Source organism: Hyperolius riggenbachi, chromosome 3 (assembly GCF_040937935.1).
Source record: "Hyperolius riggenbachi isolate aHypRig1 chromosome 3, aHypRig1.pri, whole genome shotgun sequence".
Taxonomy (NCBI): domain Eukaryota; kingdom Metazoa; phylum Chordata; class Amphibia; order Anura; family Hyperoliidae; genus Hyperolius; species Hyperolius riggenbachi.
This window is the reverse complement of record NC_090648.1, coordinates 404,728,908-404,800,996: the sequence shown is the minus strand read 5'-3', so window position 1 is coordinate 404,800,996 and position 72,089 is coordinate 404,728,908.

Here is a 72,089-nt window from a genome sequence, read left to right as displayed (position 1 = left end):
AAGAGTAGTCAAGGCTAGCAGAAGGTCATAACAAATAATACATTTCAATTAGTACTTTAGCTATCAACAGAATCTGACTAAGTGTGGATTCCCAGTTCCTGCTGGTTCTAGCACACTTTGGGATCTGACTAAGGTCTGAGTGCTAGCACGTAGCATTTGCAACAGCAGACGAGGAGCTACTGACAGGCAGGTCCTATATATACTGAGAGTGCCCCACAGCGCCGCCCCAGTCACTCAGCCAATCAGGAGTACTGCTGGAGTCAGCTGACCGGCCGATCAGCTGACTCCCCTTCTATTCGCATAAAGGTCCTGTCGCCTGGCGTAGCCCTCAGTCTATGTGCAAATGAAGGACCAGGCAAAACTCCACCATGTAACAGCGCGGCGGAGGCCGCCGGCTGAGACGCGGAGACAGCCACCATGCCGCTCACCGCTGCGGCGGCAACTCCGCAATCTATTACAGTACCCCCCCCTGAGGAGTGGACCCCGGACACTTCTTTCATGGCTTTTCAGGGTGTAACTCATGAAACTCTTTCTTTAGATCCTCGGCATGCATGCAGCAATCCGGAACCCAAGTTCTCTCCTCCAGGCCATACCCCTTCCAATGGACCAGGTACTGTACAGAATTCTGCACTAATCGAGAATCTAAAATCTTAGCGATCTCATACTCAGGTTGGTCGTCAATCATCACAGGGGGGGTGGGAGAGGAATCCACATGTACAGCAGGCTTCAACAAAGAAACATGAAATGATCTCACACCTCTCATGCTGGCTGGGAGATCAATCACATATGTCACGTCATAAATCTTTCTGGACACAGGGTATGGGCCTACAAATCTGGGTCCTAACTTAGGTGATGGTTGCTTTAACGCCAGATGCCGAGTAGACACCCACACCATGTCTCCTGGGGAAAACTTCCACTGAACAGACCGCCTTTTATCCGCCTGTTTTTTCTGCGTCTGGAAGGCTTTTCCCAGATTCCTTTTTACAAGCACCCAAATTTTCTTCAATGCCCTTTGCCAATCCTCTAGAGCCGGAAAAGGGGAAGATGCCACTGGTATTGGAGAGAATTTGGGAGATCACCCTGAAACCACCAGAAAAGGAGAAAACCCTGAAGAGGAACTCTTCAGATTATTATGCGCAAATTCCGCAAATGGCAGGAACTTTACCCAATCTGACTGTGCATCTGCCACATAACACCTGAGAAATTGCTTCAAGGACTGGTTAACTCTTTCGGCCTGTCCATTGGTCTTTGGGTGGTAGCCTGATAAAAATGACAGGTCCATACAGAGCTGGTGGCAAAAGGCTCTCCAGAATTTAGACACAAACTGGACTCCCTATCTGACACCACATTCTCCGGAATGCCATGCAGCCGGAAAATGTGCTGGATGAAGAGATCAGCCAATTCCTGGGCCGAGGGGAGTCCCTTCAGAGGGACAAAATGAGCCATTTTATTGAACCTATCAACTACCACCCAGATGACCGACTTGCCCTCAGACCTGGGGAGTTCTCCTACAAAGTCCATAGACAAGTGGGTCCATGGTTCATTTGGCACCGGTAAAGGTTGTAGTGTACCTACTGGTGCTTGACGAGAGGGTTTATTTCTGGCACACACAGAGCACTCTCTCACAAACTCTTTGCAATCAAGAGCCAATGAAGGTCACCATACACATCTGGCCAGTAGGTCCTGAGTTCCAGCAGCCCCAGGATGCCCTGCATTCTTATGGGCGTGGAACAATTGCAACAGTTGTAGGCAAAAAGGAAGTGGCACAAACAGAACCCCCTCGGGCTTCCCTTCTGGAATATCTTGCTGGTAAGGCCCTAGGGTAACCGCCAAGTCTTCCCAGGTTTCCGTGGCTGCCACCACCAGTCTTTGAGGTAAGATGGTCTCAGGGGTTGATGGCTGAACTGTCTCAGGTTCAAAACACCGGGAAGTAAGAATGTCAAAGCAGGTGCATTATCTAGATAATGCATCTGCTTTGACATTCTTACTTCCCGGTGTATACGTGATGACAAACCTGAACCTTGAAAAGAACAAGGACCAGCGAGCCTGTTGGGGGCTAAGTCTTTTGGCCCCTTCGATGTACTCCAAATTTTTATGATCAGTATAGACCGTGATTGTATGTTCTGCCCCTTCCAGCCAATGGCGCCATTCTTCAAAGGCTAACTTAATAGCCAAGAGCTCCGTATTTCCAATATCGTAGTTTCTCTCGGCTGGAGAGAACCTACGAGAAAAGAAGGCACAGGGATGTAGTTTGCCTTGAAGGCCAGAGCGTTGAGACAGCACAGCCCCAACCCCAATCTCCGATGCATCCACCTCAACAATGAAGGGGAAGGTGACATCCACGTGTCTCAAAATGGGAGCAGAACAAAATAACTTTTTCAACGTAGCGAAGGCAGACTGTGCCTCTACTGTCCAATGGTTTCAGCCCCCTTCTTGGTAAGGTTGGTGAGGGGTGACACTACAGAAGAAAATCCTTTGATGAACTTCCTGTAGTAATTGGCGAAGCCAAGAAATCTTTGGAGTGCCTTCAATCCTACAGGTTGAGGCCACTCCAATACAGCAGCGACTTTTTCAGGATCCATGGAGAGACCTGAAGTGGAAATAATATATCCCAAAAAAGGGACCTTAGTGACTTCAAAGAGGCATTTCTCTAACTTCGCATACAATAAGTTCTGCCTCAATTTTCTTAAAACGAACTTCACATGTTTCCGATGTTCTGTTAGATTGGTGTAATGATTGGTGTCAGCAACACAGATTTTTTCTGACTATTGGCGATCTGCAGTATCATCAATAATACAGACACTATACCTGATTATGTGGTGATCTGCAGAATCACCAACAATACTAGTATAGCTAGACACAGGACACCCAATGTGATATTGTGTTTGGTGCAACAGTAACCAGAGAAGTTATCTCCCGAGAAGCGGGAGATACAGACACTACTGCAGTCAAGGATTCCCTGAAGAGCAGGGAATCAGACTGCACCGCAGCCAGCGGACCCCTGAGGGGCAGGTTTCCACTGACTATGCTGCAAGATGATCTCCCGATGTGGAGGGAATACAGACTGCACTGCAGCCAAGAATTCCCTGAGGAGCAGGGAATTTTGGATTGTACTGCAGCCAGTGGACACCTGAGGAGCAGGAACCACTGACTGAGCTGCAGGGGAGAGAACTGGGTGAAAGAGTGATATGATAGAACTGCAGCCGAGGATTCCCTGAGGAGCAGGAAATCAGATGGTACTGCAGCCAGTGGACACCTGAGGAGCAGGGACCACTGACTGGACTGCAAGAGTGATAACTGGTGTAATGGGAGATATGATCGGACTGCAGCCAGGGACTCCCTGAGGGGCAGGGAATCAGACTGTGCTGCAGCCAAGGATTCCCTGTGGGGCAGGGAATCAAACTGTACTGCAGCCAGTGAACTCCTAAGGGGTAGAGACCACTGACTGAGCTACAAGATGGTCTCCTGAGGAGAAGGTGACCCTTGCAGCTAATGAACACCTGAAGAGCAAGTGTCAAGGATAGTACAGTAAGGCTGATCACCCAAAGGTTGAGTGACAGCCAGAAAGGTCAGACAAGCAAGGTCGGCAACACACGGACAGATAAGGTACAGAGACGGAAGACTGATTTGGTATCCGGGTACAGGCAATGTCGGCAACAAGTTATCAGTTAGGCAAAGGTACCGAATTAGTAAGCAGGAGAGTGGTCAGGAAGGCCAGAGATCATAACAGGTAACAGTACACAGTGATGCTCATCCGAGCTAGGATATCCGAGATACTCGGATATTCTAGCTCTTTTTTCACTATTCGAGCTCTAATACCGAGCTCGAATAGTATTAGCTATCCGGGCTGTGCTATCCGAGCGCACTCGGATAGCAATCAGCTATCCAGAGATATCCTAGCTATCCGAGCTCGGATAGTGTCATTAGCTCGGATAGCGTCACGTCGGACGTCACCTCGAGTCCTCACAAGCGAATCAGAGGGCTCCCAGCCCTCTGACTGCAGCCAATCACAGAGGGGGAGCCTGGCCAAGTCCACCTCTATAAATAGCGGGCGCCATGTTGCCTCACTCGTCCTGCTTGCGACTTACTGACTGACTATACTGAGAGACTGCTCCAGTGCTTTTTGTCTGTGCAAGTGCATTTATTGCTCAAAACACCTAGCGTTTTTACACTCCAACACTTGATATTCACCTGTATTGCTTTGTATTGTAGATAGATTGTATTTTAGGCAGTTTAGTTTGTGTGATTAGGGACTAGGGAGGGAGACTGTCACTGGTGCTGCTGCAGCTGCAGCAGCTAGGCCCTGTGCCTAGGCAAGGCAGCCTGCCCTGCTCTGTGCTCTAGTCTCTAGTTACCTGTGCTCTCACCTGTCCTACTCTACTGTACTACTTCTGTGTTAGATAGATTATTGTACTACTTTGTAGTTAGCAAGGCCCAGCTTTACTGCTATACCTGTCCTGTATCTGCTCTCTGTAATCTAGTCACACCTGTTCTATTGTTTAGCTAGATTCTTCTATGGTTTAGTTAGTACTGTAGTGTACTCTAGTCTGTGTATAGGGACCGTCCGTCACCGCGTTACCTAGGGTCTTTGTGTGCGCAGTTCACGTCTGCACTGTCCGCACCCTCTCATTAGTGCTACACCCGTCCTATTGTTTATATTACTTGTATTGTGTATTTGCTGAATTCTACTGTACTGTAGTCTGTGTATAGGGACACCGTCAGTCAGCGTCAGTTAGGGTCTTTGTGTGCGCACTGCGCACTCTCTCGTTAGCGCTACACCGATTTCTGCTGTAGAGTACACCTGTCCGTCACCTCACACACCCACCACCACCACCAGTCCCACCCCATTAAAGTACCCCACTTGTCCCACCCGCCTATACATAACTTTTTTTTTCATTTGTATAATATTAAAAATATATGATGTCTGGCACTGGCAGCCGCGGTTTGGGCAGGGGCAGCAAGGGCATCGGCAAGAGAGGAGGTCATGGGCATGGCAGCTGCGCCACCACCACCACCACCCTCATGCGCAGTTCTGCGTCTGCACCAGTGGCTATTCCGCCATTAGCTACTGGCCGTGGACGCCTTGGCCGCCCAACAGCTGGGAGCCACGCTGCAGAGACACAGCAGCAGCAGCAGCGTGTGGTGCAGATGTTCCTCCCACCTCCAGGTCGTAGCCGTCCTATTGAGGAGAAGGACGCAGACTCTGTGGTGGAACTGATGGTGGATGAGCAGGCCACCATTAGCTCTGGAACTGAGTCCTCTACCCCCGCCACCACTCCTGTTCGCAAGAGCAGCAGCAGCCGCCCAGCACTGCCTGGGGAGGAGGAGGAGGAGTGCAGTTCTCCACCCCCAGCGGGCAACACCAGCATCCTGTCACTCAGCACCTTCTTATCCCCAAGCACAGCAGGGCTATGGAGTGCTATCCAATAGATATAGCTCTGTGCACAGGAGTGGCTATTCGTTATAGACACAGAGTGCAAAAGGCCAGAAACTTAGTGCAACAGTTCATGTCAAAAAAGAGAAAAAGGGGCCTTGCACATCGCTTAAAACTTCACTTTTAATGGAACCAGTAAAAGGCATACATTACATCTCCTTTGAGGTGGAAAGAGAGGTACAGGCAGTAGGAGTAGTCGCCAGCCGTTTCGCGCCGGTTATGTACAGTGGCGCATCATCAGGACAACCTGCCCCTTGTAAAATCACCCCTTAAATAAGTGCAACACTCACCCCATACGAGCAGCCGCCATCATTCAGCTTTGGGTGCGCCCTCCGTGTATGGAACGCACGCTGGCAAAAAACGCCGCATCTCAGTGTAGTTTCCTGGTGGTGGAACGCTAAGCCGGAAGCTGACGTCACATAATTACGTCGGGTCAAAGCGTCAAATTTGACGCAATGCGTCCCCGCATGCGTATCACGGACGCACATAAACTAACCATCAGAGGGCGAACGAGAGCCATAAGACCATACACCCTACAAAGTAAAGCCACTCATGCTGAATCAACAGTCGCTCTGCTGCCATCTAGTGTACAAATATACCATTACATCCCAAAACGCATAAATAGCATCCATAGGTATATAGCAGCAGATAGACCAAATTTACAATATAAAATACAGATGGCTGCTGCTCATATTCTACACCATTGTCCAAACGGAATCACATATCTATGTAACCCACATGTAATTGCTAAATACAGTCCATCCACGTTGGGAGGGAGAAAAGAGAGTTAAATCAATTATTTACTCTTTCCACCTCAAAGGAGATGTAATGTATGCCTTTTACTGGTTCCATTAAAAGTGAAGTTTTAAGCGATGTGCAAGGCCCCTTTTTCTCTTTTTTGGCAGGGCTATGGAGTGCTGTTGCAGCAGAATTGGAGGAGGATGAAATGCTGATGGGCACTTTGGGGAATGATGCTTTGGACAGTCAGACAGTGGTGACTGTCCTTCAGCCCATGCATGCAGAAGGGGAGTTTGTGGGGTCATCCCAGCAGGACATGTTTGCGGAGGGGGAGGATGATGATGACAGGGTGAAGGACAGAGACTGGGTGGCAGATCCTGGGGATGTCATCAGCTCTGAGGAGGAGGAGGAGAGTGCGTCTGCGGGCATTGCTAGAAGGATCATCATCGCAGACATAGGCAGGATCAGTAGTGGGCGTGGTATGCTGGCCACACAGCGTGCTAATCCGGAAGGAAGGTATTGCATCATTTCCGGCACTCGGCTGCAGCCGTAGCGAGCCTTGAAGAGGTACAGAAGGAGCTGCACCTGCCACAGCACCGGCCCATGATCGATGTTCCAACTCGCTGGAACTCCACCCTGGCGATGTTGGAGCGTCTGGTTGAACAGAGGCAGGCTGTCAGCCAGTACGTTGCACGAGCAACAGTTGCCGCCATCACTGCAACTGGGCGTGCTGCCACCAACCTCCCGTCCATCATCTCCACGGAGGAGTGGGGGCACATGCAGCAGGTGTGCTCAGTCCTGGCACCCTTCCTGCAGGTCACCAACATGGTAAGCAGGGACCATGCAATGGTGTGCGAGTGGGTCCCCTTGGTGTGTGTGCTGGACAGGGCCCTGTATGCACTGCTGGAAGAGGGAGTTGCAGCCTTGGACCAGCAGGAGCTGCAGGCAGCTTCACAGGCCACCTCTGAGGGGGAGGACTTGGAGTTGGTGGAGGTCCCTGACCTTGCTGCTGATGAGGGGGAGCAGCAGAGCGCAGCTGGACTGGTGCGGGGGTGGAGAGAGGATGAGGTGGAGGAGGCAGAGGATGAGGAGGACAGCACTGTCGGCTCTGGGGCTGCCGATGATGTGCCAGCAGACTTGGCCAGACTCTTCCTAATGGCAGCGCACATGCTGAGGTGCCTGCGCAAGGACCCAAGGGTGATCCAGATGAAGCAGAGGGAGGACATCTGGATCTGCATGATGCTGGACCCACGTCTGAAGGGGAAGCTCAGCCAGTTCCTGCCTGCAGGAGGAGACAGTGCGCAACAAATGAGGGATTTGCAGCTGTCCCTTGTTGAGCTCTTGGAGGAAGCCTTCCCTCAGCCATCCACCACCACTGTCCAGCCAGCAGCAGCAGGTGCCTGAATCCACCAGCAGCAAGCGCACGCACACCACAGACCTGCTGTCTCTGACCAACGAGCTCTACATGAGTGTAGAGCTGCCAGGGACTAGAGAGGAGGTGCCTGCAGCAGCATCCTTCTCCAGTCACAGACAGCGCTTGACCCGCATGGTGGCTTACTACATGGGGTTCTTCAGCGGGCTTGACAGCGTTGCCCCTGTTGATCCCATGGAGTATTGGGTCAAGCACCTGCCGATCTGGAGCGAGCTTGCGCAGTACGCCCTGGAAGTGCTCTCCTGCCCCCCTTCCAGCGTACTGTCAGAGCGTTGCTTCAGTGCAGCCGGTGGAGTCATCACTGAGAAGCGATCTCATCTGTCTCACAAGTCTGTGGACAGACTGACATTTCTCAAAATGAACCAGGCTTGGGTGGAAGGCGAATTCCTGGCCCCTGTTGTCGGCGAGAGGGGGACATGAAGTGGCACACACACATTTCACCTGCTGCTGCTGCTGTATTTTTTCCTGCTGTCTGTGTCTCCACTGCCAGGGAACACATTACAAGGTGCTGCTGCCCATGCGCCACCAGCTATTTACGCTCAAAAATAGCTGCATTTCTGAAAAAAAAAATGTAATTTTGTATTATTATTTTAGAGGTGTCCGGGTTGAAAACTGTGCTGTCCCAATTGTGTATTGGACACAATGTGGGCTTCACGGCTGCTGTCTGGAACCTCATGGTGTTTATTTATGGCCCTGGTCCACCGCTAAGAACCAGGGCCTATTATGTCTCACTCCCTGCCCTCCTGCCTGCCTGCTGCCAGTCTGCCACACACTCATCCTCCTCACGCTGCCTGCTGCTGTATTTCCTTTTGCTGTCTGTATGTTTCCACTGCCAGGGAACACATTACAAGGTGCTGCTGCCCATGCGCCACCAGCTATTACGCTCAAAAATAGCTGCATCAATTTAAAAAAAAAATTGTAATTAATTTAGAGGTGTGGGCTTCACGACCGCTGTCTGGAACCTCAGGCTGTTTATTTACGGCCCTGGTACCACCGCTCGGAACCAGGGCCTATTATGTCATTCACATCACACTGCCTGACACACACTACTCCTCCTCCTGTAGCTGCATTGAGCTTCTACTGTCTGTGTGCTGCTACCACTGCCAGGGAGAACAGAAGAAGAACTATTTTTTCTGCTGCCACCCACTCTCCTACCAGCTATTAAATTTACCACACTACAACTTGCAACTACTTCCTCCTCCTGCTGATGTCTGTGTTTTACCACCGCCAGGGTACACAGAAAAAGGCGCTGTGACTTGCAATGTGTCACTACCTATTATGCCATCAACACAAATATAACTATGGTGTTGTTATTAAAATAAAATATTTCCACAAATTAAGTAAAAAAAAAAATATTACAAAAGAAAGAAAAACCAAGACACATAATATAATGATAGAGAAGAAGAGGAAGAAGAAGAAGAAGAAGAAGATATAGAAGAAGAAGATGAAGACGGCGTAAATGAAGACTTCCAACAACCATTTTGGACACACCTTCTCATGCCAACACTTTTCATGAAGTTAATTTACTATTTTTGATACCTTTTTTATAACTACTACATCACCACATACTTGATGTTTTTCTTCATAAAAAGGTGGTTTCATGCATCATTGACCTCCAATACAAGTTTTAAAAGCTATTTAAGGCCAGCTCGAATATTTTACTCGAATACAGACTCGGATAGTGACGTCGGATATCCGAGGTCGAATCGGGTATATTCGATTAACCCCAATATCGAACTTCGAGTTAATTCGGATAGTTTACTATCCGAATTCGACCAAACTCGAATAGGATAATGAGGTATCTGATCAACACTGATTACAAGGTGCTGCTGCCCATGCGCCACCAGCTATGTCTCGCTGCCCGCCTGCCTGCTGCCACTGCAACACACTCATCCTCCTCATGCTGCTTGCTGTTGTATTTCCTCCTGCTGTCTGTGTCTCCACTGCCAGGGAACACATTACAAGGTGCTGCTTCCCATGCGCTACCAGCTATTTACACTCACAAATAGCTGCATTATTTTGAAAAAAAAAATGTAATTATTTTAGAGGTGTCCGGGTTGAAAACTGTGCTGTCCCAATTGTGTATTGGACACAATGTGGGCTTCACGACCGCTGTCTGGAACCTCATGGTGTTTATTTACGGCCCTGGTACCACCACTAGGAACCAGGGCCTATTATGTCTCGCTGCCTGCCCTCCTGCTGCCTGGTGCCAGTCTGCCACACACTCATCCTCCTCACGCTGCCTGCTGTTGTATTTCCTCCTGCTGTCTGTGTCTCCACTGCCAGGGAACACATTACAAGGAACCAGGGCCTATTATGTCAGGAGTCACATCACACTGCCTGACACACACTCCTCCTCCTCCTGTAGCTGCATTGAGCTTCTGCTGTCTGTGTGCTGCTACCACTGTCAGGGAGAACAGAAGAAGAACTATTTTCTGCTGCCACCCACTCTCCTACCAGCTATTACCACACTACAATAGCTGCAACTACTTCCTCCTCCTGCTGATGTCTGTGTTTTACCACCGCCAGGGTACACAGAAAAAGGCGCTGTGGCTTGCAATGTGCCACTAGTACTATTATGCCATCAACACAAATATAACTATGGTGTTATTAAATTAAAATATTTCCACAAATGAAGTAAAAAAAAAAATGTTACAAAAGAAAGGAAAACCAAGACACATAATATAATGATAGAGAAGAAGATGAAGAAGATGAAGAAGAAGAAAGAAGAAGATATAGAAGAAGAAGATGAAGAAGATATAGAAGAAGACGAAGAAGAAGAAGATATAGAAGAAGACGAAGAAGAAGATATAGAAGAAGAAAAAGATAATTGAAGAAGATACAAGAAGTAGAAGATGAAGAAGATTCGAGTAGAAGACGATATAGAAGAAGAAGAAAAAGAAGAAGATATAGAAGAAGAAGAAGATAAAGACTACGTAAATGAAGACTTCCAACTTACAACCATTTTGGACACACCTTCTCATGCAAACACTTTTAATAAAGTTCATTTACTATTTTTGATACCTTTTTTATAACTACTACATCACCACATAATCACTTGATGTTTTTCTTCATAAAAAAGGTGGTTTCATGCTTCATTGACCTCCAATACAAGTTTTAAAAGCTATTTAAGGCCAGCTCGAATATTTTACTCGAATACAGACTCGGATAGTGATGTCGGATATCCAAAGTCGAATCGGATATTCGATTAACTTGAATATCGAACTTCGAGTTAATTCGGATAGTTTACTATCCGAATTCGATCAAACTCGAATAGGATAATGAGGTATCCGATCAACACTAACAGTCCATATAACAATCCTAATCTTTGGGTGAAGTCCTTGGTTTCAACACCTGGGAACTAGTCTGACACATAAACAATAGCAATGTAGCAATCTCCTAGTCTTAGGTGTGAAGTCCTTGGTTTCAACACCTGGGAACTAGTCTGCAGAATGGTAAGCAAGTCTCACAATACAATAATACTTTTAAGGCTATCAACGGAAACTGACTAAGTGTGAATTCCCAGCTCCGGCTGGTTCTAACACACTGTAAGATCTGACTGGGGTCAACTGACAGGCAAGTCCTATATATACCCAGAGCGCTCCACAGCGCCGCCCCAGTCACTCAGCCAATCCGGAGCATAGCTGGGTTCAGCTGATTGGCCTGATCAGCTGACTCCCCTTCTGCTAGCATAAAGGTCCTGTAGCCTGGTGCGCGCGCGCGTAGCTCTCAATCTGTGTGCACTAGAAGGACCAGGCCACCCAGCAGCATGTTGCTGTGTGGCAGAAGCCGCCAGCTGGAACACAGAGATAGCCGCCATGCCGCTTGCCCACGCGGCAGCATCTCCGCTATTCATTACAAGTGGGTGAGAAAATCAGTATATCGTCCAGATACACTAGCACAAATTTTCCCAGAACTTCCCTAAAGACTTAATTGATCAACTCCTGGAAGATGGCAGGAGCATTACACAACCCGAAGGGCATGACCAGATACTCATAGGGCCCATCGGGCGTGTTGAATGCCGTCCTCCATTCATCACCGTCCCTAATGCGTACCAGGTTGTATGCTCCTCGTAGGTCTAGCTTAGAGAAGATACTGGCATTAGTCACCTAAGTAAACAAATCGTCAAGCAAAGGCAGTGGATAGCGATTTTTCACTGTGATCTTATTTAAACCCCGATAGTCAATACAAGGTCGAAGCCCACCGTCCTTTTTCTGTACAAAAATGAACCCAGCCCCTGCTGGTGACCGGAAAGGACGGATAAAGCCCTTGGCCAAATTTTCTTTAATGTACAGGTATTCCTGCATAGCCAGCTTCTCTGGCCCCGACAGATTATAGAGATGGCCTCTAGGGGGCATACAACCTGATCTTAACTCTATGGGACAGTCGAAGCTCTGGTGTGGCGGGAGTTTCTCTGCTGATTTTGGACAAAACACATCAGAAAATTCTGCGTACTGCTCTGGCACCCCTTTCACCTGAACCTTGGTGGTGCAAACAGCAACTTTCTCCAAACAATGATGATAACAATGGGCTGACCAGCTCTGTAGCTGACCTGAAGCCCAGTCGAACTGAGGGGAGTGTAGTTGCCACCAAGGCATACCGAGGATTATGGTGGAGGTTGCCATTTGCAGGACAAAGAACTATAGTTTCTCCTTATGTAGAACCCCTATATTACACAACAATAAGGGGGTCTGGGAGAGAGGCTGTCTACACTGTAACGGAGACTCATCTACCGCTGTGATCAAAATCTGACGGTCTAAAGGAAGTAAGGGAATCCCCAATTTTTTGACAAAGTCATAATCTATAAAATTAGCTGCAGAGCCTGAGTCCACGAATGCTTCTGTGGCCGTGGCCCGACCCTCCCAGGTAATGGAGCAAGGGAGGAGTAAGCGGTTATTATCTAGAGGTAAACACGGCTCACCTAGCGTATTACCTCTGACTACACCTAGGCGGCAGCGTTTCCCGACTTTTTAGGGCAATTCTGGACAATGTGACCCTCCTCAGCACAGTATAGACACAGTCTTTCTGACCTTCTGCGATTCTTCTCCACTTGTGTTAACCTAGACTGACCGATCTGCATCGGTTCGTCCTAAGGAGACGAGGGTGGAGAAGAGGCGTAGGAAACAGAGCTTACAGCATTTCTACCACGGGTTTGTTTTTGATAGCGAAGGCGGCGATCAACCCGCACCGCCAATAAAATTGCTTCGTCTAGAGATTTAGGCTCAGGATGACCTAACATCAAATCAGAAACTGCATCGGATAGTCCTGACAGGAAACAGTCTAATAAAGCATACATTCCCCATCTATCTGATACAGCCCACCTCCTAAATTCTGCGGCATAAACTTTCACTGGATTACGACCCTGCCTGAGAGTCTTTAGTTTCCTCTCAGCCGTGATAGCAATATCCGGATTATCGTATATACCGGCCATGGCCTTAAAAAAACTCCAGAACTGAGGATAATGCCTCATGCCCTGTGTGAAGACTATATGCCCATGTTTGTAAATCTCCTGACAAAAGGGTCTTTATAAAGGTTACCCTCTGGTTCTCAGATCCTGACAGATTGGGTCTCAACTCAAAATAGGATAGCACACGGTTTCTGAAATTCTAAAAGTCAGATCTATGCCCAGAAAACTTTTCAGGTACAGACATACGAAGGTCCGTGACTGAAGGGGATCGCACTGTATCAATAGTCGTTTGAAGTACCTGTACTGTCCAAGACAGTTGAGTGATCTGAGTCTGTTGGGTATTGATCACCCCGGTAAGATTGTTTACCGCGGTGGTCAGGACTTCAACCTGACTACGCAGTGCGTCCATAATGTTTGGTCTGCTGTTCTGTAACGATTGGTGTCAGCAAGAACAGATTTTCTGATTATTGGTGATCTGCAGTATCACCAATAATACAGATACTATACCTGATTATGTGGTGATCTGCAGAATCACCAATAATGCGAGTATAGCAAGACACAGGACAACCAGATGTAAACAGTAATACAGATAGAGATACCAACTCCCCCAGAGGAGCTGGTAGAGGGAGATATCTCTATAGAACACAGGGATCAGCACTCCAGCAAGCTGGAGATGCAGATGAACTAGTAATCAGTTCACCCGAGGAGCGGGTGGTGCACAGTAAGACAACGTATACTGATCACCCGTGGAGCCGGTGATTCAGACTGTACTGAAGCAGGTGATCACCTAAGGGGCAGGAGATCAATACTGTACTGCAGCTCCTAATCACCTGAGGAGCAGGTGATGAGGACAGTACCGTAGTTTACTAGTCACCTGAGGAGCAGGTGATTAAGACTGTACTGCAGCTACTGGTCACCTGAGGAGAAGATGATTAAGGTGTACAGAGAATCCCTCACCAGGGACTAGGCTCACTGGTGAGGGCAGAAGAGTCAGACAAGCAGATTCGGCAACAAACGGACAGATACGGTACAAAGACACAAGGCTTAAATCAGAGTAGTGTTAAGGCTGAGTCGGCAACAGGATCAGATAGGCAGAAGCACAGAATCAGTAAGCAGAAGAGTAGTCAAGGCTAGCAGAAGGTCATAACAAATAATACAATTCAATTAGTACTTTAGCTATCAACAGAATCTGACTAAGTGTGGATCCCCAGCTCCTGCTGGTTCTAGCACACTTTGGGATCTGACTAAGGTCTGAGTGCTAACACGTAGCATTTGCAACAGCAGACGAGGAGCTACTGACAGGCAGGTCCTATATATACTGAGAGCGCCCCAGTCACTCAGCCAATCGGGAGCACTGCTGGAGTCAGCTGACCGGCTGATCAGCTGACTCCCCTTCTATTCGCATAAAGTTCCTGTCGCCTGGCGCGCCCTCAGTCTATGTGCAACTGAAGGACCAGGCAAAACTCCACCATGTAACTGCACGACGGAGGCCGCCGGCTGAGACGCGGAGACAGCCGCCATGCCGCTCACCGCTGCGGCGGCATCTCCGCTATCTATTACATTGGGCATCTGGAAAAAGGCTTGTCAGGAGAAGAAATGGTGAGCACTACCATCAAACCTGTGTCATGCCAACAGTAAAGCATCCTGAGACCATTCATGTGTGGGGTTGCTTCTCATCCAAGGGAGTGGGCTCAGTCACAATTTTGCCAAAAAACACAGCCATGAGTAAAGAATGGTACCAAAACATCCTCCAACAGCAACTTCTTCCAACAATCCAACAACAGTTTGGTGGTCATTCCTCAAGAGGCGGGTGGGCAAACAAAAACCAACTAATTCTGAGAAACTCAAAGAAGTGATTATGAAAGAATGGGTTGCTATGAGTCAGGATTTGGCCCAGAAGTTGATTGGGAGCACGCACAGTCGAATTGCAGAGGTCCTGAAAAAGAAGGGCCAACACTGCAAGTACTGACTCTTTGCATAAATCTCATGTAATTGTCAATAAAAGCCTTTGAAAACGAATGAAGTGCTTATAATTATATTTCAGTACATCACATAACCAACTGAAACAAAGATCTAAAAGCAGTTTAGCAGCAAACTTTGTTAAAACTCATATTTTTGACAGTCTCAAAACTTTTGGCCAGGACTGTACACTACAATAACCCCTGCTGCCCTACCAGCTAAACTACACATCACTGCACTACATACTACACTACAATACACTAACCCCTGCTGCCCTACCAGCTAAGCTACACTACTCTACACTAATCCCTGCAATCACTCTCACCTCACTCACTCCGGGCCCTCAGTGTATGGGAAGCTGCAGGAGGAAAAGAGGATCACATGTGGAGCTGCAGGACTAGAGCGACAGTGGAGAGGAGCATGGTGGCAGGATGCGGTAAGTATATTCCAGCAGCAGGAATACTGTATATTTGGAATAGAAGACACCCAGTTTTGGGTAAGAAGTAGGGATGGTCGCTGCATTCCGCGGAATTAAAAATTCTGAGATTCTGGACGGAATTTGATGATTCCGGATCCGAAGCGATGGAACAGAATTACTTTAGCCCTAATTCGGAATTTCCGTGGAACAAAACGAAATTTTGCAGAATTTTACGGAATTCACATTTTTTCCCCCTTAAGTATTTCAACTCAATAGAAAAATGAGCTTGCTTAGGGAATTGTACGATTTCAAAAGCCAACTCACATACAGTGGCTTGCAAAAGTATTCAGTTCCCTTAAAGTTTTCCACATTTTGTCACATTACTGCCACAAACATGAATCAATTTTATTGGAATTCCATGTGAAAGACCAATACAAAATGGTGTACACGTGAGTAGTGGAACGGAAATCATACATGATTCCAAACATTTTTTACAAATAAATAACTGCAAAGTGGGGTGTGCATAATTATTCAGCCCCCCAGGCAAGCTCATTTTTCTCTTGGATATATCACAATGGTACATGCTAGGCTGGCTTTAGCATATAGCATTTTAGTGTGTTGTGTTGGTGGTATAATGGTTAGGATAGCAGCCTACAGAGCGGTAGGCCTGGGTTCAATGCCTGGCCAATGTATGTCATTTGGCTTTTGGCATCCTACAAATCCCTAAGCAAGCTAATTTTTCTCTTGGATATATCATAATGGTGCATGCTAGGCTGGCTTCAGCATGTAGTGTTGGTGGTGGTATAGTGGTGAAGAGAGCTACCTACCGAGCACTAGACCTGGGTTCAATCCCTGGCCAAGACCTGGGTTCACTGTTTTTGTTTTCTGTTATTGTTGTTTTTTACACACTGTGGTCACATTACAGTTCAAACAGGATGAAAGTGTATTTTTTTTCCAATGATTTCATCACAATTTGAATTTTTTTTTTGTGTAGTAGATTAGACCCTGCAAATAAAAAGGATTAATTAAAACATGCCTTAAAGAGACTCTGAAGCAATTTTTTTTTGCTATATTTACCTTTTAATTAGCTTCAGATGTCTCATCAGCAGTAAACCGCCACATCCCCACCGAAAAACGAGGGCTGCAGACCCCCCAAACCCCCGGGCAAACATCCACGACAAACTTGGTCATGGATTGTGCTGCTCTGAGAGGCAGAGCTATGAGTTGTAGCTCTGCCTCTCCTGCCGTCAATCGCTGCATGGATCGCCACCTCTCCCTGCCCCTCTCCATCCAGGACGAGTGAGAGGGGCGGGGAGAGGCAGAGATCCACTGCGATTGACATAAGAAGAGGCAGAGCTACAGCATAGAGCTCTGCCCCTTCCAGGAAGTGGCGGCCAGATTCCCCCGGGGATTTGGGGGGTCTGCAGCCCTCGTTTGTCGGGGGGAATGCGGTTTACCGCTAATGAGAGCACTGAAGCTAATTAAAAGGTAAATATAGCAAAACATTTTTGCTTCAGACTCTCTTTAAATGGTCTGAGTTTCATGCTCACCAGGGACATATCATACCATAGCAATTTTAGCTACAGCTGTTTAGAGAGATACGTCTTCATTTAATACTGTTATATTCATCCAGATTGATCCAGACATGTTGAGTGAGGGAAGGAGGCAAAACACCGCAGCTACCCCTAAACCCCCTGAAAGCAACAGAGGAGAAAGGAATCCCTGAGTTATTCCACGCACAGTCTTCAAGAAAGCAGGCCCCGCTCAAACTAAGGTGGTGCCGCAGCATGAGCCCTCACCAGAGTGCACTGACTCTTCTGCACATTCCTCCCCAGACAGAGCACAATAGCAGCTGCAATCTCTGCCACAATATCGGAGCATAGAGATGGCCCGAACCTCCGATTTTAGGTTCGCTAACCTACCGCGAAAGTTCGGTTCGCGCAAAATTTCGCGAACTGCCATAGACTTCAATGGGGAGGCGAACTTGAAAAATTTGAAAAAATTATGCTGGCCAGAAAAGTAATGGAAAAGATGTTTCAAAGCATCAAACACCTGGAGGGAGACATGGTTGACTGAGATAAACGTCAAAAGTCCCGAAAAAAAAAATTGGTTTTCACACAATGCAGTGTTTTAAGGGTAGAAATCACATTCAATGCTAAATTGCAGGCCTACACTACTATATGTGTATACATCAATCAGGGAGTGTAAACCTTCCTCTCTTCCTCCTCCTCTGGAGGAGGAGAATCTTGTCTTCTGGGGATTTGTATAATGTCAAAAGCACACTCACATACTTTGGCCAGGAATCAAACCCAGGTCAACTGCTTGGAGGGCAGCTATGCTCACCACTATACTACATACACTACAGGCTGAAGCCAGCCTAGCTGGCCTGGGAAGGTTGAAAAGCTAGGTGGCTGTGCAACCACTCCTGCTAACCTAAAGCTTACTTGTGTCTTACAACACATTGGCTTAAGTCTTTACCAAATCCAATGCTCCAATATGGGGAAGCGTCTCTGTGGTGTCACAGTTCACTCATCTCTTCAACTACAAGAAAGGCCCAGGAGTAGCCTTAGCTATATCTACCCACTATATCTACGGCAGGGCCCTTATTACACTTTCTCTTACAGGGCTATGGAAACTGTTTTACCCATGCGATAAAGCGAGGTGCAAAAATGAAACCATGCCTAGCAGAGGATGATTTCAATCTATCAACCTCTGGGTTATGGACCCAGCACACTTCTGCTGCGCCACTCTGCAGTCTGCTTACATTTGTATACAATCTTCAAGTTTAAGAAGGGTACATTAGTTGAAATAGTTACACTACAATCTATGTTACAGCAGGGCCCTAATGACACTTTCTCTTAAGGGGCTATGGCGGCCATTGGTTAGTGCATTTGGCTGTTAACCGAAAGGTTGGTGGTTTAAGCCCAGCCAGGGATGGCTTTGCATTTTGTGTTCAACCGTTGTCCGAAGAAAACCCCAGATAGCCATTTAGCAGCAACAACATACACACAGTCCTTGTGGCACAATTGGTTAGTGCATTTGGCTGTTAACCTAAAGCAGTTGACCTGGATTCGATTCCTGGCCAAAGTATGTAAGCGTGCTTTTGACATCCTACAAATCCCTGGAAGACTGTTGTGGGATGCTATATAAGGAATAACAAGGAACAAGCTAACAAGCCTACAACAGCCTAACTAAGCTTTCCCTAGCAGAGTCTGTCAGCAGCTGTCCCTTAACTAATTACTGTAGGCAGACAAATGAGTAAAATAGCCGGAGAACCTTGCCTTTTATAAGAGGGGTGGGGCTCTAGGAGTGAGTGTAGTTTGATTGGCGACAATGTGCCTGCTGACTGTGATATAGAGTGTCGTCCCACTGACACTCGTATTACATAGACAGCGATTGATAATTCATACTGTGTGTGTGCCACTTCCAGGCCCAGCACATTCAGTGACTACCTGTGTGTGTGACAGGTGCACATTGTAATACCCATCACTGCATATATCTACCTACCTTTTGTTCACAGTGCACCCACCTACCTATGTGAGCTGAGCGCACGCAGTGTCACTGTGCCTGTCCGGTACCTGTCTGTGTGTGACAGGAATACATTGTAATACCCATCACTGCATATACCTACCTGTTGTGTTCAGTGAACCCACCTCATAACTGCATATACTACCTGTTGTGTTCAGTGCACCCACCTACCTAAGTGAGTGCACACAGTGTGATATACCACTCCGTGCATACCTGTTAACTGCACCTGTGTGACTGCACATTGCATTAGTCAAGTCAGTGCATACCTTGCACTTTATCCCCCCGATATGGACACAACGGACAAAACAGGTAGAGGCAGACCCAGAGGAAGGCAGGTCTGTGCGAGGTCATGTTAAAGTGATTTTGTGCGGCCCTGTCCCAAAGTACAGTGCTCAGAAGAAGGCACATCCCATCAACTCCCAAGATTGTCAGGACGTGGTTGACTATTTAACAGAGAACACCTCATCTTCTGCAGCCACCAGCGCTACTACAAGCACCACATCTGCTGCATTTGACACTTCACAGGAGTTATTTGGTGGGGAATTAACTGATTCACAGCCATTGTTACAACCAGATGAAGGTGCTAAGCAAGTTACACCACCTCATATGTCTGAGTTAGGCGGCGACACTATGGATGTAACGTGTGAGGAGGAGGAGGATGAAGTTGGTGCATTTTTGGAGGTGTCTGAGGCAAGCGAAGCTGGGCAGGATGATTATGATGATATGGATCCCACATGGGTTCCTAAGAGACAAGATGACTAAAGGGACAGTTCAGAGGGGGAGTCAGAGAGGAGTAGGAGGAGATGAGTTCCTGAAAGAAGCAGATGGAGCTCGTCATCAGAAACAGCTGGTGGCAGTGTCCGGCGCCATGTATTGCCACCTATGTAAAGCCAGGCAACATGCCCTTCAATGTCAGCTGCTGATGCCACCATAGTGCCATCACCCCAGGCGGCTCAACGGTTTAGACATTTTTTAATGTCTGCCTCAGATCGGAGCAATGCCATCTGTTGTCTCTGCCTCCAAAAATTGAGCCGTGGAAAGGCCAACACTCACATAGGGACAAGTGCCTTACGAAGGCACACGGAGAAAAGGCACAAACTGCAATGGGAAGAGCTGTTACCATACAAGCTGGTGGACTCTGAGGCCTTTCATAAATTTGTGGCCATTAGAACACCGCAGTGGAAGATACCAGGCCACAATTATTTCTCTAAAAAGGCAATACCCAAACTGTACCGTGAAGTTGAGAGGCAAGTGGTGTCATCTCTGGCACACAGTGTTGGGTCAAGGGTCCACCTGACCACGGATGCCTGGTCTGCCAAGGACTGTCAGGGCCACTACATTACTTACACAGCCCATTGGATCAACCTGGTGACTGATGGCAAGCAGGGAGTACGTGGCTGTGCAGTGGACCACCTTGTGACACCTCCACGGCTTGAAGGCAGGCCTCCTGCCACCTTCTCTCCTCCTGCTACATCCTATTCACTGTCGTCCTCCTCCTCCTCCTTGGCTGAGTGGCAGTTCAACTGTACTGGTGCTGCGATCTTCTCTCCAGCTACACAGCCCCATCTCCCCAGGGCTTATGCTGCATGCCAGCCAGGTACGATGGTGTCAAGCCATCTTAGACATGTCTTGCCTCAAAGTGGTTATGGCATGCTTTGCGGACATTAAGCGGAGAAACAACTTGCCGGTGAGACGCTTGATATGTGATAGCCCGACTAGCTGGAGTTCAACTCTGGTCATGTTCTCTCGCCTGCTAGAACATGAGAAAGCTGTTACCCAGTACCTGTACAATTACAGTAAAAGGACACAATCTGGGGAGATGGGGATGTTCTGGCCCAACAACTGGACACTGATGTGAAATGCATGCAGGTTCATGCGGCAGTTTGAGGAGGTGACAAACCTGGTGAGTTGTAGTGAAGGCACCATCAGCGACTTGATCCTGTACGCTTACTTCCTGGAGCGTGCCGTGCGTAGAGTGGTGGACCAAGCTGTGGAGGAGCGTGAACAGGAAAAGTTATGGCAGGAACAGTTGTGGGAGCAATTTTCATCAGAATCAGATGTTTCCTCAACACCTGCGGCAGCACAGAGGGGGGAGAAGGAGTAAGAGTCGTGTGGGAAAGAGGAGTCAGACTCAGATAATGAGGAAGGTGTTTCTTTGGAGGAGGAGGAGGTGGTGGCAGAAGAACAACCACAGCAGGCGTTGCAGGGGGCTTGTGCTGCTCAACGTTCCCGTGGTATTGTTCGTGGCTGGTGGGAGGAGGAGGACTAACGTGACGTCACTGAGGAACAGCAAGAGGAGATGGATAGCACGTCTGCATCCAACTTTGTGCAGATGATTTTGCAGTAGTAGAACAGAGGCGCCAGCAGAATAAAAGTGGATAAAAGCTTTACAACTTGCTTGGAGGAAGTGGTGGACTTACCTCCATAAAGCAGACACGAAAGACTGTCTGTATAATAGTAATCACATTTATTATATGGTACCCCAAAAGTGCAACGCATTTCGCAGGCCGAGCCCGCTTCATCAGGCAATAAAGTGGGGACAAAACTGTAGACAAGAGACAGTACATTATGCTATAGTAAATTCTGCAGTTACAAGATGCATATTAATATATTACATGTCATAAAGCATACCATATGAAAAATTGCTTTGTGGAGATAGCATAAAAAGTTGGGTGTATAAGTAAACAATAGGGGGTAGAGGCTATGGTGCTCGTGATAGTAATGGGCTATGGGGTATTTTTTACACAGATTTGCAATGAGTGGTATTGGTAATGAAAAAGGGTATGTGTCAGCAAGTGTAATGGGTAATAGAGCATTGAGAAGAGAACAGGGGGCCAGAAATATAAGGTAAAGTGTGCAAATAAAATAACATAAAGAACTCACCAGAATTCCAGCAGTAGCAGGTGTAGCGCCTCAGTGGAGTGGTGAGGACGCTCAACTCCTTATATGTACACAGGTACTTGCTAATAGGGCCAAATAGATGTGTGGGAAGTGTTAGGTGGGCGGGGTTAGGGTGAGTGTGCGAGCAGCCAATGAGTTCTCGCCATCTGTGTTCAGTGAATTGGGTTTTTGGGAAGGGTGGGCGGGGTTGGGGCGGGCTTGCGAGTAGCCAATGGGCTCTCACCACCTGTGTTCAGTGTGTTGGGTAGTTGGGGGGGGGGGGTGGATACAGGTACCATGGTTATCAAATGTGCAGCTGAGTACAGTACTAGCTAAATAGAGTACTGGTTAAGGGCACTGTCTTTGACATGGGAGACCAGGGTTCAAATCCCAGCCAGGGGATAGTTAATAAGAAAATAATACATGAACATAATATTAATTATGGCAGGAATTAAATTAATACATTTGGCAATGCAAATGTAATGTAACAAAATTATAGCTGGTGTTGATACAGAAAGGCAAAGTAAATACTCATGGAAAAAAACATAAACATTGGAGGACAAGTTATAAACAACTGGAGAAAAAAAAATAATATGGTAAACACAATGAGATAAAAAGGAGGAAGAAGACAAAGTTAAAACAAGACAAATATAGATGTATAAATCATGAACAATTCTAATTATTGATCTAAATAATGTGAATATACAGCTATGTAAAAATAATGATCTAGCCTGAGGTATTGTTGTAAAGATGAACGTTGCTATATTAAAAATGAACAATACAAGTATAAATAATAAAAGTACTAAAAATAGGAGTACTAAAAATATTACACATAAAAGGATAAAAGAGAGAGGCCAGAGATAAATGAAAAACGGAATAGTTAGTGTTTTAGTAGATTTTTTCCAAAACTTCGTTCAGACCTTCAGGTATGAGGGTTCTTAGAGTTTGTATCCAGTACATTTCATGTTTTTTAAGTTGTTCGAATGCATTTGGTAAACTAGCATCAATAGAGTCAAGTAGTATAATGCTGAAGAGTTGTGGGTTATTGTCATGGTGGGTGCAAAAGTGCCGTGAAACGCTGTGAAGGGGGAATTTATTGGTGATGTTTCTTTTGTGTTGCCCGATTCTGCTGCGGGCCAACTGTGTAGTTCTCCCCACGTACTGGAGACGGCAAGGGCATGAAATGAGATAGATGACGAATTTGGATTCGCAGGTGAGGTGTTTTTTTATGTGATATTGAATATTGGTGCTAGAGAAAACAAAGGAAGCACAGGTGTTGATGAACTGGCAAGCTGTGCAGCGGTTCTTGTTGTAGGGGAAGCAGCCAGGCCAAATGTTTGTCCATCCGCAATATTCTAAAAAATCGTTGGGACATTCTCATGCAAGACCCCTACTTACGGCCCTTATTACCCACAGCACCTTCAATTACATATAGGAGAGCACTGAATCTCCGCAACCTACTAGCGCCAAGCAAATTACGTACAACTAATGAACTCTCCCCTCCGCAAGCACGGGAGCCTGGCTGCTTCCCCTGCAACAAGAACCGCTGCACAGCTTGCCAGTTCATCAGTACGACACCCTTGCCGTCTCCAGTACGTGGGGAGAACTACACAGTTGACCCGCAGCAGAATCGGGCAACACAAACAAAACATCACCAATAAATTCCCCCTTCACAGCGTTTCACGGCACTTTTGCACCCACCATGACAATAACCCACAACTCTTCAGCATTATACTACTTGACTCTATTGATGCTAGTTTACCAAATGCGTTCGAACAACTTAAAAAACATGAAATGTACTGGATACAAACTCTAAGAACCCTCATACCTGAAGGTCTGAACGAAGTTTTGGAAAAAATCTACTAAAACACTACCTATTCCGTTTTTCTTTTATCTCTGGCCGCTCTCTTTTATCCTTTTATGTGTAATATTTTTAGTACTCCTATTTTTAGTACTTTTATTATTTATACTTGTATTGTTCATTTTTAATATAGCAACGTTCATCTTTACAACAATACCTCAGGCTAGATCATTATTTTTACATAGCTGTATATTCACATTATTTATATCAATAATTAGAATTGTTCATGATTTATACATCTTTATTTGTCTTGTTTTAACTTTGTCTTCTTCCTCCTTTTTATCTCATTGTGTTTACCATAATTTTTTTTTCTCCAGTTGTTTATAACTTGTCCTCCAATGTTTATGTTTTTTTTCAAGAGTATTTATTTTGCCTTTCTGTATCAACACCAGCTATAATTTTGTTACATTACATTTGCGTTGCCAAATGTATTAATTTAATTCCTGCCATAATTAACATTATGTTCATGTATTATTTTCTTATTAACTATCCCCTGGTCGGGATTTGAACCCTGGTCTCCCATGTCAAAGACAGTGCCCTTAACCAGTTCTCTATTTAGCTAGTACTGTACTCAGCTGCACATTTGATAACCATGGTACCTGTATCCACCCCCCCCCCCCCCCAACTACCCAACACACTGAACACAGGTGGTGAGAGCCCATTGGCTACTCGCAAACCCGCCCTAACCCCGCCCACCCTTCCCAAAAACCCAATTCACTGAACACAGATGGCGAGAACCCATTGGCTGCTCGCACACTCACCCTAACTCCGCCCACTTAACACTTCCCACACATCTAATCAGGGCCGTGCAGAGGGACCTTAAATGGGGGTGCTCATATTTTAAAAAGGGGACCTCTCCCCCCCACCCCGAAATGCACAGTACCAACCACAAAGTGGTGACCCCCTTGCCCGTCAGTGACATGTGAAGCTGAGGGACATGGAGCTTATGGGGGCAATGAGGAAGCCCCACGTATGGCCAGCTCATACATTTATGCATTGTTCAAGTACTCTTTAAAGTGAGTATGAAGCGAAGTAAAAAAAACCCTAGAGAAACAGATACTTATCTAATGAGAGGGAAGGCTCGGAGCCTATAGAGCCTTCCCATGCTTCCTATGGTCCCCGCGTTCCAGCACTGGATTCCCCATAAGCAGTATCTAACTGATGGGTTGGAGACTGCTCACTTCCACTGCTGTGGGAGGCTTCGACAAACTTAGGGAGCCCAAGTGCTCTCGTAGACAGCCGCTCCCTTACTGCACATGCCCAAGTGCACAAGAATGTGTCCTTGTGCGTTTATGCAGTATGAAGTGGTCTGTCTTCGGTAGCACTCAGGCTCCCGAAGACTTCTGAAGTCTCCCACAATGGCAGAAGTGAGCAGTCTCTGATCCATTAGTTAGAGACTACTTACGGGGGATCTAGCACTGGAACGCGGGGACCATAGGAGGAATGGGAAGGCTCTATAGGCTCAGAGCCTTCCTTCTCCTTAGGTAAGTATCTGTTTGTTTGTTTGTTTGTTTGTTTTTTTTACTTCGCTTCAACTCACTTTAAAATGGTGAGTTTAGGCTGTAGTAAATACTGTAAATTAAAAGGCAGAACTTCTAGCGGAGAAAATAAAATACAACGAGGGAAATATTTACTATGTGTGCAATTTAAACCTTATAACCTACAGACTGCCTTCATGTTCTGGATGTCTCCTCACTGAGCTGGCTGTAGAAGTGTGGAGAGGGGGTGGGCTGAGCAGGACAGTGCTGGGTGAAGAGGCTGTGTAAGCACATTTGCTGGCTTCCAAGGGGGCTATATAGTGTGAGATAAGGAGATTGAGCTGAACTGAGGGAGGGCTAGGAGACAGTCACACTGTAATGAGCAGCTGTGATTAGCGATGTGGTCTTGCCCTGTGTTGATGCTAGAGCTGGGGACTCTGGACATCTTGGGAGAGCAGGCTTCCTCCTCCAGTGTCTCTGCATTCCTTACCCCACACTCCCTCCAGCATGTCTCTCGGTTCCTCCTCTTCTCCTGCCAGGCTCTAATCTCGTGTCCAGCTGACATACTGTAACATCGCAGCTACAGAGCACACTGCGAGTGCTGTAGCTGACTAGTCTCCGCCTCCCCCTTCTAGCTGCCAGCTTGTAAGTCCTGCTTCTCCTGCACACTGCGCGCTGGAGAAAAGATGAGGGATGAAGAGAAAAGCTGGGGTGCGTGCAGCCACATGGGCCCTAGAGGTCAGTGGGCCCTGCCACTGTGGGTCACACAAAGGGGGGTGCTTGAGCACCCAGAGCACCCCCCTCTGCACGTGCCTGCATCTAATTGGCCCTATTAGCAAGTACCTGTGTACATATAAGGAGTTGAGCGTCCTCACCACTCCACTGAGGCGCTACACCTGCTACTGCTGGAATTCTGGTGAGTTCTTTATGTTATTTTATTTGCACACTTTACCTTATATTTCTGGCCCCCTGTTCTATTCTCAATGCTCTACTACCCATTACACTTGCTGACACATACCCTTTTTCATTACCAATACCACTCATTGCAAATATGTGTAAAAAATACCCCATAGCCCATTACTATCAAGAGCACCATAGCCTCTACCAGCTATTGTTTACTTGTACACCCAACTTTTTATGCTATCTCCACAAAGCAATTTTTCATATGGTATGCTTTATGACATGTAATATATTAATATGCATCTTGTAACTGCAGAATTCACTATAGCATAATGTACTGTCTCTTGTCTACAGTTTTGTCCCCACTTTATTGCCTGATGAAGCAGGCTCGGCCTGCGAAACGCGTTGCACTTTTGGGGTACCATATAATAAATGTGATTACTATTATACAGACAGTCTTTCATGTCTACTTTATGGAGGTAAGTCCACCACTTCCTCCAAGCAAGTTGTAAAGCTTTTATCCACTTTTATTCAGCTGGCGCCTCTGTTCTCCTACTGCAAAATCGTGTCCACCTCTGGTGGAGGGGTGATCTACCCCTTTTTCCTCATCTACAGAGAGCGACTTCTTAATCCTGAGTGAGGACAGGTCTAATCTCCTCACCTGCTTATACAGTGGTTGCCTGTGTGGTAACCCACGTTTGTGAGTATATTCTTCTCACTGATTTGCCTTACTTCGTTTAAGTTTTAACATACTACACTATATGGGGCTCTCGGTTTCTCTATATTTTAACTTTGTGCAGATGGTGTTTTTCATGCTGTCCAGCCTGTTGAGGGACCCCCGTATAAAAAAACTCAAGGGGAATGAGCTGTACTGGGTGGCCACGCTACTAGACCCTCGGTATAGGCACAAAGTGGTGGACATGTTACCAACTTACCAGAAGGCAGAAAGGATGCAGCACATGCAGAACAAGCTGGCAACTATGCTTTACAATGCATTTAAAGGTAATGTCACAGCACAACGCAATAAAGGTACCAATGCCAGTAATCCTTCTACCATGTCCATGCAGACAAGGACAGGACACTCTAGCGATCTCATGGTCATGTCGGACATGCGAACATTCTTTAGTCCAACGCCTCGCCTTAGCCCTTCCGGATCCACCCTCCACCAACGCCTCAACCAGCAGGTAGCCAGCTACCTGGTCTTAAGTGTGGATGTAGACACTGTGAGCAGCGATGAACCCTTGGACTACTGGGTGCGCAGGCTTGACCTGTGGCCAGAGCTGTCCCAGTTTGCCATCCAAATTCTGTATTACCCTGCCTCAAGCGTCCTGTCAGAAAGGACCTTCAGCGCAGCTGGAGGCATTGTCACTGAGAAGAGAAGTCGCCTAGCTCACAAAAGTGTTCAGTACCTGACCTTTATCAAAATGAATGAGGAGGCATGGATCCCGGAGGGCTACTGCCCACTCGAAGACTAAGTCAGTCCCCACACACAGCATCTCTGCCTGCACGCCGTGTGACTGACTGCCTGCCCCAAGACTAAGTCGCTGCCCACACAACATCTCTGCCCACAGGCCGCTTGACTACCTTCTGCACCACCACCAACAGGGTCCAGGACTCCAGGCGGATTCCTGAATTTTTAAGGCTGCTGCTAGCAGCGGCCGTTACCATAATTTTTCTGGTGCGTGTACATGCCTGCCTAATTTTTCTGGCTGCAGTGCAGCTGCAACAACAAAACAAAAGGCATGTACATGTGCCCATTCCCCTTCGTGATCATTACCTTGCCTCGGTGAAGGGGCTTGCGTATCACAATGAAGCAATGACTGCCGGCTATATGAGTGTCTCGGGGGGTAGCACACCAAAGATAATAAGGTTGTTGCTTCATTGTGGACAGACCAAATTTGATGAGCTGGACAGTCACTGTTGTTCTATCATTGAGATACCACAGCCTGGCGACCATATGGGCTTGAAAACCGTCATGGCCTGCACTCTGGCCATGGTGCGCACCAGTCCAGCACGGCCGTCACTACATAAACAGCTGTTTGTGGTGCGTTACACAGTGAGTTTGGTGTGTCAGTGCAAAGCAGTACTCTAATTACACTCCCTGATTGATGTATACAAGATGTTATAAAGCACTTTAGGCCTGCAAAAGTTCACCTTCCCATTGAAGTCTATTGCGGTTCATGAAAGTTTGCGCGAACTGAACTTTCGCGTAAGTTCGCGAACTGAAAATCGGAGGTTCGGGCCATCTCTACCCCACAAGTGTGTTCTTTTAATACACCACAAACCCCACCCTACGTGTTTGTCGGGGTCTGGAGGGATTTGGTTCCTTTATCCAGCCCTCAGCAAGTGGGTAGTTGATTTATTTACCACACGCAGAAAGATTCTCTTGTTAATTGATCTAGGTTAAAAGCAACTTATGGTTATTTGAAATTCCACTAACTCTGTAAGTTCTACATATACAAGTCCATCTCAAAAAATTAGCATATTGTGATAAAGTTCATTATTTTCTGCAATGTACTTATAAACATTAGACGTTCATATATTTTAGATTCATTACACACAACTGAAGTAGTTCAAGCCTTTTATTGTTTTAATATTGATGATTTTGGCATACAGGTCATGAAAACCCAAAATTTCTATCTCAAAAAATTAGCATATCATGAAACAGTTATCTAAACGAGCTATTAGCCTAATCATATGAATCAACTAATTAACTCTAAACACCTGCAAAAGATTCCTGAGGCTTTTAAAAACTCCCAGCCTGGTTCATTACTCAAAACCGCAATCATGGGTAAGACTGCCTGTCTGACTGCTGTCCAGAAGGCCATCATTGACACCCTCAAGCAAGAAGGTAAGATACAGAAAGACATTTCTGAACGAATAGGCTGTTCCCAGAGTGCTGTATCAAGGCACCTCAGTGGGAAGTCTGTGGGAAGGAAAAAGTGTGCCAGAAAACGCTGCACAAGGAGAAGAGGTGACCGGACCCTGAGGAAGATTGTGGAGAAGGACCGATTCCAGACCTTGGGGGACCTGCGGAAGCAGTGGACTGAGACTGGAGTAGAAATATCCAGAGCCACCGTGTAAAGGTGTGTGCAGGAAATGGGCTACAGGTGCCGCATTCCCCAGGTCAAGCCACTTTTGAACCAGAAACAGTGGCAGAAGTGCCTGACCTGGGCTACAGAGAAGCAGCACTGGACTGTTGTTCAGTGGTCCAAAGTACTTTTTTTGGATGAAAGCAACTTTTGCATGTCATTCGGAAATCAAGGTGCCAGAGTCTGGAGGAAGACTGGGGAGAGGGAAATGTCAAAATGCCTGAAGTCCAGTGTCAAGTACCCACAGTCAGTGATGGTCTTGGGTGCCATGTCAGCTACTGGTGTTGGTCCACAGTGTTTTATCAAGGGCAGGGTCAATGCAGCTAGCTATCAGGAGATTTTGGAGCACTTCATGCCTCCATCTGCTGAAAAACTTTATGGAGACGAAGATTTCATTTTTCAGCACGACCTGGCTGGAACCTGCTCACAGTGCCAACACCACTGGTAAATGGTTTACTGACCATGGTATTAGTGTGCTCAATTGGCCTGCCAACTCTCCTGACCTGAACCCCATAGAGAATCTGTGGGATATTGTGAAGAGAAAGTTGAGAGAGACGCAAGACCCAACCCTCTGGATGCGTTTAAGGCCGCTATCGAAGCATCCTGGGCCTCCATAACACCTGAGCAGTGCCACAGGCTGATTGCCTCCATGCCACGCCACTTTGAAGCAGTCATTTCTGCAAAAGGATTCCCGACCAAGTATTGAGTGCATAACTGAACATAATTATTTGAAGGTTGACTTTTTTTGTTTTAAAAACACTTTTCTTTTATTGGTCGGTTGAAAAATGCGAATTTTTTGAGATAGGAATTTTGGGTTTTCATGAGCTGTATGACAAAATCATGAATATTAAAACAATAAAAGGCTTGATCTACTTCAGTTGTGTGTAATGAATCTAAAATATATGAAAGTCTAATGTTTATCAGTACATTACAGAAAATAATGAACTTTATCACAATATGATAATTTTTTTAGAAGGACCTGTATACTCGTATTCTATCTCACCTTGCTTTATTCTTTCTTTCTCTTTCTACTTAAGAGAGTTTATGGCACTCCATATAGTTACACAGTTATGTAGTTATTTGGGTTGAAAAAAGAGATACAGTCTGTCCATCGAGTTCAACCAGAGAACAAAGTACAACACCAGCCTGCTCCCTCACATATCCCTGTTGATCCAGAGGAAGGCGAAAACCCCTTATAAGGCATGTTCCAATTAGCCCAAAAAGGGAAAAAAATCCTTCCTGACTCCAGATGGCAATCAGATAAAATCCCTGGATCAACATCACTGGGCATTGTCTAGTAATTGTAGCCATGGATGTCTTTCAATGCAAGGAAAGCATCTAAGCCCCCTTTAAATGCAGGTATAGAATTTGCCATAACTACTTCCTGTGGCAATGCATTCCACATCTTAATTACTCTTATTGTATAGAACCCTTTCCTAAATAAATGGCTAAAACGTTTTTCCTCCATGCGCAGATCATGTCCTCTAGTCCTTTGAGAAGGCCAAGGGACAAAAAGCTCATCCGCCAAGCTTTTATATTGCCCTCTGATGTATTTATACATGTCATTTATATCCATTCTAAGGTGTCTTTTCTCTAGACTAAATAAACCCAGTTTATCTAACCTTTCTTGGTAAGTGAGACCTTCCATCCCACGTATCAATTTTGTTGCTCGTCATTGCACCTGCTCTAAAACTGCAATATCTTTCTTGTAATGTGGTGCCCAGAATTGAATTCCATATTCCAGATGTGGCCTTACTAGAGAGTTAAACAGGGGCAATATTATGCTAGCATCTCAAGTTCTTATTTCCTTTTCAGTGCATCCCAAAATTTTATTGAATACGATTATTTAACTTGTTGTCATACTCCTAAGTCCTTCTCCAAATTTGATGTCCCCAACTGTATCCCATTTATTTTGTATGGTGCTAGACCATTGGTACGACCAAAATGCTTGACAAATACAGGAGAAACCACCAGGAGAACCAGTTTAGGCATAATTTAATACCAAATTTGACAGACAAACACTATACACAGTGTTATCCCGCCTCTTCTGCCTCTGGTAAAGCAAAAGGAGTTTCCATCCTCCTACATAAAAATTGTGAACTTGAAATCACAAATAAGCTGATAAACTCTAAAGGGAGGTTTGTTTTCCTTCAAAGCAAAAAAGGGGACTGTAATCAGTGGTGCTCATCCGGATTCTGGATATCCGGGTAACCCGGATTTAGAGATTAGTTTAGCTGAGCCTCACCAGAGGAGCTGGTGGGGACTAATAGAATACAGTAACTGATTAGTTTAGCTGAAACTCACCAGAGGAGCTGGTGGGCACTATTAGAATACAGTAACTGATTTGTTTAGCTGAACCTCACCAGAGGAGCTGGTGGGCACTATTAAGAATACCTCACCAGTGGCGAGGGCCCACTGGTGAGTCGGAGCGTCAGACAGGCTAGGTTCGGCAACTAAGAGGCAGATACAGTACAGAGTCAGAAGGCAAAAGAGTAGTAGGTAATCAGGCAAGGATTCAGCAACTAGATCAGATGGGCAGAAGTACAAAGACGAATAGCAATTAGCAGAGTCAGAGGTTAGCCAGAGTCATACACAGAATATCAATAATATACAGTAAACAATATCCTAGTCTTGTGTGAAATCCCTGGTTTCCTCCCAGATCAAAGCACACCGGATACTAGTCTAAGGTCTGAGCGCTAGCACATAAGTATTGATATTCTAAACCGCAGACGAATTGCGAGTGATCAGAGACGGCTTAAGAAGCAGAGGACACCTCCAAGCTGCGCCCACTCCAATCAGCCAATCCTGAGCGGCGAACGTCCGCTTTGACGTCAGCCGACCAGCAGAGAGGAATCCGCATGCATAGTAGGTTTCAACAGGGACACATGAAATGTCTTAACACCCCTCCAAGTGGACGGAAGTGAAACAGCATATGTGACCTTATTGATTCTCTTAAAGATAGGATATGGGCTTATATATCTAGGGCCAAATTTGGCAGAGGGCTGCTTCAGAGCCAGATGTCGAGTAGACACCCACACCAGATCCCCTGGTGCAAAGTCCCACTCTCCCAGACGTCTGCCGACCAGCGGGTCAGCTGACGTGCCTTCTCCCAGCATAAAGGTCCTGTCTACGCACGCGGCCGCGTGATACAGAAACCTTATGTGCAAATGACAATTCCGTCCTCGGCGTGTTAGACGCCGAGGGAACAGAAAAAGACTCTGAATAGGGAACCGAAGCGGCTGCGGAGACACCCTGCGTGCCCGCAGCCGCATATGTTACAGTACCCCCAACCCCCCCCCCCCCCTTGAGGCTTGGACTCCGGACACGGGCCACCAGGTCTGTCAGGATGCAACCTATGGAACTCCTCTCTGAGTTCTTCCGCATGCATATGATGACTACGGACCCACGATCTCTCCTCAGGCCCATACCCCCTCCAATGAACCAGGTACTGTACAGAGTTGCGCACCAACCGGGAATCCAAAATTTGTTCTATCTCATATTCAGGCTCTCCATCTATCACCACAGGAGGGGGGGGGGGGAGAGGAATCCTCATGCATAGAAGGTTTCAACAGGGACACATGAAATGTCTTAACACCCCTCCAAGTGGACGGAAGTGAAATAGCATATGTGACCTTATTGATTCTCTTAGAGATAGAATATGGGCCTATATATCTAGGGCCCAATTTGGCAGAGGGCTGCTTCAGACCCAGATGTCGAGCAGACACCCACACCAGATCCCCTGGTGCAAAGTCCCACTCTCCCAGACGTCTCCTATCTGCCTGTTTCTTCTGAGTCATAAACGCCTTCTTAAGATTTCTATGAACCAAGGCCCATATCTCTTTCAAAGTTCCCTGCCACTTCTCCAATGCTGGGAAAGGAGATGCCACCACAGGCAAAGAAGAGAACTTTGGAGATCTCCCTATCACAACCTGAAAGGCAGAGAACCCTGAGGAAGAACTCTTCAAATTATTATGGGCAAACTCTGCAAACGGCAAGAAATTGGCCCACTCGGTCTGGGCGTCAGCCACATAACACCTCAGAAACTGTTCTAGGGACTGATTGACCCTTTCCGTTTGGCCATTCATCTATGGGTGGTAGCCGGAGGAAAACGATAGGTTAATTCCCAGATGATTACAAAAACCCCTCCAAAATTTGGAGACGAACTGGACTCCCCTATCTGACACCACATCTTCTGGAACACCATGCAAACGAAAGATGTGGTGAATGAAGAACTCTGCCAGTTCTTGAGCAGAAGGCAGTCCCTCCAAAGGAATGAAATGGGCCATCTTACTAAACCTATCGACTACCACCCAAAGACTCCCTGAGACCTAGGGAGTTCCCCTACAAAGTCCATGGACAAGTGCGTCCATGGTTGCTCTGGTACAGGTAGTGACTGTAAGGTGCCTACGGGAGCTTGTCTGGAGGGTTTGCTCCTGGTGGCACAAACAGAACAGCTCCCCACAAAGTCCTTACAGTCAGACACAATGGATGGCTACCACACACATCTGTCCAACAACTCTAGCGTGCGGGCAACCTCAGGGTGACCTGCAGTCTTATGGGAGTGAAACGTATGGAGAATCTCAAATCTGAACTGGAGAGGCACAAAAAGGACTCCATCTGGTTTCCCCTCAGGGGCTTCCTGCTGAAATGGGCCCAGCATAGTTGCCCAGTCTTTCCCAGACCCAATTTCAGTGGAACCAGAGGAGTGAGATTATGACCCCTCCACTTGGATCTCGGTAGCTCCTACTGTGACTTTCTCCAAACAATGATGATGACACTAGGAGGACCAAGCTAACAATTGTCTGGAACTCCAGTCAGTCTGAGGGGAGTGTTTTCAAAGCCACGGATTACCGAGAATCACTGTGGAGGTAGACATCTCTAGGACCAAAAACTGTATTTGTTCTTTATGTAACACCCCCAACTGACACAATAACAATGGAGTCTGATTAATGGGTAACTTCCCTTGCAATGGTGAATCGTCCATTGCAGTGACTATTATCTGACGTCCCACAGGCAGAAGAGGAAAACCAAACTTAACGGCGACGTCATAAGCCATGACATTAACTGCAAAACCCAAGTCTATAAAGGCCTGGGTGGAAAGGACTTGACCCTCCCAGGTAATAGAACACGGGAGAAGTACACGCTTATTTTTTAGAGGTAAGACTGGATCAACTAGGGTAGTACCCCCAGCTACACCTAGGTGATGGGGTTTTCCGCCTTCTTGGGACAATTTGCTACAATATGCCACTTCTCTGCACAATAGAGACAGAGTTTCTCTGTACGCCTCCTGTTCTTCTCAACCTCAGTGAGCTTAGCCTGTCCAATTTGCATCGGCTCATCAGATAGAGGAGAAGAAGAAACAGGAGGAGAAAACACGCTAGAAACAGGTCTCCCTGCCGTTTTACCCGAGTCTGCCTCTGGTATCGCACTCGATGATCAATTTTTATTGCCAGGGAAATGGCCTCATCGATTGACTTAGGTTCAGGGTGACCTAACATAAGATCAGCCACTGCATCCGATAAGCCTGACAAAAAGCAATCTGACAAAGCATACTGCCCCCATCTGGCTGTAACCGCCCACCTTCTAAACTCCGGCATAATTCTCAACTGAATTATGCCCTTGTCTGAGAGTCTTAAGTTTCCTCTCAGACGTTGTAGCTAAATCCGGATCATCATATATAACTGCCATTGCTTTGAAGAAGTCCTGAACAGTGGCCAAAGCCTCATGCCCATCAGGGAGACTGTATGCCCAGGACTGTGAATCACCTGATAACAGAGTCTTTATCATGGTGACTGTAACGGGTACGCAGGGTGCCTCCGCAGCCGCTTCGGTTTCCTATTCAGAGTCTTTTTCTGTTCCCTCGGCATCTAGTATGCTGAGGACGGAATTGTCATTTGCACATAAGGTTTCTGTATCACTCGCCCGCACGCGTAAACTGGACCTTTATGCTGGGAGGAGGCGCGTCAGCTGACCCGATGGTCGGCTGACATCAGAGCGGACGTTCGCTGCTCAGGATTGGCTGATTGGAGTGGGCACGGCTTGGAGGTGTCCTCTGCTTCTTAAGCCGTCTCTGCTCACTCGCAACTCGTCTGCGGTTGCGAATACTTATGTGCTAGCGCTCAGACCTTAGACTAGTATCCGGTGTGCTTTGATCTGGGAGGAAACCAGGGATTTCACACAAGACTAGGAGATTGTTTACTGTATATTATTGATATTCTGTGTATGACTTTGGCTAACCTCTGACTCTGCTATTTGCTATTTGTCTTTGTACTTCTGCCCATCTGATCTAGTTGCTGAATCCCTGCCTGATTACCTACTACTCTTTTGCCTTCTGACTCTGTACTGTATCTGCCTCTTAGTTGCCGAACCTAGCCTGTCTGACGCTCTGACTCACCAGTGGGCCCTCACCACTGGTGAGGTATTCTTATTAGTGCCCTCCAGCTCCTCTGGTGAGACTCAGCTAAACTAATCAGTTACTGTATTCTATTAGTGCCCACCAGCTCCTCTGGTGAGGCTCAGCTAAACTAATCAGTTACTGTATTCTATTAGTGCCCACCAGCTCCTCTGGTGAGGCTCAGCTAAACTAATCAGTTACTGTATTCTAATAGTGTTCTATTAAACTGTGTTCTAATAAGTACCCACCAGCTCCTCTGGTGAGGTCTTGCTAAACTTATTGTTACTGAGTTCTTATAGTGCCTACCAGCTCCTCTGGTAAGGCCCAGTCTATTGTTGCACCAAGCACTACACATACCTTGTATTTTGCCAGCTATGCGTGTATTATTGGTGATACTGCAGATCACCACATAATCAGGTATAGTGTCTGTATTATTAGTGATTCTGCAGATCACACATAATCAGACGTCTGTGTTGCTACACCGATCGTTACAATTGTCTTTCTGAATGCTCACTGAGAGACATGCTCTAGTGCTGGTGGCCTAGCAAGGGCTGTACACATTTATAAACGTGTGTTGTTCAGTGATTAACCCCTTCACTACTATCACTACACTATTGTTAAATAATTAATTATCTTGATTGATGTCATTGTATGACAGTCAGAGTGTGTGCTCCAGTGCTGCTGGCCTAGCAGTGACAAACCGAAAGCTGTTCAGTGATTAACCCCTTCACTATCACTACACTATTGTTAAATCATTAATTAGCTTGATGTCATTTGTGTGACAGTCAGAGTGTGTGCTACAGTCAGCTGCTATGTGCCTGTGTGTGTGCTGTGCACAGACCAGGCCAGCTGCTGCCTGCTGGCCAGCTATTAGCCTTAGGTATGGGTTAGGTTAGGGATTAAGGGATAGGATTACTGTGTTATTGTGTAGTTAGTACTGTAGTACTGCAGTCAGTGGTAATAGTTGTTAGAGTAGTAGTACTACTGTGTTAGCTTTCTACAGAACTGCTGTGCTGTGAGCAGTGCCAGTGTGACAGTTAGTGTGCACTAGTGTCTTCTCTTCTGCTGTCTGACTGTCACTTGCCACGTGTCACTTGCCAAGTGTCACGTGGCACTTGCCAAGTGTGATGTGTCACTTGCCAAGTGTCACGTGGCACTTGCCACGTGTCACGTGTCACTTGCCAAGTGACACGTGCCAAGTGCCACGTGCCTCGTCCTGCATGCTCCTGGCACACGTTACACCTGCAGCTGGTGCATTGTCCTGCTACTGCTGCCGGTGCAGCTCCCACCGCTAGGCCAGGGTGCCACAGACCACACTGATACCACCTATATTTAACCCAACACACAATTGCTGCGTAATTTTTTGGAGGTGTCTTGGCAGAAAACTGTCATGTCCCAGTTGTGCGGTTGGACTTTGGACACAATGTGGGCTGCACGACCGCTATCTGGAGCCTAGGCCTAATGTTAATTGACAGCCATTTTTTTTTTTGGGGGGGGGGGGGTGTTAAGTCCCTACATCATCAATTAGTGTACTCCTTCAAAAAATAATGATGCTACATGCCTCATTTACCCTAACAACGTTTTAAAGCAATTTAAAGGGCACTTCCGGTTTTTCTATCCGGATATCCAAATCCATCCGGATAGCCCGGATAATGCGTTCGGATATCCGCATGAACGCAGATATCTGAAAGTTTGGATTTGGATATCCAATCCGGATCTGGATATCTGGGTATCCGGATCTGGATCATTTAGGATTTGGAAAAGGGGTATCCGAGTACCCCTGACTGTAATGCTAAGATTGCATTATTAGTTCAATATACCATAATTGCTAAGGAAAGCCCACGCTTGTTGCAAGAAACTTGAGTTTACTAAAGCAAAATATTTAAGAAAATGCAAAACACCAGCAATAGCAGAACTGTACAAGTGCAAACACAAATAGGAAAGCATACACATACAATCTTTACAATAATAAGTAAGCACAAATTAATACTTATCTTTCATTAACACCGTCAAAATCCTGCACAGACCACGGATCCACAGAGAAAGACTTTTTTTCTTTCCAGGCTCATGCATGCTTTCTCCTTCCACAGGAGCTCCAAAGAAACATGTCTTCAGTCCTCAGTGGTTTCAAACAGAGAGCGCACTCTCCTGGTGTGTGAGTTAGCTAATCCTCACAAACTCCTCCCACAGCTAACCTGTTCCATCTATTGTGACCTCAGCCACATCTACTCCTAACACAATGGCAGCCATGTTGGCTTTGTTAGTAGCAGCATGATGTGCATAAGGCAGAACCAGGGATGCTCGGGTACTCCTTTTCAAAATCCGAATTGATCCGGATACCCAGATATCCGGATCTGGATCGGATATCTGGATCCGAATGCTCTGATATCCGCGTACATGCGGATATCCAACCGCATTATCCGGACTATCCAGGCGGATTCGGATATCTGGATAGAAAAAACGGAAGTGGCCTATAAATAGCTTCCAAAACGTTTTTTTTTTTTAGGTAAATGATGCATGTAGCATCATGTTTTTTTTTAAAGGGAAACACTAGTTTATTATGTGGGGAGTTAAAAAAAAATGGCTGTAAATTAACATCAGGAGTAGGTTTCAGACAGCGGTCGTGCAGCCCACATTGTGTCTAACGTCCAACCGCACATCTGGGACATGACAGTTTTCAGCTCAGACACCTCCAAAAAAAATTACACAGAACAAAAAATTGTTCACCGCCATGGCACTTAGTGTGTTGGTACCACGACTCATTAAAACATTAGGAGAGGTTCCAGGAAGCGGTCGTACTGCCGCAGTTGAGGTCTCCCCACAACTCGGACAGCACAGACACCTCCAAAAAAATTACACAGCAATTGTGTTTAGATAGTTCACCATGGCACTTAGTGTGTTGGTACCACGGCTCAATAAAAAACATTTGAACCAGTCTTATGACTTAAGACAGAGCCTGGAGGCTGTGGTAGTAAAGGGTGATAAGGCAGGCATAGTGATTTCCAACCACTTAATTTCCCCCTCTTGCCAACAACAGGAGCCAGGAATTAACCAACCGCCCAAGCCTGGTTTATTTTGAGAAACGTCAGTCTGTCCACAGACTGGGTGGACAGACGAGAGCGCTTCTCAGTGACCACGCCACCGGCCGCACTGAAGCACCTTTCGGACAGCACGCTGGAAGGGGGGGCAAGCAAGGACTTCCAGGGCGTACTGCACCAGCTTGCTCCAAATATCCAGTTGCTTGACCCAGTAATCCAAGGGGTCCACAGGAGTGTCGCTGTCAAGCCCCCTGTAGGACCCCATGTAGTCTGCCACCATCCGGGTCAGGCGCTGGTTCTGGCTTTGATAGCCACATGGTGCTGCAGGCACCTCTTCAGCGTGGCGTACACCACCTTTGTGTGAGACAGCAGGTTTGATGGGTGCCTGCTGCTGATGGACGCAGGCACTTGCTGCCGAATCCTTCATTTGGCGCACAGGGTCTCCTCCTGCAGGCAGTAACTGATGCAGATTCCCCTTCAGCTGTGGGTCCAGCATCAGGGTGATCCACATGTCCTCCCTGTCCCGAGCACACATCTGCTTGACCCTTGGGTCACTGCGCAGGCACTGCAGCATGTGCGCTGCCATTTGGATTGTTCCGAGGGGAACCGACCTCACTTTGCTGCCTACACCTGATGCATGCTCTCTGGGGATAAGTATCTTCTATTTTTTGCACTCCGTTCACTTTTATGCACTTTATCTATAGGCTGCTCCAGGGTATATATTGCAGTTTTGTGTATTTATAACACTTAGCACAATATGTTTATGGTTTATTGTATTTTCACATGTATGTATTTTGCTATTTTGCACGTTTATATACTGAACCCGGGTTCAAGCATTAGTGAGCTCTAAACAGATGCTCACTTTGCTATTATTATTGTTGCACATCCTTATACATGCTGAGGATAGTTCATTTAGTGACCAGGTGTATTTCATTATTTATACAACATTAGGTGACTTATATCATTATTCATGTCATTTATTTGCAGCAGTGGGTTGTTTCTTGCCGTTTTTACTTGATTTTAACTATGTGTTGTTTCTCATTGTGTCCTTTACTTATATGGAATATTGAATAAACTTTTTTGTACCGTTAAGTGGTGCTTGACTAGGGGCTTTCTTTCCCTCTCCCCATTTCATGTGCGCTGCCATGGGGAAGAGGGCTGCCATCTCTGTTGACACATACTCTGAATCATCACCCCCAGTGCTGTCCTCCTCCTCTGATTCCTGAACCTTCCCCTTCTCTCTCCACCCCCGCACCACTGCAGCTGCACTCAGCCATGGCCCCTCATCTTCAAGGTCAGTGACTTCCATCTCCTCCAAGTCCTCCAACTCCAAGTCCTCAACCTCCTCCTCCTGACACACAGAGGTGGACTGTGAAGGTTGCTGCTGCTGCTCCTGTTGGATCAAGGCTGCCTCTCCCACTTCCAGCAGAGCATCGAGGGCCTTGTCCAGCATGCACACCATGGTCACCCACTCACACAGCGATGCACGGTCCCGGCTGACCATGTTGGTGGCCCCCAGGAAAGGTGCCAGCACCAAGCACACCAGCTGCATTTTTTCCCAATCTGCATTGAGGATGATGTCCGGGAGGTGGGTGGTGCCGGTCTTCAACAAAGTGGCGTCCGTGGTGGCTCTGGCCAGGTATCGGTTGACAGCCTGCCTCTGTTCAACCATGGCCAGGGTGGAATTCCACTGTGTTGGAACGTCTATGATGAGACGGTGTTGTGGCAGGTTCAGCTCCTTCTGTACGGCTTCCAGGGCCGCTGAGGCACCGCCCAAGCGGTGGAAATAACCCACCGTTTTTCGAGCTGCTTTCAAAAGTGGGTCCATCCCCTGGTAGGTGTTCAGAAATTTCTGCACCACCAGGTTCAGGACGTGAGCCAGACAGGGGATGTGGGTGAGGTCTCCCCGGTGGATGGCAGCAACAAGGTTGGCCCCATTGTCGGACACCACCTCTCCGACTCTGAGGCCTCTGGGGGTCAGCCAACTCCTCTCCTGCTCTTGGAGTTTTTCCAGGACGTGGTCTGCCATCAGTCTGTGCTTCCCCAGGCTGACCATCTCCAGCAGCGCTTGGCAATGGCGGGCCTTCACACTGCTGTTGAGGGGGGGGCGTTTGGTGGCGGCGGATTTGCCGGAGGGTGGAAATGGACCACAGGAACCTGCTGCATTTTCCCTAACCCTGATTGCTGCTGTGCCCGATGCTGCTGTCCCCTCCTCAACCACTTCCATCAAACTGACTCAGTGCGCCGTGAAGGACATATAGCAGCCTGTCCCAAACCTGCTGCTCCAGGAGTCCATGGTTACATGGACCCGCTCACCCACCGCATGATCCAGCCTACACTCCACATTGGCCGTCGCGAAGCGGTGCAGTGCTGGGATGGCCGTGCGTGAGAAGTAGTGCCGGCTGGGTATCGGCCAATCCGGCGCTCCCCTCCTGCACAAAGGAGTACGGGAGGAGCTGGGAAGACAAGGCCCATGCAAGCTGGCCGTTCAGCTGGCGGATGCTAATGTTTCATGGTTTGGCAAGCTAGCCATTGCAAAAATGAATTTACTACCCCATCTACTATATCTATTGCAGAACTTACCTTTGGCCCTTCCAACCCAATACTTAGCTAATATTCAAATCCACATTAGCAAGTTTATTTGGTATAAAAAAAACCCACATATTAAACTTAAAACGCTAATGCTACATGAACTAGAAGGAGGAGTGGACATACACAAGCTACAGAAATATTGGTTATCAGCCCAGCTGTTGAGAGTCTTGGATTAAACTAATGGGCCAGAACAGAAAGACTGGGTCAAAATACAGTGGGATGCGAAAGTTTGGGCAACCTTGTTAATTGTTATGATTTTCCTCTATAAATCATTGGTTATTACGATAAAAAATGTCAGTTAAATATATCATATAGGAGACACACACAGTGATATTTGAGAAGTGAAATTAAGTTTATTGGATTTACAAAAAGTGTGCAATAATTGTTTAAACAAAATTAGACAGGTGCATACATTTGGGCACCACAAAAAAGAAATTAAATCAATATTTAGTAGATCCTCCTTTTGCAGAAATTACAGCCTCTAAACTTTTCCTGTTGGTTCCAATAAGAGTCTGGATTCTGCTTGAAGGTATTTTGGACCATTCCTCTTTACAAAACATCTCTAGTTCATTCAGGTTTGATGGCTTCCAAGCATGGACAGCTCTCTTCAACTCACACCACAGATTTTCAATTATATTCCGGTCGGGGACTGAGATGGCCATTCCAGAATGTTGTCCTTGTTCCCCTGCATGAATGCCTTAGTGGATTTTGAGCAGTGTTTAGGGGCGTTGTCTTGTTGAAAGATCCAGCCCCGGCACAGCTTCAGCTTTGACACGAATTCCTGGACATTGGTCTTCAGAATCTGTTGATACTGAGTGGAATCCATGCGTCCCTCAACTTTGATAAGATTCCCAGTCCCTGCACTGGCCATATAACCCCACAGCATGATGGAACCACCACCATATTTTACTGTAGGTAGCAGGTGTTTTTATTTGAATGCTGTGGTTTTTTTCCTCCATGCATAACTCCCCTTGTTATGCCCAATTAACTCAATTTCAGTTTCATCAGTCCACAACTCCTTGTTCCAAAATGAAGCTGGCTTGTCCAAATTCATACCTCAAGTGGCTCTGTTTGTGCTGTGGGCAGAGAAAAGGCTTCCTCTGCATCACTCTCCCATACAGCATCTCCTTGTGTAAAGTGTGCTGAATGGTTGAACGATGCACAGTGACTCCATCTGAAGCAAGATGATGTTGTAGGTCTTTGGTGCTGGTGTGGGTTGACTCAGACTTTTCTTACCATTCGTCGCTTCTGTTTATCCGAGATTTTTCTTGGTCTGCCACTTTGAGCCTTAACTTAAATTGAGCCTGTGGTCTTCCATGTCCTCAATATGTTCCTAACTGTGGAAACAGACAGCTGAAATCTCTGAGACAGCGTTCTGTATCCTTCCACTAAACCTTGATGGTGAACAATGTTTGTCTTCAGGTCATTTGAGAGTTGGTTTGAAACCCTCATGTTGCTACTCTTCAGATATAATTAAAAGAGGAGGGAAACTTACAATTGACCCCCTTAAATACTCTTTCACATAATTGGATTCGCCTGTATATGTAGGTCAGGGCTCACTGAGCTTACCAAGCCAATTTGGGTTCCAATAATTAGTTCTAAAGGTTTTGGAATCAATAACAGTGCCCACATTTATGCACCTGCCTAATTTTATTTAAACAATTATTGCGCACTTTGTGTAAATCCAATAAACTTTATTTCACTTCTCAAATATTACTGTGTGTGTCTTGTATATGATATATTTAACTGACATTTTTATCGTAACAACCAATGATTTTTACAGGAAAATCATGACAATTAACAAGGTTGCCCAAACTTTTGCATCCCACTGTAGAACAAGAGTTATGTAGCTATCCCATGGCGACACTTCCATGAATAAATATCAAACTCACCAAAATAGAATTAAATGATCACCCCTTTACCTCCACCACCCTAGAGGTTTTTCATTTATGCTGTAAAAAATAGAAGTTTCTAATCTAAAAGGTTTGATGACCCCAATTCTAGGAAAGCCACATTTCCAGCCGGGCCTGGGGATTGGTTTCTTGACTGTATGGATGAAAGAGGCTAGCCTAGAATGCTTCACTTCTAGGAAAGAGATCACAGAAAATCATTTGAACAATTAAAGCCACGCCTGACAGAAAGAGGCCTCCCTCTGTGGCAGTTCTGTGGTAGTATCTCCAGATTAAGCACCTCCTACAAAAACAAAAGCCTCAAAGGCAAAGAGACACCAGCTTTGACACCCTTCAATCTCAAATGTCTTGAGGTGAAGCCTAAAAGACATATGCTTGCATGGTTATATTCGCTCTTAGCAAAAAAAAAATCTGAGTCCTCCACCAGTTTCCAGTTAACCACTTGCCGACCAGGGGATTTTTCAGTGATCGGTGCTGCGTGGGCTCTACAGCCCGCAGCACTGATCAGGAGTGCAGCAGGGCGATCAGACTACCCCTCATTTTTCCCCACTAGGGGGATGTCCTGCTGGGGGGGTCTGATCGCCGCCGGCTGCATTTGCTTAGCGGGGGAGGCTCTTCAAAGCCCCCCTCCGCAGCGTTCTCCGCCGTCTCGCCCGCTCCCTCTCTCTCCCTCCCCCTGTGAGCTGCGCAGGACGGATTTCCGTCCTGCGCATTGAAGGATAGGCTTCAGCCTATCATATGCTGGCGATCCCCGGCCAATCAGAGGCCAGGGATTGCCGATCTGCCTTACGGCGCTGCTGCGCAGCAGCGCCGTATGATGTAAACAGCAGGGATTTCTTCCCCGCCTGTTTACATTTTGCCAGCGAGCCGCGATCGATGGCTCTACAGCTGTTCACAGAGACACCCTCCGTGAACTGACATGGAAAGGCCGCTCGAGCGGCCATTTCCATGGAAACCCTCAGACAACCAGTTTACGCCAATCGGCGTTAGCTGGTCGTCAAGAGGTTAAAATTACACAGACTCTTGAATAGAGATATTTCCACTGAAAAATGGGAACATATCTTTGTTAACAATCATAAAACAGCTTGTAGCGCATTTTTGGCATTATGGTATCGCATACCCAACTATATGCATAACTTTTTTCCACACACCTCTGACAACTGTGCTGGAGATGTGAGGGTGATGTAGGCAACTTCCTCCACATTATGTGGACGTGCACGAAAACAAACACATTTTTTGAAAGATTCCGCTTACAGCTGAGAACTTTCTAGTACATAGTTTTGACACTCCAACTGCAGTTTACAGAAAATCAAAACTCCTTCATCTTCTCAATGTGGCTAGAGGCCTTCTATCTGCATTGTGGAAATCCATGGAAGTCCCCTCGCTGCAGCAATAGGTGAACAGAGTAGAACAAAATTAATGGAATGGAAAAGTTGTACAAAAATTATCTTTCAACTATAAAGTGTTTTCCCTCTAGGGGCAGAGAAAATTGCAGACTCCCACACTAACTAAGGTATAGCACGTTCCAAAAACTACAGTCACAAAAACACTCTAGAATCAGAACTACGTTCCACCACTAACCCTAGGGAACCTTGTTTCATATGGAGAAGTGATTGCCATAAAATCGAATAACTTTATTTGAGTAAAATTCTTGCACACTGAAGTTAGTGGTATAAGAGGTACAGCTATACAGAATGTAAGTAACTTTAGAATTTCAATGAGTCATTTTTTAAAGTTTCCTACTTGCTACAGCTTTTAAAATGTTCACACTTTTTCTTTTTCCAGTTAACGGAACACAAGTTCAAGAAAAACTGTCAAAATGTTAAAGTCAATAAAACACACAGTATACATTTCCATTTCTTACAGCTACTAACTGTCTTTACAGATCTAATCACTGCTTCTATATTTATTACATTCCTTTTCCAACAAATTGCCATTCAAATTGGCAAAATGTGATAAATAAAACAAGAACATATATACTTATGTTTTAAATTATTCACAAATGAATTCTCAGCTGTGTTTGAGCCAGATGTATTGCAGTTTCTAAGTGTGATAAAAATGTCAGCTCCATTATTGCAAAAGGGTGCATGCCTAATCAAAGATTAAAGCAGTTAATGATACAACAGAATCTTAAATTCCCTTTCAACCGTAAATCGTGTTTCCTTTAGAAAAGGGGAAACCTGACAGTATTTAGCAAAGATTTGTTCCTTCTAAATCAAAATGTGAAAGGAAACCTGAAGGAGAGTAATATGGAACATGCAATTGTTTGATCTGTTTTAAAATGGTACAAATCTTGTTGTTTTGCTAATCCTCTTGTCTTTTAAAGATACATGAGATAAAAGCTACGTACTGTGCATAAACAATTGTATAGCTTTATAAAAAATCATGGTGGACACAGAATGACCCCTTTTCAAATTTTTTTAGGAGTCATTCTGTGTCCTACATGGCCCAAAGCTATTTCCTTTATATTAGATATGACCGTGAATTTTTATGTTTATGCGCAGTATGAGGCTTTTATCATCCAGAATCAGTGTAGTGTTTCTGCAACTGGATACCCCTCCACAAGGAGATTAAAACAGTTATGTACTGGTATTTATTTATTTATTTATTTATTTATTTTTAATAGATGGGAGGGTTCAGAATAGATAAGGATTGAGCATCAGTTTTATCCGTGAATGCCTTATTGTGTTGTGCTTCTCATTTTCATTTTTTTGAAGATAGTGGTTGTCAGTAGCTATATGAGTAGACCTTTAGACTCTTATACCCTTTTTTTTAGTACAATTGCAATAAGCTGTAGTATAAAGTATGTATCCTTATGTCTTTTTCCAAACTATCAGTATAACTATAATTTGTGGAAACATATTGATCATTTCGATGGGTTATGAACAGTGTTGATAACTAATCCCTTTAATTACTGACAGATAGGACTTATATATTTTGTGGTGATTTAGACTCTGTTGAGGCCCTAGCTATATGTAACTAGCCCCATCAAGTTTATGGTTTGGCAAACCTGGTTATGAGCTAAAACTCCTTAAATTGTATAACTTATCTTAACATGAAATTCACATCTACATTAAATGAGAGAAAAAAAAACGGATTTTCAGATATTATACCTTGCAAGTCAGGGATCATTACTACGATTATTAGAAGGCTACTTCTACAAATACATTGTTATTCTATATAGTTATCACCTCCTTATTAAAGAAAGAGTTTTGTAGAGTTACAGATAAAAGATACATCTAAGCATATCTATCATCAGTACAATTATTGCAGGGGGCTAGCCCCTGAGAAAACTATTGTAGTGAAACCAGTCAGGCGTGGTTGACTGATGTTTGCCTGGATGGCGTCCTGTGATTTGACACGTTGTATTTTACCGGAGCTAAAGTGCAAACTTTTCCTTGCTCTGCCACCAAATGGTAGAAGTAAATAGCTAGCCTTCAGAACCAGCTTCAAAGGATGCAATTAGCTTGTGTCCAAATATCCCTGCTGTGTAACTGGCCATGAATAGAGATGGTCCGATTTTAGGTTTGCGAACCTACCGCGAAAGTTCGGTTCGCGCGAACTTTCGCGAACTGCAATAGACTTTAATGGAGAGGCGAACTTGGAAATTTAGAAAAAATTATGGTGGCCAGAAAAATGATGGAAAAGATGTTTCAAACGGTCCAAAACCTGGACAGAGAGATAGTTGAGTGGGATACACGATACAATCCACTGTTTTAAGGTCATAAATCTCATTGAATGTTGAATTGCAGGCTTACACTGCTTTACAACATCAGGAAGTGTAATCCTCCCTTCCTCCTCTCTTCTCCGGAGGAGGGTCTTGTCTTCCAGGGAATTGTAGGATTTCAAAAGCCAGCTCACATACATTGGCCAGGAATCGAACCTAGGTCCAGTGCTTGGTAGGCAGCTCTCCTCACCGCTATACCACCACCAACACTTCATGCTGAAGCCAGCCTAGCATGTACCATTATGATATATCTAAGAGAAAAGTGAGCTTGCTTAGGGATTTGTAGGATGTCAAAAGCCAACATACATACATTGGCCAGGAGTTGAACCCAAGCCTACCACTTGGTAGGCTGCTATCCTAACCATTATACCACCAACACAACACACTACAATGCTACATGCTGAAGCCAGCCTAGCATGTACCATTGTAATATATCCAAGAGAAAAATGAGCTTGCTTAGGGAATTGTAGGATGTCAAAAGCCAACTCACATACATTGGCCAGGAATCAAACCCAGGCCTACCTTTTGGTAGGCTGCTATCCTAACCATTATACCACCAACTCAACACACTACAATGCTACATGCTGAAGCCAGCCTAGCATGTACCATTGTGCTATATCCAAGAGAAAAATGAGCTTGCTTAGGGATTTTTAGGATGTCAAAAGCCAACTCACATACATTGGCCTGGAATTGAACCCAGGTCAACTGCTTGGAGGGCAGCTATGCTCATCACTATTCCACCAACACTACAGGCTAAAGTCAGCCTAGCTGGCCTGGGAAGGATGAAAAGCTAGGTGGCCATGCAACCATTCCTGCTAACCTAAAGCTTACTTGTGTTTTTTACAACACATTGGCTTAAAGTGAACCTCCATACTAAAAATCGACTCAGTAGCACTGAAAAGGCCTGGTGTTTCTTTAACAGTTTCACAGCATCAGAACTTTGTTTCTCTTTTACAAGTCTCATTTTTAGCTGCACAGAAGAAAACTGCCCGGGCATTTCTCCCCTGATGCTGTGCAAAGCATGATGGGATTGCTGATGTTGTTGTTCTCATTCTGCTGTTTTGGTGCAATTTTTTTTTTTTTACATTTTGAATTTGACATTTGAAGCCTAGCACGTGCAGCTGGAAGGGGTTATCAGGACACAGGACAGTTGAACTGTCTCATGCTCCCTGTCACATCCTTTCAACCAAAAAGATGGCTGCCCCCATGACAAAGATGGCAGCCCCCATGAATCACAAACATTTTCCTGTTCTTTTAAAACAGGGTGGGTAAAAGATTATATTACCTATCTATTCTAATTAACATAACTAATGTAACTTAATGACAGTATGTTTGTTTAGGCTGAAGTTCCCCTTTAAGGGACAGCTGCTGACAGACTCTGCTAGGGGGAGCTTAGTTAGGCTCTTGTAGGCTTGTTAGCTTGCTCCTGGCTGATTGTTATTCCTTATATAGCACCCTGTCACCCTCCTCCTCCTCCTTGTCTTCCAGGGAATTGCAGGATTTCAAAAACCAGCTCACATACGTTGGCCGGGAATCGAACCCAGGTCTAGTGCTTGGTAGGCAGCTCTCCTCACCGCTATACCACCACCAACACTACATGCTGAAGTCAGCCTACAAATGTAAAAAAAAAATTGAACCAAAACAGCAGAATGAGAACAACAACACCAGAAATCCCATCATGCTTTGCACAGCATCAGGGGAAAAATGCCCGGGCAGTTTTCTTCTGTGCAGCTAAAAATGAGACTTGTAAAAGAGAAACAAAGTTCTGATGCTGTGAAACTGTTAAAGAAACACCAGGCCCTTTCAGTGCTGCTGAGTTTTTAGTATGGAGGTTCACTTTAACTAATTACTGTAGGCAGACGAGTGAGTAAAACGGCTGGAGAACCTTGTCTTTTATAAGGGGGGGGGGCTCCAGGAGTGAGTGTAGTTTGATTGGCGATAATGTGCCTGCTGACTGTGATGTAGAGGGTCAAAGTTGACCTTAATGGAGCATTATGGGGGCGAACCGAACTTCTGCAATAGTTTGCCTTCACTGGCGAACGCGAACCACCCAAAGTTCGCCTGGAACCGTTCGTGGGCGAACCGTTCGTCCCATCTCTAGCCATGAATTGTCACTCCATTGTGACAAATATTGTAAACCATGGTTTCCTACAAGAACATGGTCTCCAACATTGACACCTTGCTCCAGAGCTGAGAGGGACAGATCTTATCTCTTCCCTAGATGACTCTTCCTCCTCCCCCCTCCTCTGTGATGCCGCAGGTGTTAATTGATGCTACAGGTGATGTTTACAACAAATCCTCTTCCTGTTCACGCTCCTCTACAGCTTGATCCACAACTCTACGCACGGCATGCTCCAGGAAGAAAGCATATGGGATCAAGTCGCTGATGGCGCCTTCACTGCGACTCACTAGGTTTGTCACCTCCTCAAACGGACGCATGAGCTTGAAAGCATTACACATGAGAGTCCAGTACTTTGGCCAGAAAATGCCCAGCTCCCCAGAGTATGACCTTTCACTGTAGCTGTACGGATACTCGTTGACTGATTTCTCCTGTTATAGCAGGCGGTCAAACATGAGGAGCGTTGAATTCCAGCGAGTCAAGCTATCACAAATCAAGCTCCTCACTGGCAAGTTGTTTCTCCGCTGAATATCGGCCAAGCGTGCCATGGCCGTATAGGACCGCCTGAAATGCCCACACACCTTCCTGGACTGCTTCAGGACCTCCTGTAAGCCTGGGTACTTAGACACACATTTTTGGATTATAAAATTGAGCACATATGCCATGCAGGGTACATGTGTCAACTTTCCCAAACTCAAAGCCGACAAGAGATTGCTGCTGTTGTCACACACCACGTTGCCGATCTCCAGTTGGTGCGGGGTCAGCCACTGATCCACCTGTTTGTTCAGAGCAGCCAGGAGAGCTGCTCCAGTGTGAGGCAAGACATGTCAAAGATGGTGTGACACTGTCATACCTGGCATGCAGCATAGGCCCTGGGGAGCTGTGGGTGTGTAGTTGGAGAGGAGATTGCAGCACCAGTAGAGTTGCACTGTCACTCAGACGAGGAGGAGGAGGATGACAGTGAAGAGGATGTAGAAGAAGGAGTAGGAGGAGAAGGAGGGGAGGTGGCAGCAGGCCTGCCTGCAAGCCATGGAGGTGTCACAACTAGGTCCGCTGCACAGCCACGTACTCCCTGCTTGCCAGCAGTCACCAGGTTGACCCAATGTGCCGTATAAGTAATGTACCTGCCCTGACCATGCTTTGCAGACCAGGCATCCGTGGTCAGATGGACCCTTGACCCAACGCTGTGTGCCAGAGATGACACCACTTGCCTTTCACCATCACAGTACAGATTAGGTATTACCTTTTTTTAAAAATAATTGCAGCCTGGCAGGGGCGCCTCTAGCCTTCTTGTCACTCCAGGCAAGAAATCCTGTGCCCCCCCCCCCATAAAAAATAAAACAAAAATCATATACATTAACACTTCACACATGATATAAGCCATCAGAGAGGGATAACTATGAAATGGGGCCCTAGGCAAGATAACACTTTGCCCTCCACTGGATGGTCACCTGGCTTATTTAGTTAGATTTGGTGGGGGCTAGCAACCACCAGGCCCCTAAACTCTCTCTAGACCCTAGGCAGCTGCCTAAGTTTGCCTTGTGGATGATCAGTATTGTATGCCATACAGCACATGCTGCCAGTATGCACCTCAAATAAATACAGCATCCACACTACAAGTTCCAATGGCAGTCACATTGCAAGACTGGATTATCAAGCAAGACATTCTTACTTTCAAAATATTTTTTCACAAACATTATGAGATATGCAAATATGTTACCACCTGTTAGGGTAGGACTAGAGTGGGTATATCATGACATTGAAGGGCTGATATGGTAAGGTGGTTTAAGGCCCAGTGCACACCGAGCGGTTTTAGCAGCGATCCGCCAACTGCATCTGTCTGTGAAAACGCTTGGCTAATGTATTTCAATGGGATGGTGCACACCAGCGGTTTGAGGTTTTTTAGCAAACTGCAAACGTGCCTCCTGCTGCACATTTGCGGTTTGCAGAAGCGATTCTGCCTCAATATAAAGTATAGGAAAAATGCAAAACGCTCTGAAAAACGCTAGATCAGAGCGGTTTTCCAGGCGTTTTTGTTACAGAAGCTGTTCAGTAACAGCTTTTACTGTAACAGTATTTGTAATCTGCTTCACAAAAACGCTCGGCATGTTTAGAGAATGTCTCTAAACATGCCTAGAATCGCTCTGAAATCTGCTCCAAAAACCGCTAGCGTTTTGAGGATCTGCTAGCGGTTTTGGTGTGCACTGGGCCTAATAGTTTGATTCATAATCCATTCTAGAGATAAGCACAGTGTGTTTGTAGTGTAAGTGATACAAGAGAAGAGAAGTAGAATGGAGGGAGGAAGGGTAGTAGAGGGTCAGATTTGATGACATGGGTGAGCAGATATCTATGAGTAGAATAGAGGCTCAGTGGGTAGCACTACTGCAGAGTCCTAGGCTTGAACATTGGCCAGGGCAAAATCTGCATGGAGTTTCTGTCTTCAGACACTTCAGACATTTCCTGCATCCTAAAAAACATACTAATAAGTCAACTGGTTTACCCCAAAACAATCCTATATTGAAAATATTAGACTATAACTGTGGTAGGGATTAGATTGTGAGCTCCTCTGAGGACAGTCAGTGACATGATTACGTACTCTGTAAAGTGCTGCAGGAGATGTCAGTGCTATATAAATACATAATAATAATATGGTAGGACATTATACTATAACTACGGTAGGGTTAGATTGTGAGCTCCTCTGAGGACAGTCAGTGACATGACTATGTACTCTGTAAAGTGCTGCAGGAGATGTCAGTGCTATATAAATACATAATAATAATATGGTAGGACATTATACTATAACTACGGTAGGGTTAGATTGTGAGCTCCTCTGAGGACAGTCAGTGACATGACTATGTACTCTGTAAAGTGCTGCAGAATATGTCAGTGCTATATGAATGCATAATAATAATATGGTAGGACATTAGACTATGACTATGGTTGGATTAGATTGTGAGCTCCTCTGGGGACAGTCAGTGACATGACTATGTACTCTGTAAAGTACTGCAGAAGATGTCAGTGCTATATAAATATATGATAATAATATATATGGTCGGACATTACAGTTTGACTATGGTAGGGATGAAATTGTAAGCTCCAGTGAGCAGTCAGTGACATGACTATGTACTCTGTAAAGTGCTGAAGATGTCAGTGCTACATAAATACACAATAATAGTTCCAAATGCTACTGGCTCCCCTGAAGAGTGCTCAGACTAGTGTACATAGTTGTGCACATTGTTCCCCAAGTAGCAGTTGTTTGGTCAGAGAGACAGTGGGAGAGGGAGCATGAGCAGAGGGTGTGGGCGAGCAAAGTTAAGCTCCACACTCACCACAGTGACTGCAACAACACAGGAAGATGGATCCAGCGAGGTGTCCCTTATGACAAGCGTCCAGCGATTCATCTTCCTGCCAGCGGGTATGTGAGATGTCACGTGACATTACAGGACGGACGCAAACGAGAAGTCAAGCGACCGCAGTACTTTATGGGGTGTCGTCAAGGATCTTAAAGGTCCGATCCTCAGTGACGGTCACTTTTCACCACACAACGCTAAGCGATGTCACGACATCGTGTAAATGACTACTTGTCGCTCAAAAAAAAATTGATGGACATCGGGAAAATCGTTGGAAAAATCGTGAGGTGGTACATAGCATTAGAGAGAGGGCAAACAGACAGCATTAATGGAAATACATTATTATGCCAGCTTCAATTATAAGTAGTGATGGATGTAATTACACACATTGCTTACATGTCCATTATCATTGTTTGAGCTTTAGATGCTGCCCTCCTATTCACTCGCTCACAATGAAAGACAAAACCTGCAACCCCCACTGTGTCCATTACACACTTCAAACACTGTCCTTGTGAATTCAGGGAGAAGTGCAGGCTGTGTGTCCCAATGGGGAGAGCATCAGATGATCCTACTGCTCCATAGCTAGTCATGGAGAGCGTCCTGACATCTAGACATGCCAGACATTCTAGCAGAGCACAGTGTTGTCTGCAGAGTTTACTGTTTGTTTGTTTGTTTGTCTCACTCGCTCTGCAGACTCAGTAACATTTGGCGGTAGGGCGCTGTCGCCTCTGTACACTTAATAGTGAGGGACTGTTTCAAATCTTTCTATGAATCCTTATTAGATGCATTCCTAAAAACACTTGTGAGAGTAGAAAACTTTCACTATATACTCTTAAATGTCAGTCAGTCAGGCTCAGGGTGGACTCATGGAGGGGCAGAGAACAGCTATAAACCAGACACATTCTTCTTACGGAGTATCTATAAATCTGAACTCTGAATGATTCTTTACCAGTGACTTAGCAGAAGGCTATTTGTGAAAAGAGCAGAGTAACCAAGCAGCTCAGGGTGACCCAAGCTACTAGGAATGTATAGGGGGATAAAAGGTACCAAAATGCCCTCCTACTAAAAAAGCAAAGCTTGGTGTAATTTGCCTTCTTAAAACAGAAGGAAATCTATTTCTCTCCAGTCCCTTACAACGGTCTTTCAGGACAGGAATTTTTATTTCCCCTTGGACTGACAGTAATTTATTGCGCCGTCCCCATCAAAGCCGCTCCAAGCCGCTGCCTGGGTGGTCAGTAGGTTAAGGCGCCCCTGCAGCCTGGTATCTTTCACTGTGGTGTCCCAATCGCCACAAATTTTTGGAAGGCCTCAGAGTCCACCAGCTAGTATGGTAACAGCTGGCGGGCTAACAGTTCCGCCAAGCCAGCTGTCAGACGCTGGGCAAGGGGGTGACTGGCAGACATTGGCTTCTTCCGCTCAAAGATTTCCTTCACAGATACCTGGCTGCTGTGGCCAGAAGAGCAGGAACCGCTCAAGGTGAGAGGCAGAGTAAAGGAGGGTGGCTGTGAAGGTGCAAGGAATAAAGCAGCTGAAGATGCTGCACCTGAAGGAGAAAGAGGAGGCGGAGGATGGCTTTGCGTTTGTGTACTGCTTTTCCTCAGGTGGTCATCCCATTGCTGTTTGTGCTTTCTCACCATGTGCCTTTGTAAGGCAGTAGTCCCTACGCGGGTCTTGGTCTTTCCACGACTCAATTTTTTGGTGGAAGAGAGTACAGACGGCATTGCTCTTATCTGAGGCAGACACACAGCTGTGAGTCAGTTAATTCCCCACCAAATAACTCCTGCGCACTGTAAAATGGAGCGGATGTGGTGCTAGTAGTAGCAATGGTGGCTGCCAGCTGAGAGTTAAGTGAGGTGCCAGAACCAGAGCAGGAGGAGGAATATATGTCACGGTTCCGTGCGGAAGCTGAGGAAGATTAGGTGTTCTGTGTTAAATAGTCAACTACATCCTGACAATCTTGGGAGTTGATGGCATGTGCCTTCTGAACATTGTACTTTGGTCCAGGGCCACATAAAATTATGTCAGCGTGACCTCGAACAGACCTGCTGGGTGGCCTGCCTCTGGCTCTATCCTCTGCCTGTTTTTTTGTCCATATTGGGGAGGATGAAGTGAAAGGTATGTACTGACTAATACAATGTGCAGTTACAGAGATGTAGTGAAAGGTATGCTTTGACTGCTGGTATAACACAATGTGCAGTCACACAGGTGCAGTGAAAGGTATGCAGTGACTGCTGGTGGTATAATACAGTGTACAGTCACACAGGTGCAGTGAAAAGGTATGCAGTGACTGCTGGTAAAATACAATGTGCAGTCACACAGATGCAGTGAAAGGTATGCACTGACTGCTGCTATAATACAATGTGCACTCACACAGGTGCAGTGAAAGGTATGCAGTGACTGCTGGTGGTACGTGTGACAATCCAGCCCCACGATCCCATCCAATCTGCTCCCATTAGCGTACGCAGGAAGTACGGTGAGCAGACTGACAACAAAGACCAGTTGCTGGATTGTCAGAAGAAGAAGGTTAATGTGACAGAGCATGCCAATCCCATCTAATCTTCTCCCATTAGCATACGCAGGAAGTATGGTGAGCAGATTGACAATAGAGATTAGTCGCACAACTGCCGACAATATGTAATGTGACAATCACTCACCAATCCCGTATTACTAGGCCACTGTTGCCATGCAGGTCTCATGCACTAGAGACTTCTGGAGGCAAATTCATTGTGTGCGTAGTAAACGGTTAAGATTGGTAAGAGGTGCCCATACATGTACATTCCCGATTGTATGTACAATCGGTAAACTAAAAATATCGATTTTGCACTGGAAATCGGGTAATCTCTCTGCCACCAGTCTCTCGTGTCCTGCTAACTACTCCTAAAAGGAAGGGAATGGCAAATCAACAATTTATAAGAAAATAATAAAACAATGCGGTAGTATGACTGACTCTTCAGAGGGAAAATTCGTTGTAGCAACAATCAGATGACCAAAATAGGCACAAGACTGAATGACAAAATCATTGGTTTTATTCTAAAAACCACATACACATAGCATACTTTAGCCCACAGGTAAATATACCTGTCCGGGGGGGCGTGACTTCCGCTCAAGACGGACACCTAGAGAGAGAGCTCCGTGACCAGCTACTACAACCCGGCTATAATCAAATGGCGCAGCAACCTCCTATCTCCTCCGACACGGAAGATATGATTCTGGAGACGGACAAGTCTAAAAAGTGGAAGAAAGGACAGCAGAGGCTGCAGAAATTAACGGACTATTTCACCGAGAAAACTTCCCGCTCAGCCGCAGCTCGCAAAGATGGTGCCCACTCGCAACCTCAAGACACCACTCAAGGCACCAAAGCTGCAAAAACAGGTACTGTGTCCTCCAGAGCACAAACTGAAGATTCCTCCTCCTCACCTGAGCGATCCCCCAATTCCCACAGAGCATGCCAATCCCATCTAATCTTCTCCCATTAGCATACGCAGGAAGTATGGTGAGCAGATTGACAATAGAGATTAGTCGCACAACTGCCGACAATATGTAATGTGACAATCACTCACCGATCCCGTATTACTAGGCCACTGTTGCCATGCAGGTCTCATGCACTAGAGACTTCTGGAGGCAAATTCATTGTGTGCGTAGTAAACGGTTAAGATTGGTTGGAGGTGCCCATACATGTACATTCCCGATTGTATGTACAATCTGTAAACTAAAAATATCGATTTCGCACTGGAAATCGGGTAATCTCTCTGCCACCAGTCTCTCGTGTTCTGCTAACTACTCCTAAAAGGAAGGGAATGGCAAATCAACAATTTATAAGAAAATAATAAAACAATGCGGTAGTATGACTGACTCTTCAGAGGGAAAATTCGTTGTAGCAACAATCAGATGACCAAAATAGACACAAGACTGAATGACAAAATCATTGGTTTTATTCTAAAAACCACATACACATAGCATACTTTAGCCCACAGGTAAATATACCTGTCCGGGGGGGCGTGACTTCCGCTCAAGACGGACACCTAGAGAGAGAGCTCCGTGACCAGCTACTACAAACCGGCTATAATCAAATGGCGCAGCAACCTCCTATCTCCTCCGACACGGAAGATATGATTCTGGAGACGGACAAGTCTAAAAAGTGGAAGAGTAAAAGGTGAAGCGCTCAACAACACTCACACATTGACAGAAATATTCTTATATTCTTATATAAAGTATATAAACTTTTTCACTGTATGCCCCATGTTATGCTTTCAATTAATGATGTTGGTTTAACACTGTGATAGCCACTCGATTAGTGTTGGGATAACATTATTTACTGGTCTGCTGGGATTTTATATAAGAATATTTCTGTCAATGTGTGAGTGTTGTTGAGCGCTTCACCTTTTACTCTTCCATTGTATAGGGGTTAGACACCCCCCAAGGTGTAGCGATCCAGCATTTTACACAATACAGCACTTAGCCGGCGCTGAGGGTATTAATCCGCGCTGTAGCTGCAGTAGTGAGGAGTAGTTGCTTGGAGGAGCGCACAGGCCACTTACTAAAATTTAAAGTCTAAAAAGTGGAAGAAAGGACAGCAGAGGCTGCAGAAATTAACGGACTATTTCACCGAGAAAACTTCCCCCTCAGCCGCAGCTCGCAAAGATGGTGCCCACTCGCAACCTCAAGACACCACTCAAGGCACCAAAGCTGCAAAAACAGGTACTGTGTCCTCCAGAGCACAAACTGAAGATTCCTCCTCCTCACCTGAGCGATCCCCCAATTCCCGCAGCCCGGTCAAGCACAAACCCCGCACAGCTCTATCAAGCAACACGGCAGGCCTCACACCAGACGAGACAGCATCATTTGATGCTACCTCCGCATCTATTGAGACCTTTCCGGCTTCCGACCAAGCAGCCTCCCAAATCTACATTAAGGAGATCTTACTCACTTTCAAATCCTCACACCTCAGTGACATTGCTGTTATGAATAAATCTCTCCAGAATGAGATCACTTCACTAGGAGACAGGATAGATGCAATTAAACACAGGACGGCCCTGATCTCCACGGAATATAACAAGATGGTGGACGTCTCCAACTCCAAATCTGAGGATATACAATGGCTAAAAAGCAAAGCCTCCGACATGGAAGATAGATCGCGGAGAAACAACCTCAAACTAAGAGGGATCCCAAAGCAGGTCTCCGCAGGAGAACTTAAAAACTTCATCTTTCAGCTAACTAAAACAGCTCTGCCAAACACCCAAGAGATAGAGCTGGTTATAGAGCGAGCCCACAGGCTCGCAAAACCGACTTTCCTACCAGACTCGGTACCCAGGGATGTGATCGTCAGATTTGTATTCTACCAGACGAAGGATGACTTAATGAGAGCAGCCAGACATCCCCACAAGCTTCCCGATCCATATGGCGACATCCAACTATTTGCAGACTTGTCGCAAGCTACGCTGCAGAAAAGGAGAGACCTCCAGCAATATGCTAAAGCGCTCAGGAAGCACCAAATTCTTTACAAATGGGGCTTCCCCACCAAACTGCTTTTTAAGGTGCACAACAAGCTATACTCCATCTCCACAACAGAAGAAGGAGCTACAACAATGCGTGAGTTAAACATTCCCGCTCCCCCTATTCCGCAAAGACCCTATAACTGAGCTTCTGCCTAGAAAATCTCGACGGAATGGCGCCAAAACAAACGCTGAAGGCTGGTGTGGATTCTCCCTCTGAGTGTCAGTCACTTGACTTCAGGTAAATTTAGTGAAATGTGTCACACATTATTTTTATGCTCAATATTCTTGTACTGTATAAGCTGCAACACCATTACCACTTACTTGAGCATATGTTTCCCCCCCAAAGTACCGATGAGGCTATGGACTACAGTCTCATCACGATACGAAGACTCTCAGTCTTGCTTCCTAATTGTAGGGTCTTGTCTTCACCGTGTTCAATGTTATCCTTATTGCTATTTGGTTTTATTGTTTTTCTTTCTTATTGTTGAATTGTATGAGGTCAAAGGGGCCCAACAGAATGATCCTATACCATGCAAGGTCGTGTTTACCCTCACATTTAGCAATTTACTACACCACAGCAACTAGATCATATCTCTTTTATTTTCTGGAAATAGGATATGACTGACATCAACATCATATCCATCAATGCCAGGGGGATAAACAGTGCTTATAAGAGAAGGATGATGTGGAGGGAGGTGGAACAAAGGCAGGGAAATATATTGTTTGCTCAAGAGACCCACCTACTCTTAAAGGATACTCATTATTGTTCAAACAATCTTTTCCCCATCATGTTACATACGGTAGTACCTTCAGGAAAAAAAAGAGAGGGGTGTGCATAGGATTCCATAGAGACCTTATTGTCAAACCTGATGAGACCATAATTGATTCTCATGGTCGTTTTGTTATCTTTGTGGGACAGATCAACCATGTTGACATTACATTAGTCAATGTCTACTGCTCAAACTCAGCGCAGAAAGCATTCCTACAAAAAGTAATAAACAAGATCAAAACAGTCCAAAAAGGGGCACTGTTAATAGGAGGGGACATGAACGCAATCATTTCTAGACAGGACTCATCCACTAAAAACCCCAGGACCCCTTTGCTCCAATCTCTCCTGAATTGGAACGACCTATTTGACCCCTGGAGAATCTCCAACAGCACGCAAAGAGATTACACGTTTTATTCTTCAGTCCATGGCTCTTATTCCAGACTGGACTATTTTTTGGTAGATAGAAACCTACTTCAGAGAGTTGTATTCTCAGACAATGGTTCTATAATGTGGTCTGACCATGCTCCAATACAAATTAAATTTTCCTCATCCCTTCCCAGGCCCTTGACCAGACAATGGAAATTAAATAATTCCCTTCTCTTCGACCCAAAGGACCTACAATTCCTAACGAAAGAACTAACGGATTTCTTTTCCACTAATATTACTGAAAACATCAATGTTTCCACCATCTGGGCCGCTCACAAGGCCTATATGAGGGGAATTTTGATCAAGCTGGGAGCAATCAAAAAACAGGAAACAAATGCAGAATATAACTCCCTCTTAAATACCATCAAAGCTCTAGAACACAAGCATAAACAGACCTTACATCCAGATACAGGTAAATAACTGTTTCTACTCAGACAAAAAGTCAAAGACCTACTAGCCAACAACTACGATTTACTTCTACAGAGAAATAAACAAATCCACTACTCACAATCCAACAAAGCAGGGAAACACATGGCAAACGCAATTAAATGCAAACTAAGCAAAACCAGGATCCCTTCAATCATTCACCCAATTACCAAAGAGAGAATAACTGACCCTGTCAACATAGCTAACGCATTTAGAGATTTTTACAACCAACTTTATAACCTACAGAACGACCCCCTAACCATCCAACCTAACACACACACGATGTCGGCCTTCCTAAACTCAATCAAACTCCCCATCTTGTCCAAAAATCAACTAGAAACGCTAAACAAACCCTTTAGCTTAGAAGAGATTTCCAGCACTATTTCCTCCCTTAAAAATAACAAGGTGCCAGGGCCAGATGGCTTGACAAACGAATACTTGAAAGCATTCTCTACAACTATAACACCAGTCTTAGAAAACCTCTTTAATAGTTTTGCCAACTCCAACCCCATCCCTGCAGAATTCCTCTCTGCCACCATTTCCATAAAACAGCAAACTATCGTCCCATATCCCTGCTCAACGCAGACATAAAACTGTACTCTAAAATTCTAGCCTCTAGAATTATGAAAGTGTCCTGACCATTTTAACAAATGATCAAGTGGGGTTCACCCCAGAACGCCAGGCAGCGGACGGCACGAGGAGGATGATCAATATAATTAAACACATGGAGCTCTGTGGAAGGCCTTCTCTGCTCCTATCTTTGGATGCGGAGAAGGCCCTCGACAGAGTTCATTGGGAGTTTTTGGAGGCGGTATTGGACAAATTTGGGTTCCAGGGTCAAATAAAAAATGCTATTCTTTACCTCTACTCCTCCCCTGCAGCCAAGGTCAATGCAGCTGGTTTTCTATCCAGCAATTTTACAATAACCAACGGCACCCAACAGGGGTGTCCCCTATCACCGGTAATCTTTACATTAATAATGGAATCAGTGGCAGAGAAGCTAAGAAATGACCCGCATATTAAAGGCATATCTATAGGGAAAGACTCATTCCTGATTAGTATGTTTGCAGACAACGTTATTCTCTCAATGGAAGATCCTTTAACCACTTCCCGACCGCCTAACGCACAGAGGCGGCCGGGAAGTGTGCCCTGCAAGGACCGGCTCACCCACAGAGGCGGCGGTCCTTGTAAGGGCATGGGCGGAGCGATCGCGTCATCCGTGACGCGATCCTCCGCCGGCGCCTCCCCATACGGAAGCGCCGGCGGGATGTTAATCCCGCGATCGCCGCATACAAAGTGTATAATACACTTTGTAATGTTTACAAAGTGTATTATACAGGCTGCCTCCTGCCCCTCAGGTCCCAGTGTCCGAGGGACCACCAGGGCAGGCTGCAGCCACCCTATGTCGCACCCAAGCACACTGATTCCCCCCCCCTGCCCCAGATCGCCCACAGCACCCCTCAGGACCCCCCTGCCCACCCCCCAGACCCCTGTTTAATGGCAGTATTTGTATAGCGCCTTTCTCCTGTCGGACTCAAAGCGCTTGCGAGGCAGCCACTAGAGCGCACTCAGTAGGCAGTAGCAGTGTTAAGGAGACTTGCCCAAGAAACTCCATACTGAAATAGGTGCTGGCTTACTGAACAGGCAGAGCCGAGATTTGAACCCAGGTCTCCCGTGTCAGAGGCAGAGCCCTTAAACATTACACTTTCCAGCCACTGCTTGCACCCAATCACCACCCTAATCACCCATCAATCACTCCCTGTCACTATCTGTCAATGCTTTTTTTTACGCCCCCCCCTGCCCCCTGCCCCCTCCTGATCACCCCCGCACCCCTCAGATTCTCCCCAGACCCCCCCCCCAGACCCCCCCTTCCCCCTGTGTACTGTATGCATCTATCCCCCTGATCACCTGTCAATCACCTGTCAATCACCCATCAATCACCCATCAATCACCCCCTGTCACTGCCACCCATCAATCAGCCCCTAACCTGCCCCTTGTGGGCAATCTGATCACCCACCCACACCAATAGATCACCCGCAGATCCGACATCAGATCACCACCCAAGCGCAGTGTTTACATCTTTTCTCTCCTCTAAACACCCACTAATTACCCATCAATCACCCATCAATCACCCCCTATCACCACCTGTCACTGTTACCCATCAGATCAGACCCTAATCTGCCCCTTGCGGGCACCCAATCACCCACCTACACGCTCAGATTGCCCTCAGACCCCCCCTTATCAATTCGCCAGGGCATTATTTACATCTGTCCTTCCCTGTAATAACCCACTGATCACCTGTCAATCACCTGTCAATCACCCATCAATCACCCCCTGTCACTGCCACCCATCAATCACCCCCTGTCACTGCCACCCATCAATCAGCCCCTAACCTGCCCCTTGCGGGCAATCTGATCACCCACCCACACTAATAGATCGCCCGCAGATCCGACATTAGATCACCACCCAAGCGCAGTGTTTACATCTATTCTCTCCTCTAAACACCCACTAATTACCCATCAATCACCCCCTATCACCACCTGTCACTGTTACCCATCAGATCAGACCCTAATCTGCCCCTTGCGGGCACCCAATCACCCGCCTACACGCTCAGATTGCCCTCAGACCCCCCCTTATCAATTCGCCAGTGCAATATTTACATCTCTTCTTCCCTGTAATAACCCACTGATTACCTGTCAATCACCTATCAATCACTCATCAATCACCCCCTGTCACTGCCACCCATCAATCACCCCCTGTCACTGCCACCCATCAATCAGCCCCTAACCTGCCCCTAGCGGGCAATCTGATCACCCACCCACACCAATAGATCGCCCGCAGATCCGACGTCCGATCACCTCCCAAGTGCAGTGTTTACATCTGTTCTCTACCCTAAACACCCACTAATTACCCATCAATCACCCCCTGTCACTGCTACCTATCAGATTAGACCCCTATCTGCCCCTAGGGCACTCAATCACCCGCCCACACCCTTAGAACGCCCTCAGACCCCAGCCCTGATCACCTCACCAGTGCATTGCTTGCATCTATTCCCCCCTCTAATCACACCTTGAGACACCTATCAATCCCCTCCTGTCACCCCCTAGCACACCTACCCATCAGATCAGGCCCTAATTTGCCCCGTGTGGGCTCCTGATCACTCGGCCAAACCCTCAGATCCCCCTCAGACCCCCTTCCGATCACCTCCCCAGTGCATTGATTGCATCTATTTTCCCCTCTAACCACCCCCTGAGACACCCTCAATCACCTCCTGTCACCCCCCTAGCACTCCTATCCATCAGATCAGGCCCAATACAACCTGTCATCTAAAAGGCCACCCTGCTTATGACCGGTTCCACAAAATTCGCCCCCTTATAGACCACCTGTCATCAAAATTTGCAGATGCTTATACCCCTGAACAGTCATTTTGAGACATTTGGTTTCCAGACTACTCACGGTTTTAGGCCCGTAAAATGCCAGGGTGGTATAGGAACCCCACAAGTGACCCCATTTTAGAAAAAAGACACCCCAAGGTATTCTGTTAGGTGTATGACGAGTTCATAGATTTTTTTTTTGTCAAAAGTTATCGGAAATTGATTTTTATTGTTTTTTTTTTCACAAAGTGTCATTTTTCACTAACTTGTGACAAAAAATAAAATCTTCTATGAACTCGCCATACACCTAACGGAATACCTTGGGGTGTCTTCTTTCTAAAATGGGGTCACTTGTGGGATTCCTATACTGCCCTGGCATTTTAGGGGCCCTAAACCGTGAGGAGTAGTCTAGAAAACAAATGCCTCAAAATGACCTGTGAATAGGACGTTGGGCCCCTTAGCGCACCTAGGCTGCAAAAAAGTGTCACACATGTGGTACCGCCATACTTAGGAGAAGTAGTATAATGTGTTTTGGGGTGTATTTTTACACATACCCATGCTGGGTGGGAGAAATCTCTCTGTAAATGGACAATTGTGTGTAAAAAAAAATCAAACAATTGTCATTTACAGAGATATTTCTCCCACCCAGCATGGGCATGTGTAAAAATACACCCCAAAACACATTATACTACTTCTCCTGAGTACGGCAATACCACATGTGTGGCACTTTTTTGCAGCCTAACTGCGCTAAGGGGCCCAAAGTCCAATGAGCACCTTTAGGCTTTACAGGGGTGCTTACAATTTAGCACCCCCCAAAATGTCAGGACAGTAAACACACCCCACACATGACCCCATTTTGGAAAGTAGACACTTCAAGGTATTCAGAGAGGAGCATAGTGAGTCCGTGGCAGGTTTCTTTTTTTGTTTGTCGCAAGTTAGAAGAAATGGAAACTTTTTTTTTTATTTTGTCACAAAGTGTCATTTTCCGCTTACTTGTGACAAAAAATAATATCTTCTATGAACTCACTATGCCTCTCAGTGAATACTTTGGGATGTCTTCTTTCCAAAATGGGGTCATTTGGGGGGTATTTATACTATCCTGGAATTCTAGCCCCTCATGAAACATGACAGGTGGTCAGAAAAGGCAGAGATGCTGGAAAATGGGAAAATTCACTTTTTGCACCATAGTTTGTAAACGCTATAACTTTTACCCAAACCAATAAATATAGGCTGAATGGGTTTTTTTTTATCAAAAACATGTTTGTCCACATTTTTCGCGCTGCATGTATACAGAAATTTTACTTTATTTGAAAAATGTCAGCACAGAAAGTTAAAAAAAATAATTTTTTTGCCAAAATTCATGTCTTTTTTGATGAATATAATAAAAAGTAAAAATCGCATCAGCAATCAAATAGCATCAAAAGAAAGCTTTATTAGTGACAAGAAAAGGAGCCAAAATTCATTTAGGTGGTAGGTTGTATGAGCGAGCAATAAACCGTGAAATCTGCAGTGGTCTGAATGGAAAAAAAGTGGCCGGTCCTTAAGGGGGGTAAAGCCCTAGGTCCTCAAGTGGTTAAACTCTATAACAAGAACAGTGGAAATTCTGCAAGAATTCTCCTCTGCCTCGCTATACAAACTCAACCAATCTAAATCCAACCTATTAGGCCTAAACTTACCACAAACAACTACATCTGATATCCTATCTAAATTTCCCTTCACATGGTCGGACACATCACTTCAGTATCTGGGAATAGAACTCACTGCTAGTACCTCCAATTTGTTCAAATACAATTACGTCCCCCTCCTTGCTAAAATCAAAGAGGAATGTTCCAATCTCTCCAAACACCTATTTTCCTGAACTGGAAGAATAACAGCCCTAAAGATGTTTATAATTCCCCAAATTTTATATTTATTTAGGACATATAAAGGGGAACTGTGGATTAAGAGGGTAGGGGTGTGTGTGAGGGGCTGGGGGGCACATTTTTAATATTTTCTATTATGTATACGAATAATAATAAAGATTTTGTATTTTGATTATAATTAACGATTATCAGAATTTTTGTTCATTCGGGTCATACCCACCCTCATTCTTTATCTCACCACGGTTTGGTCATATTTTTGGATGGTGGGATGACCCGACAGTTGCACAGATAATTTAGGACAGAACAACACCCCAATGAGATGAATACCCAATTTGGTGGGTTAAATATGACTCTTAGAGTCAAGGGGATTTATTTTTTCTGCCCTTTTTGATGTGGTCAACAATTGGCGATGTTGCGGTGGGACACTCTCTTGGCGCAGGTGGAACGGGAGTGCTCGCAGACCCAGGGTGGTAGAGACGCTCAGCACCTCATAAACGGGGGGTTTAGAAAATTGACCAAATTATATGAAAAAAAAGTCTAGACTATGGTGGAACTTAAAGTACAACAAAGTTTATCTTGATGACCACTTTGGTTGCGTTTTCAAGTGTTTCCACACAGACGTAATCTAAGTGAGGATTTTAAGAAACGTTGGGAGAAGAATTTTGAATGTTGTGCCAAAATATGTCTCACACTCATGAATGTGTTGGATACGGAGGATTTGGCCAATTTGGACAAGGAGATCACCAAGGTATCTGAGTCTTTGGATTCATTTAAAGGTGAAGGTCTCTTTAAAGTTAGGAGTGATGAGTTAGAGAAACACATCACACAATTTAACAAAAATTTGGTAATTCAGAGAGATCAGAAAGTATTAAGGGACAGGACAGCCTATAAAGTGGGTACCGCCTACAGGTGGAACGGTCCACCCCCCCCCCCCCAAATTTCCGAAAAATAAACCTAGACCTAAGTTACCAATTGAGAATAAACCACAACCATCCGAGGCTGAGGAATCAGACTCGTCGGTGGTACCCATAAGCTCTGTCTCAGATAGTTCACTTTCTGCAGGTGAAGGTCCACGAAGACACGACACACGTTCAGGACGTGACCCCTCTAAACAAATAAAGCAGAAAGATAAGGACAAGAAACTTAAAAAACAACAACAATCATGCTCAGACGAGTCGGACACAAGAGGTGCAGGAGGAGGTGGAATTTCGGGGGCCTATGGCCACGACCCGCAGCCTTCGTTGGGTCCCTCTGTGTCCTCTGCCTCGGGATCAGCTACCTTGTCCTCCTCTTTTTTGGTCAATGCCCAGTCGGGGAGATAGGGAGCGGGCATCAGATGGTGGCTGAACCAGTGACCAATGATAACCTAAGTGTCATCAATCTTACTGGAGAGCCCATTCCTCAGTCCTATCTGACCTTGCTACCCAAAGGCCTGGGCTTTTGCCCTACTTATAATGCGGATATCTTTGAAACAGTGGTGGATTTGCACTTATTTGGTCGCAAGATTCTCTTGCGGTCTATATATGCAAATTCTCCTAAATGGCCCAGGATAGCATCTAATGACAGACCTTGGTCGGACGAGGATATTTTAGCTTTACAAGACTTACAGGAGCTGGTAGTGGAAAACTCTTCTCTGGGGGAGGCTGACACTGCAATAGCTCCTTTTGGTCCAGGACCCCGTTTCTTCCTTCCCCGACTGGATGAAGTTGGTTTGAGGAATAAATCAATCAAATTCCCTCCATTCTCTTTGAGTCCTAATTTGAAAACATTTATTGATGTGGTTGAAAGGGATTTGATTAAATTGAAAGGCCAAAAGGCATCCGTTGACAACCTCAGTCATGATGAACGAGAAACGATGCACAAATTGGTACAAAATAAGAGGTGGATTATTAAACCCTCTGACAAGGGGGGCAACGTGGTCATCATGTCCACAGAAAATTATAGGAAAATGTGTCTTGACATCTTGCAAAGACGGGAGTGCTATGTGGGGGTCTCTGCGTCTAGGGCCACCCGGTGCCAACATGAACTTTTTATGATCATAGAGATGCGATTTTGAGGTCAGTAATAGATGAGGACACAGGGAGATTTTTGAAAGTTGTGAAGCCTATCCTCCCGATCTTCTATGCCTTACCCAAGGTTCATAAAAGGCTGGATAGGCCACCTGGCCGTCCGATTGTTTCGGGACGAGGATCGCTAACTGAAAAAATCAGTATCTATGTGGATAGGTTCTTACAACCACATGTGCAAGCATTACCATCATACATCAAGGACACGTCGCATCTGTTGCGTGTGCTGGATGGGCTACAGCTGCCGCCAGAAACGCTGCTGGTGGCTCTGGACGTGGAGGCCCTCTACTCGAGCATCCCACATGACCGTAGCATTCGTGCGGTTGGCACATTTCTTGGTGAGCTGTGTATACAGAGCATTGCGCACAATGGGTTTCTCCTCACTCTACTTGAGTTTTTGTTGGCAAACAACATTTTTATTTTTGAGGGTTCCCACTACCTCCAGGTGCAGGGGGCGGCAATGGGGACAACTTGTGCCCCCTCTTATGCTAACCTGTACCTGGGGGAGTGGGAACAGAGATTATTTTCTAGCGATGGTCTCTCGATGTACCTGTGCCACATTTTGGCGTGGTACAGGTACATCGATGACATCATCGTTTTTTGGACAGGTGGGCAGACCCTCCTTGAGAGATTTGTGGAGTCCATTAATATGAACTCCAGTAACCTTAGGTTCACTATGCAGAGTAGTCCCACGGAGATCCCCTTCCTTAATATTTTAATCCATTTGGATAAAAACGGTCAATTATCGACTCGGTTATATAGGAAGGAGACTGCCACTAACTCACTTTTGAGGGCGGATAGCTTCCACCCCACACATACGGTGAGGGGGATACCGGTGGGCCAATATTTGCGTGTAAGACGTAACTGTTCTGATGACGTTTCATTTAGAGCAGAAGCTAACTGCTTAAAAAAAAGATTCAAGGAGAGGGGATATACCGAGGGGACCCTCAAGCGGGCCTACAGAAGGGCCGATGCCAGTGGTCGTTTCTCTTTGTTGACCACTGGCTTTCATCATGAACGCAGTGAGGAGCGCTCTGTGCGTTTCTGTACTCGGTACTCAGCGCAACATGGGAAGGTTGCCAACATTATTGGGAAGCATTGGCATATTCTTGCCAATGATCCCAAATTGAGTAGACATATTACCAACAAACCTTTGTTTTCCTTTCGAAGAGCTCCATCTTTAAGAGATAAACTTGTTAACAGTCATTTCGTTGATCCCTCCACGAGTGGCAAACACTGTAAGGTTGTAGTAGGTACATACACCTGCGGTGGCTGTACAATGTGTAGGTATGTACAGGTGGGGAGACGAGTTATGTTACCGGATGGTAGAGACTGGGAGTTGGGACATTATGTTAATTGCAGTACTGTTTTAGTTGTTTATCTACTCCTATGCCCATGTGGGGCGTTTTATGTGGGCAAGACAAAACGCGAGTTTCGAGCACGCATATCGGACCACGTTACTAATATCAAGAGTACAAATTTATCTAATCTTACACCTGTGGCCAGGCATTTTAAAACAGCGCATGCTGGCAATTCAACCAAGATGTGATTTGTAGGTTTACATCGCCTCCATTAGGGGTGGGGATATGGACCGACTGTTGTTACAGAGGGAATCCCAATGGATTTTTGATCTGAGGGCAACCGAGCCCCCGGGTTTGAACGAAAACACAAGTTATGCTTCGTTCTTACCCGTTTAGTGTTCTGCTGGTCTTTGTCTGCCATCCTGGAGCTGCTGGGCCTCCCGTTTTTATCTGTGGGTTTTCCAACGGAGGTCCTGCCGCTCATTGCCAAGGTTTCTTTAAGACATTATGAACTTAGCTGATGAGTTATCTATATACTCTTTTACAGGGTGAGTTTGCTTGCCCTTGATTCTTGTATTGGTGTTCATTCATTATTTACCACATCACATCATACTATTTAAAATGGGGATATTGCATGCATGATTTGTGGATGATTTAGTGGCTTTTTTTTTAATGTTTTGTACATTTGCCCTCTGACCTGTGCCTTTCCCCCTTCGGCGGGACGTGCGTTGCTCTGTTGTTCGGTCCCGCCCGCCCCCTCCGGCGGCTGGTTGGGTGTGGGGGCGGGGCCTGGCGGACGTATCGGCTGGGTGCTTTTGCGCCTGTCCGCTGTGTCCGCCCACCCCGCCCCCTCGCCCGGCATTGGCGGCTGGTGGGGGTGGGCATGGCCGGCTTGCTGCGCGTGTCCCGCCGATGGGGGAATAAAATCAGGGGGACACAGGAAGCTGATAAACCTCCAGAGGAAGCCGGAAGTCTGGCGAAACCGGTAAAGGACGCACGTGTAGCGTCCTGGCCGCCACACCACCTCCTTCCCTGCATGGACGGGAGTCTTTGCCCTTTCCCTCAGCCAGCCTGGCACTCTACATATTGCAGCTCCCAACTTGGTATGGACTAAGCCTCTACCTCTTGAAAACATGATACAAAGTATAAGCTCCCCTAGGTTTCAACTAACACCCCAACTTTCTCTCTTACTCTACAGTCTCTCAGACCTAAACACAACCCATAAACATCTCGTATGCCACATTATAATAACAACCATCCAACTCATAGCCAGGGCCGAATTTGTACTCTTTACCGCCCAAGGCCACAGTCACCATCCGCCCCCCTTCAGTATAGGTAGCGAGATGACCCCTCCCCCCTTCCCTCTAGTATAGGTAGCCTGATAACCCCCCAGTATAGGTAGCGAGATGACCCCTCCCCTCTTTCCCTCTAGTATAGGTAGCCTGATGACCCCTTCTCCTCCCCCTCCAGTATAGGTAGCCAAATGAATCCCTTAATCCCTCCTTAGCCCCCTCTCCCTTTCAGTATAGGTAGCCAGCTCGCCTTCACACCGCAGCAGCCATCAGTTTCACTTATTTCTCCACTTGTCTCCAGTGCAGAAGCTTCCTCTTCCTCTCCGTCTCCAATGCAGCCAAAGTCTGTAGCCGCCGGCCACAATGCAAACGTGCACACAGAGCAAGGTGGCTGCTGCACAGGCGGCTAGCAGCAGAGTACTGCGCTTAGGCACTCGTCTGATCTCCCTGCATTGCAGCATTTGCAAACTTGCAAATGATGCATCAGTTTAGCCTGCTGCTTTGGTGCCCTTGCTACTGTGGTGCCCTAGGCCATGGCCTAGGTGGCCTTGTCTTAAATCCGGCCCTGCTCATAGCATATCACTGGAAATCATCTACACCTATCCTATTTAACCGACTGTTATCCAACCTTGGCTCCAACATAAAATTGGAACATTGCATAAGAAGCAGGTCACTCCTCAGCACTAAAGAATACAACCTATCTAAAGAGTGGCTTGCAAACTTCACGGTTACTTAAACTCTGCACACTTACTTACTCATAGACAATATTCCCCCTCCCCTCCACCTTCTACTCAATCACACTTAGATTCTTCCACTGCCCCATATGTTCATACTTACTTTAAACCTATCTCGTTTATCCCATCCCTGAAAGAAAACATATTCCTTTATAGCAATAAATCACAAAAACACGGCCGACCATAACTCATATTAATATAAAACTGCGTAAGCTGCACTAGTTTCTTCTCCCCTCCCTATCTCCTTCCCCTCTCTGCCCCCCCCCCCCCCTTTCTCTACCCTTTTGACCAATGGTTGTCTATCAACAAGGAAGACCCACTTCTGTCTTCTTATTCCAAGCCCAGAGTGGCCATGTTAATTGGAATATCTAGATACAAGCAACCTATGCAACCATATAGAATACTGTTGTTTTAAGTGTTAAAATTTCTACAAACATGTTTGTAAACAAAATTGATATGAGTAATGTTTTTTATCAGTTGTTATACCAATGTTATTCTCCTGATGCTGTTACTCGTATGCATGTTATTCTTAAAGGGATACTGTAGGGGGGTCAGGGGAAAATGAGCTGAACTTACCCGGGGCTTCTAATGGTCCCCCGCAGACATCCTGTGCCTGCGCAGCCACTCACCGATGCTCCGGCCCCGCCTCTGGTTTACTTCTGGAATTTCTGACTTTAAAGTCTGAAAACCACTGCGCCTGCACGCCCGTGTCCTCGCTCCCGCTGATGTCACCAGGAGTGTACTGCGCAGACACAGAGTGTACTGCGCAGACATCAGCGGGATCGAGGACACGGCAACGCAGGCACAGTGGTTTTCTGACTTTAAAGTCAGAAATTCCAGAAGTGAACCGGAGGCAGGGCCGGAGCATCGGTGAGTGTCTGCGCCAACACAGGATGTCTGCGGGGGACCATTAGAAGCCCCGGGTAAGTTTAGCTCATTTTACCCCGACCCCCCTACAGTATCCCTTTAAATGTGAAAAACTTGAATAAAAACAAGTGAAACAAAAAAAATATACCTGTCCGGCAGAACAGATTGGTTTGATAGAAAGAGAATAGAGATGAAAAGAAACAGAATGTCTTAATGTACAGTTCAAATACCGTTATTGGTAGTCCATACGGCAATCGCAAGTCTTTGGCGGAAAGTCCAAGATGGTGATTGCCATGCCTTTGTGAGAAATAATCCAAGAGATTTGCCAGGGTCCAGCTGGCTGCCGGGATGTTCTTCGACAAGATTTTAGATGATGGATGCTGGACCTTTGTGTGTCAAGGTGTTTTGTTCCTCACTGTAGGTGGGAGGAGTTATAACACTTTCACAAGTCCAGCCTTGGGAGGTTGGAACAGGGCTGTTCTGTCCTCAAAGATCCCAAAAGTGGCAGGATTCTGGTTCTGGTCTTTGGGCGCACGTAGGGTCAACAAAGACCTGGACTGTATATTCACAATCAGCATAATTTTAGGAATCATTTGGTACTAAACATGAGGACCAGATATGACTCATAACACAGTTTTTACTTCTCCCCTTTGTAGCCTGGGTCCGGAAGCATCTAGCTTGTCCAAACTCTCTCAGCACCTGCACCAAGTTGAACCTCAGAACTTGTGCACTTTTCAGTGGCCTAGGAACTTTCTAGGCCATGAATTTTGAGGAAAATGTGGAGAACATATGAATATTGGGCATCCCAGGGTCACATGGGGATCAGCTGTTTCAAGGCCTTAGTCAGCTGGGAAATGGATTCTTTTGATCTCTCAGGACATGGGGCCAGGTGACAAACCCTGCTGAGATTGGTGCCTACAGTTCTCCAGAAAGAGGCCTTTTATGGAATTTTGTCAAGCTTATCTGTGATGGAGGAGACTATAAACATCTCAGGGGGTCTCATGTGCGGGCAGAGGGCTTTTCACACGATTGTAATCTGCCAGTATCCGTGGCTCCGTTCCATGTTCGTTAGGTAGTTGGCGGATGCCAGCCAATCCAACAGATCACCGAGGGGAGACATGGGATATGCATCGGTTATTGTGATGTCGTCCGGCCTCCTATAGTCCTCACAGAACCTGGTGGCCTGTGGGCTAGAGAATTTGCGGAGGACAGCCATCTGT